This window comes from Myotis daubentonii, chromosome 1, assembly GCF_963259705.1.
Source record: "Myotis daubentonii chromosome 1, mMyoDau2.1, whole genome shotgun sequence".
NCBI lineage: Eukaryota > Metazoa > Chordata > Mammalia > Chiroptera > Vespertilionidae > Myotis > Myotis daubentonii.
Window position 1 is genome coordinate 182,720,759 of NC_081840.1, and position 60,948 is coordinate 182,781,706.

Here is a 60,948-nt window from a genome sequence, read left to right on the forward strand (position 1 = left end):
TTTTCCCTAGTGCACGGGAAATGTATGTTTTAAAATGCATACAGCTGAGCCCGGCCTGCGTGGCTCAGTGGTGGAGCGTTGGGGGTTTGGAATTTCTGTTCACAGTTTACTACAGCCACCATTCATTGGGACTCCTGCCCACTTGATATCCTTTCTCCCACCTTGGACTATAAAATCCGTGGGATCAGGCAAACTCTGGCCTCTGAGTAGGGCTGACCCTCTTCTGGGAGATAAAACTGGCATGAAGCGGTGTTTGTAGAAATTGCAGGAAACATCCCACTAGTAAATTGCTTGAGCACAAAGCAACTCGTACTTGCTTTGATTTCGGAGTCCTACGGGAGATGTGCAGCGAGCGGATGGGGAAGACCAGAGCTTTTCAGTTTGCTGGCGGGGGGCGGGGGGGAAATAGGGTTGAAAAAAAATCTGGGGTACTTTCCGTGGTTCATAAAACACAGGTTTCATAGGACATTGCCAAGAGGTCTGCTTTACCTTCTCTCCTAATTACAAACTAGAAGGGTTCACTTTACAACATCCGAAAAACCCCCAAGTGAATCGAGGATAAGCAATTGTAACTCTTCCAAACGGAGCCAGAGAATTACAGCTGACATTTGTTGAGCACTTACAGGATGGGAGGCCCTTTGCTAAGAGCTTTGCCTAAACTGACTTATCAAAACCTCACCCGTTTCAGAATCTGAGTAATAAATTCTATTGCCACCCCGGCCTTACAGATAAGGAGACGAAGGCACACAAAGATTGCGTCGGTTGCTCACTCACATGTGGTGGCAGGAAGTAAACGGAGGGAGCCTGTCTTCAGACCCTGCTCACCTGACCACTCCAGTACACACCTTTGATTCCCATTGTGAGAGGACGCACTTTGTTTTTTACAACACTGATTTCAGTGAGTATTTTTTGAAGGCTTCCAAGGCCAGTCTTAGAGTTACTATCACCATGTAGTGCATCATTTCTTTATTCTGCAAATGCTTATGGAAAACTATCTCCCATTCGCTAGGCAAAACTATGCCGAGGCAGTGACCAGTAATTACTTTTGATTGAGTTATAGTCTTCATATACTTTGTTTCATTTGATCTTACAAGAACTCTTTGAGGTAAGAGCTGTTATTATCAGGTAAAGAACTGAGGTGCAAAGAAGTTAAGTAGATGTCAAATACTTACTACTATCAAACGGCTATCATAGGTAGTGAAGCCAAGATTTAGACCCAGTTTTATTGGCCCCAAAACCAATGCTTTAAAGACAAAGTGAAATTATAGAAATGAGAGGTTCTCAATATGACATGAAATGAGGGAAATGGAAGAAGGGGAGGATACACAGAAGAAAAGTCTGAATTATGCTCTTTAAAAATGTCCTTCTTCCAGGTTTCAGCACAAAAAACAAATTGCTCTTCAATATGCCCTTATAAATAGGTTAGACAATCTCCCACTCAATATCTTCATTTGTCATTTCTGTGCTTCCCAATGACTAGACCAAACATCCCATCACTCTAGAGCGAGGTGTGTAAATCTCCTGCCTGTTGCAGTTCACCTCGCACAGAGTCCCGGACTCTTTCCAGCTTGCTAATTTCCTCCTCCTTCACAGTCTGCAGGGACTAAACTTAGTGAGTAAAGAGATGACTTAAATGTACTCACTTAGGCGGGTGATCTATGGAAAAGTTTTCTGTATAGGTTTCATGTAAGTGTAGATGGTGAGAAACAAAAGGGTTAAGTGAAGTGGCCCATAATGTTCTATTAAGAAGGATTTTACTCCAACAATAAGGTGCCTAAAAGACATCCTATAGACAAAATAATGGAGATTTTTTCCAAACAGTTCATACTTGGCCCAGTTATTTGGAAGCAAGTCAAGTAAGTAGGTTTTAGCCTTTGGGACAGGGTCATGAGGTCCACTTTGAACTCGACCTGCCACCTTGTGGAAATTGGAGGCAATAAAAGATGTCCCTTGAATAATAAATGGCAATAATAATATGACCTAAACCAGTGACTTTCCTTTTTCATCTCATGGCACACATAAACTAAATACTAAAATTCTGCCACACACCAAAAAACATTTTTTTTTTGCCAATCTGACAAAAACAATAGGTATAATTTTGATTCATTCACACTGGACAGCTATTGTGTTGGCTGTTTTCATTTTTTATTTGACAATCTAAAGGAAAAGAGGTCAGAGCCCCTGAATAAATAATCAGGTATTGCTTGTTTAAAAAATTCTTGCGACACATTGGTTGAAAATCGCTGATCTATGCTAACATTTATTAAGGGCTTACTATATGGTATGCACTATTCTGAACACCTTTTGTCTTCAAATTTAATTAGCAAAACAACTAAGCTATTACTGTTCCAATTTTAAAGGTGAGGAATATGTGACTTAGCAAAGTAAAATAACTTGCCTAAAGTAAAATAACTTGGGGTGATGCTGCCCAGATCGGTTAAGGGCCATGCACTGGCACTGCCCTGTGCCCTCTATTGACCCTCTCATTCTAGGATTTAAACATTTAAATAAGTATTGTAGTTCTGTGGCAGGATCACTGGCCACAATCCTTCATCTTGAGTTAGCTGTGTTCCCTCAGAATCATCAGAAATATACTGTTAGCAGCTAATAGCTGCTCCAAAGCACATGATGCAAGAAGAATGAGAATAAAGAGTTTGAAGGAAGAGAGCTTTCCTTGGAGCCTTTTCTTATTATTACAATGATGCTTTCTATTTGGAGAATCATCTCATGTGACATTCACTTCCTTCATTCTCACCCTCCTCAGACTTACTCAGGCACAGATAGATACACACTGACCTGGATTCTAAATCTTGGCTTTCCTGCTCTGCAACCTTGGGTTAGTAAGCTAACCTTTCTGAGCCTCATTTTCCTCATCTGTAAAATAAGGGTAATATTGACACATATAACCATGTTTTGTTTCAAAGCACTTAATAGTACAACAACTCTCAGAATAAATGACATTTAATATTTACTACAGTCTCAGCACATGGTAAGTCCTCTATTCATACATACAACAAAAGTAATTATTCTTTAAAATGGGAACAATAATAGTTTCTACCTCATAAAGTTATTTTGATAATTAGAAAACAATTTAAAGGTGTTTAGCATAGTGCATACCATCTGGTAAGCCCTTAATAAATGTTAGCCTAGATCATATTATTACTACAGTATATTATTTAAGAGTCACAATCAATTTGGTCTCTATCAACTCTACAGTTCTACATCACATTTGAATAACATTCAATACTTTTCAAGGTACCTCTAATCATTTCCCCTGCTCCTTACAACAATCAGATAAGGTCTACTACCCTATGTTACAAATCATTATTCCTAAAATTTATTTTGTGTACCTCTATGAAAAGGATACTGGGCTAGAAATTTAAAGATATGTAAGATATAGATTGACATTCACAATGGTTTAGTGTCTTTTCCTTTATATGACAAAATTATACAATGAATCTGAGAAAGCGAGAGACAATTGCTCCTGGCTCAGAACTTCTAAGACTCTTTTAATTTCCTAAGTGAAAAGATCACTCGAATCACCTTTTGTTCTAATATTTGTTTTTTGCCAATGAGGCGACTCTGGGTGGGCTCCTGGATGTGGGCTGGTCATGGGAAAGACTGAGCCTTGATTAGAAGCTTGGAACTTTCAGCGCCATACTTCCATGCTCTTGAGAAGGGAAAAGGGCTGACAATGAAGTTAATGATCAGCCATGCCTATGTGATGACGTTTCCATAAAAATCCCAATAGTACAGGGTTCAGAGAAATTACGGGTTGGTGAGCACATGGAGGTGCTAGCAGGGTGGCACACCTGGACAGGGCATAGAAGCTCTGTGTCTCTTCCCACACACCTTGCCTTTCACATCTCTTCCATCTGATGTTCATCTGTATCCTTTACTATATCCTTTTAAAATAAACTGGTAAATATCAGTATTTCCCCGCATTCTGTGAGCTGCTCTAGCAAATTAATTGAACCTTAGGAGGGAGTTGTTACAACCTCTGATCTATAGCTAGTCGGTCGGTAACAACCTGGACTTGTGATTGGCATCTGGAGGTGGGAGGGCAGTCTTGCTGGACTGAACCCTTGACTTGTGGGGTCTGATGCTGTCCACAGGTAAACAGTGTCCAACTGAGTCATTGTAGGACATCCAGCTGGTGTCAGAGCTTTGCTTGTTAGTGTGGGGAACCCTTGTCTCCACACACATTGGAAACAGGTGATCAGAACCCAGTAGAGAGAATGAAACAGGTTCTAGGAAGTTTTGTGTACTGACTGTAGATGAAGGCTACTTCTGTGGCTGTAGTAGGGTACCATGGCTTCAAAGAAGCACAAGAGGTATGGAGCCAGATAAAACTATGCCTTCCATACTTCTTTCAGGGCAATTCCATGGCCTTCTAGAAATTATGCCTGTGATGTGTACACTATGAAATGATATAGAACAGTCAAAATAAATAAAACACATGACGTGCAATGATATGAATATCACTTAGCAAACTAATAAGTGAAAAAGAAGTCCCTGAAATTACATACAATACAAGGCTCACTTTATAAAGAAAAACAATTAAATGAAAAACTATATAAAAATAAAGCAAATGGGCAATGAATATGGAGTTTGGGAGGGTGGTTACATTGTGTGGAGAGATCGAAGGGGAAGATCACGTGGTTGGTAGTAGGTTATTGTCAAAGTCTTAATGTTAATGTTGGAGGGTGGTTTCTTATTACATTATAGAAATAAATAGGAGAATAAATAGGAAGGGAGAGAGGGAGGGAGGGAGGAAAGGAGGAAGAAAGGAAGGAAGGAAGGAAGGAAGGAAGGAAGGAAGGAAGGAAGGAAGGAAGGAAGGAAGGAAGGGCAGGAGAGGAGCAAAAATTTATGTGGGAGAACTCTAGTGGAGCAAATAACCTTTCCCGAGGAAAAGAGAACAGTTAATGTCAAAACCCATAGTGGGTAGATTCCTTCTCTATGACTTTGGAGAATGTGGCCAAGATTAAAATCTTGTAATGCCATTTCAGAGATAACTTCTCTATCTTCCAGAAGGCCTCAGGAGTGTTCACCAGAGGAATGCATTGACTAAAAGCTCTGAACCCACACTTCACTGTTCATATTCTCACACGTCTATCATTTCTATCTAGTCCAGGCTAATAACTCCAACTGGAATTTTTACCTCAGATATTTCATATCAGTCAAGATATTTCATGGTAGGTGTCTTTCAAAGATAACAAAGGGATTTTTAAAATGCATAGTTTGCAAACTTATTTTAGAGGAAGAAGAAAACTTGAAGACTTGATTCTGCTAAAGCAGTATTTAGCATAAAATAACCCCAATTCATGCTTGCCATTCAGACAGGAAGTGGTTAGATTAATGGTTCCACAGATGTTTTCTGATGGCTAAGTAACTTATTACGCATTGTCACTCATGAAGCTTGATCATGATTAGAAAGAGTAGGCAGGATCATATACATCTTCATTTTTATTCCTTTTCTTAAAGATGAATGTGATTAATACGGTAGGTAATAGATAGACTGAAGCAGCAAAAGCTTCTGTAACAAAAGCATGTTATAAAATATAATTAGTTGTTGGCACCAGGTACCAACAATGTCAGTAGACGCTAAAAACAGACAATTTAACAAAGGCAACAATTTTTATTACCCTGCTTTGCATTTGATATTTTAGAACTGTACAAAGATTCTCACTTCCTAAGCAGAAATATAATTTTAGATAGTATTAGGGGATTCTTCACATCATTTTAAATTTTCATTAATAAACTGCTACATTAGGATGAGATGCTCTAAAATAATTGTGTCATTGTTGTTATGGAACAATGAAGATTTGTTAGGAAAACAGGCTGCTGTTTATACTTGCTTGTACTTTTAAACACTTGAGAAACAAGTAAGCAGAGCTGTTGGAAAAGCCCATCGTGGGAGCAGGCAACCTTTGCAGACGATGTTCGTGACTCAGTCATCTCCTCCACAGAGCTTTAAGAGTGTGGCTTCATAGTCTCCAGAAGTATCCGACTGCAAAGAACAGGATGGAGAGAAGGACAGGTACAGCATAAATAATGAGGAGACCATAAAGGAACCAAATCTTGTAGCACCAGGGGACTCACTGGGGTGCAAGACTCATGACCTGTACCATTTAGTAAAATGTACCTGTGATTCCATCATTCATTCGTACCTGAGTGTAGTTATTTTTCAGCCTAGCATCTTTTTCACAATAATGTTTAAATTCTTCCTGATGTAATTCAATTAAATTGCAATTTGGGTTTAATAAAATATATTTTCATCAATTATATAATATCACATAATGTTAATTTTTAAGCAAAACTTTAAAAATCATAGTTTTAGTAATATATATTATTTACCAAACACTTGGTAAGTAATTACCAATTACTTTAACCCCTTAGAAGAACTCAAACAGTAGGTTCATAAGTATCTCCATTTAACAAATCAGTAAGGTGAGAAAAAGAGAGGTTAGAAACCTTGTGCCAAATCATATAATAAGCAACAGATGCAGGATTTGAACCCAGATCTCCTGGCTCCTTAACACCATACTATACTTAAGAAAGTGAAATGAACTACATTCCCAAAGAGTATATTTCTGATTTCCTTTCCCCTAGATAAGCCAAAAAGGTCTTGATTCAGAAAACATACTATGTGAGATTGAGGCTTAAAGTACTAAGATGCAATGTTTACTATGCAAAGGAGGTAAAGAAATGTTTGTATAGCATTGGAGGTAAAACTTGGCTTTGAACCTAAATTGTCTAAAAACCTCACATTATTCTTATTTTATTCAAGGCAACTCAAATGATGAGCATTTCATATTATTTAAGTTTCACATTGGAGTGAATGTTAAGTAGTAGTTAATGCAAAGGAAGCAATGAAGAAAGGCTATTTAGAAAAGAAGTTAAGCATTATTTTCATAAGACATGACAGGCATTAACATACATTCTTTTTTGTATACAGTTTTTAGTTCTTCCCTTATTGGTTTTCTTAAGTCTTGCTCTGCCATAGGTAATAATTTCTCAAACTGCTGACAAGTCAAAAGTGCTCTAGTTTTGCATTAAAACAACTCCCTCTAATCACAAAGTTGTAAAAATTATTAGGGTTTCTATCAGTTAGTTGAGAAAATACTAGTGTATCCAAATAGCTTAGCACACAGATATCTTCTGGTGTGGAGTGATTAACCAGGGAACTTACATGCATATATGGACACAGACAATAGAGTGGTGAAGGCCTGGAAGGGATGGGTGCGGGGTGGAGGGGGTCAATGAGAAAAACAAACAAACAGAGGGGACATCTGTAATACTTCCAACAATAAAGGGGGGGGGGGGAAGCAGAAAAGAAACTGAAAGTACAGATTTGAAAGAGTAATATGATCCCTGTACTATCAACTAAACATCTCTGATATATTTGAGAAGCATTGAAAAATATCTGATGCTCAACTGAATTCCATCTGCTTGCTTACATTTTTTATATTTCTTCCCTTTGCCCAACAATCAAGGATGCTACATGTTTCAGAGAGTGCTGCTATAAAACAGGGGAGCCTTGGTGTAGCTGAGATATTAAGTGAAATTACGCAGACTATATGGTCCTGTCTGTGTAAGTATACAATGAAGTACTGAGATTTGGGATTAAAAAAACAAACAAACTTCTGATCCACTGTAGACACTAAACAAATAGTCATCCTCTTCTCCTATCTCTATTCCCTTGTCTTCTATTCAGTTTATATTGTGTTTTAGAAATGTTATCACAAAAAAGGTAGTGTAATTTCAAAACCTTTGAACATAATTCATGCTTTCCTAATTAGGCCATATTAATTGTTCTTAAGAAACTAACTGCCCTAGCTGGTTTGGCTCAGTGGATTTGGCCTGCAGATTGAAGGGTCCCAGGTTCAATTCCAGTCAAGGGTACATGACCAGGTTGCAGGCTTGATCCCCAGTAGGGGGTGTGCAGGAGGCAGCCAATCAATGATTCTCTTTCATCATTAATGTTTTTGTCTCTCTGTCTCTCTCTCCCTCTCCCTTCCTTTCTTTTATATATAAGAAACTAACTAAATGTTTCTACTGGCCTGTTTTTAACAGAGGTCCTCTCTTCTCCCAACTTTGATTCCATCTTTTACCCTTTACATTTAATCCGGCTTCCCAATTAATTCCTGTGGTGTTTTTTAAGTTACTCTTTTGTTCCATCCTGACCACAACCAACCTACTCTGGGCTCTCATCTCTTGTCACTAGTTTCTTTGGCTCTAAATTCATCAACCTGTTTCTCCAAGTTGTTAATTCTTTTGCTTTGTAAATCTAGTCCAGTCACACCATATGCACAGCAGGCAGCCCTGTAAGGAGGCCCTGCTTTTCCTCCTTCCTTTCTGGCAGCTCCACCTTTGTCTTCTTTGAAGGCTTATCCTCTGCGATCCAGCCACTAATTGTTAGTAATGCTTAAATCTCCGTTCTCAGATTTCTTCTCTTCTCAATCTGTATTTTCCTAGAGGATTTTCATCCATGTCCAAGGGTTCAATAACATAATTCACCCTGAAAATATATCTTATGCCACCAGCTTACTGACTTGACAACTCCATTTACAGCTCGAAGACAGCTCAAACTCAACATGTGCAAAAACAAACCCCTGCACTTTCTCCTCCACTCCCAGAAAAAACAAACAAACAAAAAAAGCCGACACCTAAAACCTGACCTTTGCAGGGAATGGCACAATTATCTGCTTCCCAAGTTAGGAACCTGGGCATCATCCTTGACATCTCTCTTCCTTGCTCCTCACACCAAGTGTCTTAATTTTAACTCCTAAATATCACTGAAGTCTTTGCTCTTTCCTCTCTTTGCATTGCCAATAGGTTTGCTTACTACTTTGCACCACCCGGTCATAGCTACTCTAATACGACCAGTCTAATAACTTATCACTCCACATCTCTTCTATCGTCTGTCCAATTCATCCTCCACAGTCTCAGGGACCATTTCAAAGTGTACTTCTAATGATGACACTATGTGCTTAAAACAAACATTCTCCATTGGCTTCCCACTACTCTTAAGCTAAAGACAAAATCTTTAAACACTGTCAAAAAGGCCCTCTGTGACCTGGTCCCTCAGCCTCATTTTTCACTGTTTTTCCTCCAACACTAGGGCTTTTCACTTGTGACTCCTTTTGATAGAATGCTCTACTTTCTCCCAACACACACAACCTCTGCCTTTCAGATATGAATCAAACCTTCCTATAGGTCACATCCTCCTATTATATGGTCTTATAGCACAATATTCCTTTCCTTTCCATTTAACATAGTTGTATAAACAAATTTTACATTTATTTGTAATTCCATAAGGACGGAAAACTTTTTTCCTTTGCCTATCATTGTAACCCTGTGCTTGGCACATAATTCTCATTCAGTAAATATTTTTAATTGAATAAATGAAATACAAATTCCATGATCTCAGAGCTCTCTTTCAACTGAATTCATCTTGCTATTTGGATTTTATTTTTCAACCCTCCCCATAGTAGACCTTCTAATAATTCAAGTGACTTATTCCTTTTTCCCCTCCTACTTCTCACCATACATGTTTCTAGAGCAGCCGTGGGCAAACTACGGCCCGCGGGCTGGATCCGGCCCGTTTGAAATGAATAAAACTAAAAAAAAAAAAAAAAAAAAAAAAAAAGACCGTACCCTTTTATGTAATGATGTTTACTTTGAATTTATATTAGTTCACACAAACACTCCATCCATGCTTTTGTTCCGGCTCTCCGGTCCAGTTTAAGAACCCATTGTGACCCTCGAGTCAAAAAGTTTGCCCACCCCTGTTCTAGAGCATTTACTTGTGAGACCCTACTGACCAGCATGCCACCTGACTCATAGGAGGCACTCAACACATGCTTATTAGCCTGAAAGATAGGTCAAACCCATTTCCCTATCTAATCTCAAACTTCTTTTACTCCCAATTCCTATATTACCCTCCTCTGTATAATCCAATATTTAAGTGTATGTTGTTTCATATTATTATCTTGTAATTATTTTATTTATGCCCACCTCACTTCACACAGATTATAAATTGAAAGGGACTACTATGTTTTCCCTTAAAGAGCCTGGACTTAGGTACTTAATCTGTTGATCAAAAATGCAATTCCATCCAAATATGCTCTTAATATCTTATTATTAATGAATAAGAGATACACATTTTTCACCTATGTCTTTCTCTCCTTCTCCCCACCAATCATCACCTGAGAAAGGTGTTAATAAGCAGAGACATGTCTAAATAACAGGCAGAAGGGAGAGGAAGACAGGACTAAAGGCCAGGCTGATATTGTAGGGTTCAGAATGAGTCATCCCAAAATGTGCCTCTGTGGGATGCAGATTATTTTAAACTAAAGGCAACAGAGACCCTGTGGGCTCAAGAGAAACTTCTGCCCTCTCCCCTTAACTACCGAGAAGAATTTGAATTGGGGGTTTTGCTGATAATAAGAGATTATCAGAGATAACCTTTCTGACCTATCTACAAGGCAGAGCAAACTACAAATTACTGAACTCTGTTCTTATAGCCCTGCAGTGACCCTCTGAAACCCCATGGCATCTCACTTCATATATGACCAGGAGGTAGTCAGATATAGCTCATTTTACCTTTCTATCCCTCAACCTCTCCTCAGGGGGTTGGGGAGCTCCCCCCTATCAGGCACAGAGCAGGGCCAATCAGGGGGTTGGGGCGCCTTCCCCTGTCAGGAACAGAGCAGGGCAGATAGGGAGGTTGTGGCCCCGCCCCCTGTCACACACAGAGCCTCTCCTGTATGTGAGGTTTCTGACTCTCTCATATATGTGGGGTTCCCATGCACACGTATGCAGTTAAATGTGGTTATTTTCTCTTATTAATCTGTCTCATGTAGATTTAATCATTAGACCAGGTGAAACTTTCTTTCTCCCCAACAATATACAAAATGAAACTCTAGCTCCTGAATGACAGAAATGAAATCAACGGAAAGGATCTTATTCATCAGTAGTGAAAATGTAATGATATCGCCTGATAATGTACCTTCAGGTGGTAGAAATGAAGACACCTTATATAATTTTAAATTTCAAACTGAACTCTTCAGCAATGAATTTTTATTTTCTATCAAGATACCCATAGTTTAAATGTTTCCTAACACAATCAGCCTCAATTACCCAGACCACTGCGGGAGGGAGAGCTACTGCTTAATTTAATTTTTTGGTTTGCTGAAGGTGAACCGAGAGCCCTCTTTATGTTTCAATCATGTTACTGACAATCTTTATAAAAGTCATGTGTCTACTTTTCTGCCTTAGTAAGAACAATATGGTTAATGTTATTGAATTTTCCTCTGTTGATTGAAATGATTGTAATGTGTCAGGATCGATTCAAATTGCATTGAGTGTGAGCAGTTGATGAAATCTGTGCTAAGCCCCAGGCACAGTCTGAGAGTTGCCTTTTTGAGTAAGTTCCTGATTTCAACTTAAGCATGCATCTCTTTCTGCAAAGGTTTAGTAAAAAGCAAAAGCTCTGGCTGGAACAAAAAAATAGGGTTGGGGCGGGGGGTATTTTGATTTATGACTCCAGTTGACTGAATGATGTTCACTCATGCATCCGCTGTAACACCATTTGTGGAGTCTGAGTCCAGAAAGTTCTCAGGATGGCTCTCCAAAGGCCCACACCAACAGGTGGTCAAGGGAAGCTTTGCTGGTCAGGGCCACTTCCAAGGCTGGGCCATGGGCTTCAGCTGTTCCTGGTGACACAGGAATGCGGACAGAATGGAGGAGTCCTTGGTGGGCAACTGGATGTCGTCTCCTGCATAGCATGGGACTCCAGCCTCGTAGATAGGCTTGAGGGAGGTTGGTCCCAGGATCAGAATCCACAGGGTTCATAAAACGATCCTATAGGTAGGCCCCAGATGTCTGGACAGCTCAGACTCCACACCCGACTCCGGACCACTGGTGCTCAGAGCAAACGTGTCCTTCTCTCAGGCTAGGTTTGTCCTCTGGGTGCCACCTCTGAGCTCGGGCCTCAGTGACTCTACACTGATTGAGATCCATTTGTCTTCATGTCTGGGCTAATGATCGCCAAAGCTGATTTCTCCAGACGGCTGTTAGGTGGATGAGGCTGAGGCATAGAGAGACCTGTAGGACGTCTGTGAAGCCAGCCCTGGACTCCATCTTTGCACCTAGCCAGTGACTCTGGAGGCTGGGGCAATGTGATGGCTTGCCCTTCAGCCTGGGCTTCCATTCTGTTCAGGAACCCAGCGTGGACCACCCTTCTCTACCACTCACGGCCTGTGTGCCATCTTGGAGGCCGACGTAAAGGACAATCTTCAATGGGGGCTAGCCCCTTCATTCATCGTTTCCAAGTTGTCATATTCTTATTGGGACTGTAGCTTTACCATTAGCTCCATGTATGGAAGCCTCTTACACCATTTTTGCAGGTCTTACTTCCTTATAATTTGTCATTTATTTGGGGTCTATCTACATATATAATATCAACTAAGATCTGAGGACAATGAAAACTGGTTTCATTCTTTAAAAGGAAGTTATGTAACATATTTAAGGATTCTCATCCAGACTGTAAGGAATTAATTTTTTTTAAAATCAAGAAACTATAAAAGAAAACATTGATGAATTCTACTTGGTGCCAAACAGTATGAAAAAAACACCTCCAGCCATGTCAATAGAAAAACAACACACTGGGGGAAATAGTTATAATTCATAGACAAAAGGTGAATCTAAAATACATGAAAAGAGGTCTTAGAAATTGACACCCCCTCAAAAAATTAAAACCCAAATTTCAATAGAATAATGGGCAAGTAACATAAAAAAAAAATTACCAGAAGGGAAATGCAAATGGGATTTAAAACATTAAAACATTAAAACATGTTCAGCTTTCTTCATATTAAGAAAAAGATATACTAATACCACACTGAGATGCAATTTCTCACCTATCAGATTATACAAACACAGCACTAGAAAAGACCCTCTGTGCCAAAGCTGTGGAGAAACAAGGACTCATATATTCTTCATGGAAGGACAGATGGAAGTCACCTGGTAATATTTACCAAAATTACAAATATATTCACATCTGTCTTAGCAATCCTACACACTTTTGAGAATTTATCTCAGGAAAAAACTGCTCGAATTTATCCCACAGATACACTTGTACCTTAGGAAACTGTATGCATATGGCAGCATTGTTTGCAATAGCAAGAAACTGGAAACATCTGTTGATGTGGTGGATATAAATAGACAAATAATAGAATGATACACAGCTATTTAAAAAGCTTGATATACTTGAGAAAGCTTCTGATATCCTGCAATGAAAAGAACTCCAAGGTGCAGAACCATGCTATCTTTTGTGTGAAACAAAGAGGAAATTTAAAATATGTAGTTTTCTTTCCTGTCATTTTCATAAAGAAACACTAAAATAAATAAAAACAGTGCAATATAAAAATAGGTAAACAATTTGCATATGCAATTCAAAAAAAAAAAAAAAAGAAAAATTAGTGGCCACTCAACTGAAAAAAAAAAAAGTGGGTATCTATCATGTGGCTGAGATTCTAGAGCTGAAAACAGTCTCTATGTTTAAGGGCTGTTTTGCTCCCACTACACATTTACACACTGACAAAGAGAGAGAAATCTGAGTCACATATCCCCATGATCTAAGGACTGTAAGGGAACGAGAATAGGGAGAGAAAGGCAAAATGTGTTTTGCTGTTTTTAAGAAGAGACTTACTTTAATTGCTGAATAGAGAGAATAGCCACAACGCTTCTTAAACTCTGCTCGAATGTCCAAAAGGTCAATTTCTGATCTGGAAACCATTATTCGGTTCAGAGTAAACTCATCGGTTCCAGCACCCTGTTAAGGGATGTAGACATCCACAGCACAAATCAGCCACAGAACAGCGTATAAATCTATATTTATAAGAAACAGATAACGGTGCACAAAATAGTCCACTGAGGTGACTCTCCTCCCCCCGTTGAACATAAAACCTCATTATTCATTTGTTTAAGAAATATTTATTGAGAGCTTACTTTGTGCCAGTACCATGCCTCATGCTGCAAACAGAGATGGGACACTTCCAATTTTGCAAAGGATACAGGTAGGAAAACAGGCCATATAATATAATGTGACATATAAGAAATATTGGGTACTATAGGCACACATATGAGGGGAGCCTAAAATAGATTAAGGATTAGAAAAGGTCTGTCTGAGAAAGTGGTATTTAAGCTGAGACCTAAATAACCAGACAGGAGAAGGGGTGGGGTTCACAGAAAGAGGGAAAACAAAACAAAACAAAACAAAACAAAACAACAACAACAAAAAAACGTTCCAATGGAGAAAACAGCAGGTGTGAAGGTTTAGGGCAAGAAAGAACGTCACACTCAAGGACACACAAATAATGAAGAGGAATAGCAAGAGATGTGTCTGGAAAGGCAGGACCTTATAAGCCACAAAGCGAAGTTCCGACTTTATCCCAAGAGTGAAGAACTATTGTGGTCTTTTCAACAGGAGAGTTCCGAGATGGGAGCAGAGTTGCGCTTTCCGAAGATCTCCCTGGCAGCGGTATGAGGAATGGAGTGCGGGGCAGGGGGAGGATGAAGATAACAGAATGAGACTGGAAGCTTTGGCACTAACATAAAAAAGAGAAGTTGATGGCCTGACCTGAAAAATGGTGGTGCGATGGAGAAAATGGGTCGATTTAAGAGATGCTTGTAAAGGCAGAGGACAAAACTGGATGTATCATTTGAACAGAATGAAGGAGAGGGAGACTCGTAAAATTCCCGAGCAGTTACATTGACACAATTCATTTATTCAACAAATGCATATTGAACGTGTCCTGTGTGCCAGGCATTGTTCCGTGCACTGTGCATATGATAGTGAACAACACAGACCGTACCTCTCTCCTCATTCAGTTAACATTCCAATGAATGGAGATGGTCAGTAGAGAAAATTAACAAAGTGTTTAATTAAATAGTAATGAGAACTATGGAACAGAGTGTGACTAAAAGGGAGACAACTGACCTGAGTAGTCAGGGAAGACCTTTCTCAGGAGGTGATGTTTGAGCAGAGACCTGACAGGTGAGAAGGAGCCAATCACAGGTAGACCTGGAGGAGGGACCTTTCAGGCAGAGGACAACAAATGCAGACTCTGACGTGGGAAGAGACCTGGCATAGTCCGGGACAGGAGGGCTGAAGAGGCTGAGGCACAGAACAAGGATGGGAGGAGTGGTATGACTTCAGGAGCTGGGCCAGGGCAGGTCCTGCTGGGGATTTCCACTGAGATGGCTGAACGCAGGAAGGGGAGTGGACCTGGGGTGGCGGGGAGGTGAAGTGAGGGACATGATGTGTTTACTTTGGACGTAACTCAGAAGGTGCACGTGGACTCCCCTAGCAAATGTCCAGTAAGGAAAATGGAGCACGCATCTTCTACATGCCAGGCCCAGTGCTAGGGTCTGAATATATAAAAGAGAAAAAGCAAACTCCTCTGCTCACGGAGCTCACCAACCAGCAGGGGCAACAGACAAGGCAGTTTGGTCTATTTTAAGTAAGGAGGCCTGAGAGGCCACCGGACCTAAGGGGTCAGGTTTGAGGTGCGCCGTTCGAAAACAGGTTCTATTGCCTGTGAACCGGGGGAAGTAATATAGTCAACACTTTACTGTACCAACTGCTATAATGATTAGGACACTCATGATCAATCCATGGCACGGATTAGCTACAACAGAGAGCTCATCAAAGTGAATGGAGGTGCATGAATAATGGCAATGTTTTTACATTTTCCATGAGGGAAGCTAAGAACATGTATGAAATTTCCAGACCAACCTTCAAAGCGCGATGCAGTCTTTCAGCTAAAAAGGCAGGTATGTTCCTTGCACAATGAACTGTAGAAAAAATAAAGTATGTTCATTGTCATTTAATTGAAATTGAGTTAATATACAGTGAAATGTTTTTAGAAATGATTCATACCCATTTTACTCCCTCCCCACTACTGGCCTTTTTTTAGAATGAAAGAATGAATACCTAACCTAGATTTCAAAGCCTTGTAGCATCATATTTGCACAGAACGTTAGCAGAAGTGATCTTTAGCTGTGGGGAAAGTAAAATTAGCTGCCAAAGAAGCTCCCACAGCACATGACTCATCTCCAGATGTCAGACACACCAACAACTTCGCTTCCACTGATAACTCCCCAGGGTGGGCCACTGCTCCATTTCTAACAGCTTTGACTACTGATGAATAACTTGGGTCTAGAGACTGCAGATATATTGCCCAAACAACTCGTTAGGTAAGAAGAGGCACTGGAGTTCATTTTTAAACCAGTTTTTCAAATGGAAAGATTTTCTCTTAAGTGGCTGTATCTAAATTCAGTTACTAAAAAATACTGCAATCTTTTAATTCTTTATTTTGAAATAACAGGTAAAGCAGATGTAAAACAAACAAACAAGCAAAAAAAGCAATTGGCAAAAACATGAGCAAATTAAGTATAGTTTAAACAAAGTGAAAATCATCAGGAATAGAAAAGTCTGTAGAGAGAAAATCTATTGCAACACATGTACTTTTATAGCCTATATGATCTGCAGATAGGAATCTGATGAAAGTGAATAAATTTCATAATGAATTTTAGAGGTCAGAACCAGGATAAGTAGCTTTCCCATAGTGCCTTCCTGGCTCTCTTAAGGAACCGGAAAGGCCTTCAGTTTGTGTAATTGACTTAAGGGAAATAGTGGGGCGGCAGGGGGCGGCGGGGGGGGGGGGGGGAGAGGATGTATTAGACACTCAAACGTGGATCTGGGACAAATATGAAAACAGTGTTAGATGTGAAGTTGTCTGAGAATAAACCAATCATTTGGATCAGTTGTACTTATTTTTTTCTGAAATTCATATTAAGCAAGCCTTAATACTTCTATTAAAAGTTGTTATGCCCACTTTATCCTAATAAACTTTTCAATCATCTCCCTCTCCCTAAGCTAAACCCTTATAGAATACTTCCCCCTGCCCTCAGAACCCTTTAGCTTGTCTTCTGCTTTATGCTTTTAACCATCAGGTTTTTTCTTTATACCCTAAAATGTTGGGAAGTGGTGTTAGACATAGTGATAGAAAGTTTGCTTTAGCACCCAACATCGAAAGTAGGAAAACTCAGGGAAATCTCTGACATGCAGGGAGTCCACTGAAATGAATTAGAGTGACCAAGAGGCTACAGCTGCCCATTTCTCACCTTCTGTGATGTCTTGACCAAACTTCAGTCAGTCCTTTCTCCTCCCCCAGGCCCCTGAACCCCCACCCGAGCAAGCACTAAAACATGAAACATGCCCTCCTACCAGCTTGTCCCGAGAGTGAGGTAGGTGGCAGAGCCAAACACATCTCCTGTCAAACCCCAACCATCATGCTCCCTGGCTTCTCCAACTCCCATGCCAAAGTGAAGCCCTTTCTGTTGGTTCTGAGACTCCTGCACATGCCTGAGATGAAAGCCTTCTCCCTATTGGGAAAGTCTTTTTGAGTAGAGCCTCCCCTATCTAAGTCCAGATTTGACAACTAGAAATGTTCTATCATGCCTTTCTAAGGTGATACAGCTCAGGCGGGTTTTCATGTTAAACACTAAGTGTTGACATGCTGTATTAGACTCCCTATGCATGAAATATTTAGAATAGGCAGACCTATCAACATCGAAAGTATGGGTTACTAGGGGCGGAGGGGTGATTGCTAGTGGGTGCAGGGTTTCTGTGGGAGCTGATGAAAATATCCTAAATTTAGATTGTGGCAATGGTTGCACAACTCTGTAAATATATTAAAAAGCACTAAAATGCATACTTTGAATGGGTGAATTTTATGGTGGGTTATAGCTCAGTAAAGATGAGAAAAACTGCAATGTATTCCAATGGTAAACAAATAGAAAATGAATGTGACATATCTTGAACTTTGAATTAGTCGAATTATAAGATCTTTCATTTACTTGATAAAACAATATACATTATAGCCTAAATTTAGTGTATCATTCAATATGTATTTCCAAGAATGCTTCTTAGCTCAATGAGTAAGAATTCACACATTTCAATAAAGTTTTTCAAATATGAGAGCAGGTAGCAAAATTGATGTAAAGAGCAACAATGTGAAATGGAAAAAAATAAACTGGCTACATCATTGCCTCCAAACTGATTATGGAGACAGCTCAATTCCATTTTTTTAATTGAAAAAGAAGCTTTTTCTATGTTGGCCTATCTTTTAGCAATTCAGAGTCAACAGTATTTTCTCGTCCTCCCTCCCTCCCTCCCTCCCTCCCTCCCTCCCTCCCTCCCTCCCTCCCTCCCTCCCTCCCTCCCTCCCTCCCTCCCTTCCTTCCTTCCGTCCTTCCTTCTTTTTTACCAGCATTTGGATAAAGAGCCCTGTTCTGGCACTGAAGAGAGGATTAGAAGTCAAGTGAAATGACATATGTGGAAGAAGCCTGAGAATGGTCTGAAACTTTGTGAGTAGTTGCTACCTGGTGACTTTTCTGTAATTTACTTTAAAATAGTTCAGTACAGACCGTGTGATGTGTGTGTGTGTTTCAGCCTCTGTTTACACACTAGTGGCTGGTTCTCCCCACAGATTGTGGAGCCTGACCGCTGGGTGACCTCAGCTCGACCTGCATTCCCTGAGTGGCCTGGGAAGGAACTGAACTTCATGTGCCTCAGGTTTACCATCTCGACCACCCCTAACCCAGGGGATTGTTATAAGGCTTAAATATGTTGATATTTGTAAAGAGTTTAGTGCAGCATTGAGCACGTGGTAAGTGCCAGATGAGTATTTATTGAAAAATACAACGTGAGGAACCCTCAGTGGGAGCTCACCTCCAGACACAATAATTAACATCTGAAGATGAATCAGAGGCTCACGCCAGGGGAGGGCACCTTCAGACATCAGCTCTCCTGATCTCACCAGAGGAGCTATTCATTATCACGTGGATGACAGAAATGCTTTTTCATACGGGCACTCCTGCCCTGGAATTGATGGAGAAGAAGCCGCAGCAAGCCCAGTCACCACACTAAGTTACAGCAGTTTAGGATTCCCAACAATCCCGGGTGTGTGCAAGCACGTGACAGATTCCCTTGCCTGACTCTGACCAGATGGGTCCCCAAATCCTGTCTTTGAATCGTCTCTCATTCTCTGGCCGCACCTTCCTCGCCTTATGAGAGGCAGATCGCCTTATATGACAGCGTCTCCGTCTGCTTGTTTATCCACGGGTCTTTCTGACGCACTCCCTGCTAGCACAGCCGAGGGGAGGAGACCCATAGTTCCACCTGAGCTCAACTAGCCACTGACATCGTCCAATGACCCAAAATGGGAAATCGCCAAATTGGCTCACATCTCAGCTTTCAACAGAAATGTCATATTTTTATCTCTCAAGGAGTGTACAATCCAAATGTGGTGACAAGCCAAATACAAAGTTAAAAGCAAAGTAAGATTAAAAAAATTATTTTTTTCATACATCCATTGACCCATATCTGTTGAGCATATTGTTAAATGGACGCTGTGGGAGCCTAGAGATGGGTCAGTCAGGATTCTTACAAGGAGCTCACCCCGACATTGTTCACATCAAGTGCAAAGTAACTCAGTTTGGAAGCACTCAAGAGCTTACCGATGGCCAGCAGTAGGTCTTCAAAATGTCCAGATAGTTCTCCTTTTATGCTGTCCTCAATGTCCTTCTGGCTAATATTTCTGTATTCATCAAACGCTAAAAAGCAGTACCACAAAAACAGTGAAAGCATCAAAGTCGACCACACATGACTATATTCCAGTTTTTTAACTGATACGCAGCAAATCAAGTTGTTAAGTGGTGAGCTCAAAACCCCTTCTTTAACTCATCAAAATTGGAACTTGGAAGTTTTTATTTTTCATGTCTTTAAAAAAAACAAACTAGAATAAAACCTGAACTTCATAGGCCATTTTCTTCAATGATCTTCCTCTCTCTCTCTCTCCTCTTCCTTTCCCCAGGTTGTTAGCATTTAAAATAGCCTAAAAGGTTAAATAATATGTCTAGGAAGGCAGGCTGTGTTTAAATTATAGCAGCACCTGGGTCATTAATCAAATATGTGTTATCTGCCAACACAGTCTTCAATATGAAGATTTCTTATTGCTGAGCAGATCATTCCCTCAGGGGCATGGCCTACTTCTCATGTACCTGAAGGCATTCCAATTTCTTGATCAGTTTTTGGCCCAAAGCAAAACCTGTACATGCAAGTATATGGGCATATTTTCCAAGTCAAGTAATTTTTTTCAAATAAATTTTGGGGGAAAAAAGAAAGAAAGAAATTTTGGAGAGACATCTAGGATTGCTTGGTTTTTGTTTTTAAAATGAAGATGTTGGCTCCTCCCTGGCCCAGGTCCTGGTCAGGTCACATTCAAGAGGCAACCAATTGATGTGTTTCTCTCACATCAATATTTCTCTCTGTCTTTCCCTCTTCTACTCTCTCTAAAAATCAATGGAAAAATATCCTCGAGTGAGGATTAAATAAATAAAATAAAGATGTTAATAAAACAACTATGATATACAATTACCATTATTTTATAAATGAAATTCTAATGCCAAACTTAAGGAAGGGAAACTTCAGAATTAAAAAATCCTGGTACTATCTTCGTATTTTCTCATTTTCCCGTGACTCAGCAGAAGCCTGGTCATGCACTGTGACTGTCACTGTTATCTTGACCTGCACCTGGAGCCACAGTCAGGTGCTCACAGGAAATGGGCTTCTGGGCTTCCAGGTGCTGTTGCTTCCAGAATGGCTCAGGGAGATGCAGTTCCACATAATAGTTGGTCTGACAAAGAGGGCTCCCCAATTTACCTTCATTTCAGAGAGAGGTGAATGGTAATCCATGCTAATGCATTAACAGCACCTGGTTTTTCTGGAAAGTGCCTAACTAGGGAAGTGTTGGGGTGGAAGCAAGGCAGCCAGGGTCCTCCATCCACAGGAACACTCCTCTCTGCTCTCACCCCAGAGGGCGGCCCCTTTTCTCCTCCCACCAACCCTTCCCATCTGTTACCTGTCACTCACTAGGTATCTACTCAGCCTCTATGGCAGTGGTTCTCAATCTTCCTAATGTCGTGACCCTTTAATATAGTTCCTCATGTTGTGGTGACCCCAACCATAAAATTATTTTTGTTGCTACTTCATAACTGTAATTTTGCTACTGTTATGAATCGTAATGTAAATATCTGATATGCAGGATGTATTTTCATTGTTACAAATTGAACATAATTAAAGCATAGTGATTAATCACAAAAACAATATGTAATTATATATGTGTTTTCTGATGGTCTTAGGCAACCCCTGTGAAAGGGTCGTTCGACCCCCAAAGGGGTCGCGACCCACAGGTTGGCGACCCACAGGTTGAGAACCGCTGCTCTAGGGGAACAAGAATCATGTCAGTCCTGCCTTGACTTGTTGATTCCTGAACTGTTGATACATAAAAATGGAACCACCTTTGCAATTTTTAACTTCGTTTTCCAGAATTTTGTACATTAAATGCAAAAAACATTTGCAAAGCCACACAGAGCCAAAAAGATTATAATGAGAGTCCTTACTTCGTTTTAGCTGGGGAAAGCTCCTTAGACACAGGATCTCTGTGAACTTATCTTCGTCGGTGCCCCACTTCTTCTCGCCAGCGTTATAGAGAATCTGTGGGACGAGGCGGGGAGACTTAAATGTTCTTATGGACACAGTCCTCTTGTCTCTTTTTGAAGGGTTAAGAGGAGAGGAGGTTTCTTTTGTTTTAGAGTCAGCGAGATAATTATTCAAATTTCTCACGTTTAGCAGAATAGAAATCTGAGAGGTGGGGTGGCAGGGGCTAGGGGAATAATAACCCTACTGGGGAAGGCTGGTCCCCAGCTTTCTCCGACAGGACAGGAGACCGCAGCCCCAGTTTGTGACATGGAAATGAAAAGGTGGACAAGGGGTGAGGGGGTAGTAGTTAAAGGAGATGTTTTCTTTGCTCTGTTACTGACCTGGGCATCCTTTTTGGCCAGCTGCTCATCCACTTTCAGACTTTCATCTCTTCTGCCCTAAACAAGGAAGATAAGAGCAAGGGCAACCCTTGTAAAGACAGAAGATTCTAATGCATGGTATTCCCACCAGCAGGGTGTCTGAGAGGTTCACAGAGGACTTGGGTTCCTGGGGCTCTAGTGTTGCTCTGTCACTGACTGGCCACGAAATTTGTAGCAACATCACACAATTTTCTGAGCTGTAGTTTCCTACTCTGAAAATTCAAAGATCACAAGGGAATGAAAAGACAAGCCACAGACTGGGAGAAAATATTGTTGGCAAACACATATCTGATATAGGACTTATATCCAAAATATATAAAGAATTCTTAACATTCAGCAATAATATAACAAACAACCCAACTGGAAAATGGGCAAAAGGCCTGAGCACCCTCGGATATACAGATGGTAAAAAAGCACATAAAGGATGCTCAACATCAAATATCATTAGGGAGTTGAGAATTAAAACAATAAGATACCACTTATTAGAATGGCTAAAATCCAAAACACTGATAACACCATATTGCTGGCAAGGATTGCAGCAACAGGAACTCTCATTCATTGCTGGTGGGAATGCAAAATGCTACAGCCACACAGTTTGGCAGTTTCTTAACAAAATTAAACATACTCTTACTCCTTGGTATTTACCCAAAGGAGTTGAAAATTTATATTTACATAAAAACTTGCACATGAATGTTCACAGAAATTTCTACTCGTCATCACCTAAACTTAAAAGCAACCAAGATGCCTTTCAACAGGTGAGACATACTACTATAGTATACCCATATAATGGAATAGTATTTGCGATAAAAAGGAAATGAGCTATGAAGTCAAGAAAAGACACTTAGCATGTTGCTAAGTGAAGGGGCCAGCCTGAAAGGACTACCCACTACAGTATAATTCCAACTATATGACAGTCTAGAAAAGGCAAAACTATAGAGACACTACAAAGTTCAGTTGTTGTGAGGGGTTTGGAGGGAGGGAGAGAAAGATGGCTAGTTGGAGCACAGAATATTTCTAGGGCAGGAAAACTATTCTGTATGATACTGTCCTGATGGATACGTGACATTACGCATTTGTCAAAGCTCACAGGCTGTATAACACGAAGAGTAAACCCTATTGTACACTATGCACGTTAGTTAATAATAATAATGTATCAGTATTCATCAACTGTAACGAATGTACTACTTTAATGCAATACGTTAGTAATAGGGGAAATAGTGATGGGACGGGAGGAGGGGCATATGGGACCCCTCTGTACTTTCTCTCAAATTTTCTTTAAATCTAAAAACTTCTCTAAAAAAAAAAGTCTAATTAAATAACAACAACACAGTTCAAAGGTCCCCACCAGCTCTGGTTGAAGCCTCTGTGGCTAAGTGTGTGTTCCTGTGCAAGCACTTCGGCTGATAGAGGCAGGAGGTAGAGAGGGAAAGAGGATTGCCTGAATTACTCTGAAAATTATAGGTGAATGAAATATTGGCTATAATGTTTAAAAAGCATTTGTTCCCGTTTTCAAATAGACCCTTGTATGCCTGTCTGATTTTTGCATGACTTATTTGCTTCTTTTCAGTGCTGCTGATTCTCTACTGTTAGTCTGTTTGCCTTGTTCTCTCTTTGTGCATTCTGATCTAGTCATAAAAATGCTGATTATCATTGATTTAATAATAATCAGCCACCACTACCACGTACTGATCACTTTCTATGTGCTAAGTACTTCATATCATCTATCTATCTATCTATCTATCTATCTATCTATCTATCTATCTATCTTTGCAGCATCTATGACATTAGTACTGTTATTACTTTAATTTTACACATGTGAAAACAAAGGCTTTGAGGCTTAAGGTAATGTGTCCAGACACATAAAGCTATTAGGCAACAGAGAAGCATACGATTCCAGGTCTGTTTGATTCTGAAACCCTGCCCGGAAGCCCTAATCTTTGCTGCCTCCTGTGAGTATGTGTGTGTGCCCTGTGCACACACACAGACGTATACTTTTGAATATAAACCTCTGGGGTGTATGTTTGCAGCAATGCCCCATAAATTGGCGACCCTCATAAGGTTTCCACCGTTTGAAATAACTGAAACAAAAATTAAGGGAACTTGTTTCTTAGTGGCATTTGCCTCACTTTGACAAGTGCTGCTTGAGACCACTGTTGGGGTTCTCTCACACGTTACAGGCTGCGTAAATCAGCTGAAAGAGGCCAGTGGGACAGGCTTATTTCCTCTCTTACACACACCTGGGATTACGGCTCATCCTCGACCCTGCCCACCTGTATTACAAAGTCATGAGCCTCCTAAAAAGAGACAGCAAAGTGTGGAGTCATTTAGTCACATGGTGATAAGTGATTTAGCAACTCTTCCAAAGGCATAAGGATGAAGTAGCTACAAGTTATTTTTTTTTTTAAATCCTGAGACTAATATACCTGTCTCTGAAGACAATTTGTCTGTATTATGTTTCGTACTTAATTTAAATGCTAACAAAAGGAATATTTATTCTTTGGAGTACAGATAAAAATAAGCATGTCTTAAAATGGAGATACTTAAAATAGATATGGGCAATTATTTTATGTCAGATGAATTATCAGAACATTTCTAATGTATTGTGAAACCCAATCTTAACACTTTTAATCCATATACTGACTATCAAAAGATTTTTTTGTTACATGATGACATTATACTTTTCGGATGGTGGTTAAACATACTGTTCCATGGCAATGCAAACACAAAGTGAGTGAATCATTTCATAAGGAAAATCACAAGTTTATTGTCTCCATTTGGTTATTTTTAAACCCCCTAATTATTATTGAGCATGCAGCTAATTGAGGAATTAAAAAATAAAAGATAAACCTTACGTCTGCCAAAGTCAACAGAGCTTTCCGGAAGTCACCAGATGTTTCAGAGCTGATATCATCTCCAAGACTCTTCTTATATACTGAAACCACATAAAAATGGAATTAAGCCTTGACAAACTGGAAAATAGTATTATAAACCAGAGAAAAGTTTAAGTGTCCACGTTGTCCAGAAATGAGTACCTGATAAAATAAACCTTGCTTTTTTTTTAAAAAAAATTTCCTGGTGTTCTTCTGAGATGGGTACCCTGTTGTAGCTATTACTATAGTACGTGTTGTGGTAGGTGCACAGGGACAGAAAGAATTGCCATTCTGGATCAAACCATGGTCCACTTCATCTGACAATGGCACCAAGGAACACACGTACTAGTACAGTGGGGAAGCTTGAGTGGGCTAGCTGCTAGTCTGCCTTCCAGTTTCTATTCTCTCTTTCTTCTGTAGCAATAGAACCCTCATCTTGAGCAAATCATAATGCCTGCAGCATAAAGACTACATTCTCAGCTTTCCTCTTAGCGCGTACAGCTCCATGACTAAGTTCTTGTCAGTGGAATGTAGGCAGACAAATGCGGCATTGCTGAGAAATCTCCGTAAGGGATGGCTCACGCCCATCTTAGTCCCTTCCTCCACCCTCATGCCTGGTCTGTAGATGCATATCTGAGCATACCTGGAGCTCAGGGAGCCATCCTGGCCTATGAAGATAAGGACTACATCTATATGATGGCAGAAACGTAAGCAGAAAGTGGCCTGGACTCCTGAAAGTTCTGAGGCGCTCTCATGCCAGTCCTAGAATTGCCTGTCTCCAGACCTAGTCTGCATGTGGGAGAAATACACTTAGACCGTATCTGAGCCATTGTAATATTTGTTTTATGGGTGTACAGAGCTAGATTATATTATTTGACAGCTCTCAAAAGAAAGCTACCCTAAAAGACACGATTTTTCCATAACAAATGACAACTGCCTGTCCACCTGTTTCAGGGCTGACTAGTTGTAGCTCCTCCTGCATGGCCTCTTATGCAGTGTGCACTGAGTTTAAGGCCCTGCTCTGCTCCATCCATGCTCACTGATCCTCTCGGAGTAATATACCTGCGTGCAGCTGACACCAGGTGGCCGTTTGAACTCTGCCTGCATCACTTTTAAGGGCTCTATAAATTAGTCATATGAATGCTTGTCCTTTTAAATCAATAAAAGACAATTATAGAAAGTGATATGAGGTTATCTTGTAGCAAGAACTGTGTAGAGATAAGAACTCTTCCAGCATGTTTTAGTCTGTTTTTATGAAATCTATATTTTTTCCAGAGCAATTCAAATAAGCAAAATTCACTATAAATTATCTAAGTAATAATAACATTAGGTAGGCACCCTTTTACCTAATAGTCATGGTATCATTATGTCTATTCTTCACTTTAATTAGAAAAAAGTAATTATTTAAAAATACCAAGCCAAAGAATAAAGCTCTCACATGTTAGAATTTGAGGAAGCATTTTACATTTTAGAATCTTCTAGATGAGGCCTTATCGTCATTTTATGTAGCCTCCCCACACCTCCCTTGACCCCAGATATTTTTCAAGAAATAAGAATATGAAATACAATGCCTAGTTCCTTTATGAGGGCCAAGCAGATAGCCTCCTTTAATGGATTGCTCATGCCTGGGTCACCATTTCGCATGACACGGCACCACTGCGCTTGCTGCAGCTGACTGCAACAGGGTTGGCACCTGACTCTAGGTGGCCAGCAACCCAAGAGGTGACTGGGTGGGAGAGCGTTGTCCGAAATAATGCTCTCTACTAGCCAGTGCCTTCCTGAGCCCATTGAATGTGCTCCCTCAGGGAGTGAGCTGTACAGAAAAAGGAGACAGAGGCAATAGAGTAGCAAAAGAGTGAAAAGACTCCCAGAAATAAGGCACAAAACAGAGGCCAAGAATAACCAGAAACCAAGGGCAAATACAAGCTTTGAGTAGACACACACTGCATGGCCAGGGAAGAGGAGTTACTGGGCAGTGTCAAAAACAGCAGAGGCAGAGAGGGAGGAGAAGGAGTGGCTGTAATGAGAACACCAGCGCGGGGAGCAATGCATGCCTGATGCGGAGGGAGTGACAAGGTAGCCGAGTCCCTGGAGCAGGGCTGCTGTGTGCCGAGTCTCTGTAAAGCTTGGCTGTGTCTAATTGAGACTATTTCCTTTCTTTCTTTTTTTTTTTTTTTTTATAAATATATTTTATTGATTTTTTACAGAGAGGAAGAGAGAGGGATAGAGAGTTAGAAACATCGATGAGAGAGAAACATCGACCAGCTGCCTCCTGCATACTCCTCACTGGGGATGTGCCCGCAACCAAGGTACATGCCCTTGACCGGAATCGAACCTGGGACCCTTCAGTCCGCAGGCCGACGCTCTATCCACTGAGCCAAACCGGTTTCGGCGACTATTTCCTTTCTTTACGTTTTGTGTATCATTAATCCCTACTCACCAGTGACCTACATGCAATTCCATTTCTTTTGGCCTTAGAGAGCTCAGCTCACCCAGATATCACGGCATCTGGTGACTCGGAACTATTATCGCTTGTCATGTTTACAAAACAACAGCCCTAAATGCTAGATATGGCACTTGGTTCTTAAGATCCCAATCTGGATCTTGAGGATATTCATTCAATAAATATTTGAATTTGCCTTCTGTTGTTCTGAGCACGGGAGCCATAGCAGTGAACGAAACAGACCAAAAGCCCGTCTCCACAGAGCGTACATCCAGGGCTGTTTGTCCGTAAGTGCTGGGCTCCAGGGTGCCGCCCTGTGGCAGGTCACCTCACGGAGCAGTGACTTTTCTAAGAAACACCAGGAAGCAGCAGGACCTGGCTCTGATGATTTTTCATATGTAAATAAACTAATGGAACCAAATTAAGTGTTGAACTAATGGAACCAATTTTTTAAAACACTTACAATGTACCCACTGTGCCCATTTAGCAATTACCTCATCTACTCCAAATTTACCTTTCTGTACCCTGCTTTGTGGAGCTGGGTTTGGGACTCTACAAATTACATTTCTCTTTTGTACCCACCCCGAACACCTGTTAGGTTCCACCAATTTGGGGGCGGAGGGGAGCACTGGAGGGAGACTGGAAGGCAGGAGGAGGAAAGAAGAACATGCTATTTGCTTGCTATTCAGGTCAATGGCAACCCCGTGAAGGGCTTTGTCCCTGACAGCAGCAGCTGTCCCGACTACTAGGACAAGTCGCTTAGCACCCCCATGGGGGTCCAGCTCCGGCCAGATGGAACCTTTCACGGCGTCTGGACTCCAGCTCCTTAAGCCTCTCCTCCCAGCCCCTAAGGCATCAACACCTGCAAGACAGTGCCTCTCCTCCGAGCTTCTAGTATCTGAAAACCCCAACCTCTTTCCTCTGGCGTCTCAGCCCTGGGAGTTATACCTCTGCGCCACACCTCTGTGCCCTTTTTCACTTTTCAGTCCTCCCAAAGGTGTTCAAACAATTCTCTACATCAAATTCTCTCTGTTAAAATACCGACTGCTATTTCTGTTTTTCTCACTAGACCCTGATTAACACATCAGCAATGAAACAGTCACTGACCTATCACTGAGGTGTTTACCTTCTAATGGGAACTTCTCAAAGTGGCCTCTCTAACCCCGACCAGGGGGACAGTACAGCCCTGATGGAGACCCCTCCCACTGCAGCGGCTTCCTGACACACAAACTCAGAAACCATGGCTCCCTTGTGGTTCTTGGTGAGGTTTACAGAGGCTGTTGTATGATACAGAACTGGGCTGGTATTTGTCCCTGGTTCCTGGTAAGTCACCTCTAAGCCCTTGGAAATTACTAAATAATAGAAATGTCTTTGTTATTCCTGGCAGGTCCCATGAACTATACCTGAGTATTTGCTGACAAGATGACTCAGGATCCGAGTGATCAGGGGCTGGCCACACCAGAAAGATTTGAGAATTTAGGTTCTGAGCCACATGAGATCGGCCGAGGAGCATTGAAGATGAGTTTAATCATGTGGCCAGTGGTCCAATCGATCATGCCCATGTAATGAAACCCCAATAAAGACCGTGGAATCCAAGCCCGAGTGAGCTTCCCTGGTTGGTAATTATACATCGATGTGCTGGGAGGGTTGTGCATCCTGAGGACACGGAAGCTGTGCATTCAGGACCCTCTCAGGCCTCTCCCTATGCATCTCTTCATTTGACCAGTACTGACCTGTATTCTTTATAGTAAACCTCTAATTGTGCGCAGAGCACTTTCTTGAGTTCTATCAGTCATTCTAGTGAGCTACTACACCTGAGGGAAGAGTGAGAACCCCTCAATTTGTAGCCATTTGGTTAGAAGTGCATGTGGCCTGGGAAAACCTGCAGGGGTGGCTCATTTCTGAAGTTAGGGTAGCCTGCTTGGGCCTGTGCTCTAACTTGTGAAGTCATGCTAACTCTGGGTAGTCAGTGTCAGAACTGCAGAGCAGGGACTTGTTAATTTTTATATAGCTGACAGGCTATTAGGACTTCAGCTAATTGCTGGACACATTCTCTAAATGGTTCATCTAATTTCCCACCAAAAGTCATGAGGCTGATCTAAGTGGCTTTTAACACATAATGTTAACGTACAATGATTTGAGTCTCTTACACTGATGAAATTAGTTGATTCAATTAAGCGGTGATCACTGAGAGCAAAAGGCAAAGTATTAATGCCATCGTTATGGAGCAGTTTCTAGCTCAATCATATTCATTTTTTCTCTGAAAATCCCACAGACATTAGCCCATTTTAGAATGGAGCCTCTTTTTGAAGTCTTGCCTTCTCAAAAGCCTTGTGAAGAAGAGATTGGTGGGTTTCTGGGAAAGGCAAACACTGGCTCATATACATGTGGATGGTGGTAAAAGTAAGCAGAGAAGATGACCTGTGTAGTAGGCTTGAGAGATCTCCTTCATCTGCCTGCTTGTCCTGGTGGTTAAGATTTCAATCAATGCATCTTCATCTGTCCCAGCGCCCTAAAAAGGGAATCTGTTTTTAGAGCACTTAAAAAACTTAAACTCATGCATTTCAGTCTTAATATCTTGTTTTATATGAATGAAAAGAACAGTTTTGAATAAATCAACGTAAGGGTCTTTATGGATCTAAAGCAGTTTTCTAATATTCCATATTTTAGTCTTAAATAATACGAATCATGTGTTAACTGACATCAAATTTCCCCCAAAATTTCATACTCTAATTAAAAATCAATTGAATAATTCAAGGAAGAAATTGTAGAAAGGGAAAAGCCTACATCATTCGAGATCAGAAGTGAGCATTCAAACACACCATTATATTTAGGAAGGGCTCTGCAATTCTTTTGAATGAATTCATCCCTACACTAATGTACTAGGTTGGTCAGCATGTATCACCCTCTTCATTCAGGGAGATTTTATTTATTTATTTATTTATTTATTCTTTTTAAAAAATATATTTTATTGATTTTTTACAGAGAGGAAGGGAGAGGGATAGAGAGTTAGAAACATTGATCAGCTGCCTCCTGCACACCTGCTACTGAAGATGTGCCCACAACCAAGGTACATGCCCTTGACCAGAATCGAACCTGGGACCTTTCCGTCTGCAGGCCGACGCTCTATCCACTGAGCAAAACCGGTCAGGGTGATTCAGGGAGATTTTAAAGCCTCAATAATGTATAATGGGCCCACGTGGTTTAGGGATTAGTTACTCCTGAGCCTTGGTCTGTACTGAATCACACTGTGACTCAAAAGAAGCCACTTACACTAGGACTTGATAAAATAAGACCAATGGCCTGGCTGGTGTGGCTCCATGGTTGAATGTCAACTTACGAACCAGGAGGTCATGGTTTGATTCCTGATAAGGGCACATGCCCAGGTTGCGTAGGGAGAGGGGCAGCCAATCAATGATTCTCTCTCATCATTGATGTTTCTATCTATCTCTCCCTCTCCTTTCCTCTCTGAAATCAATAAAAATATTTTTTTAAAAAAACAACACCAATGCAGCATATGAACAGAGGCTGAATTCTTGTCCCTCAATGGCAGATTCCTACTTGCCCCCATATCTTGCCTTTAAAAATTATTAATTTATAAATTTTAAATACATGAATTTTTAGAGCAGTTTTAGGTTCACAACAAAATTGAGTAGACCCAGTACATCTTTTACCTTCCATGCTTAGTAATAGAATGCCTAATTTTTTTACTTAGCACATAACTACCCAAGTAAATACATACTATGTGTCTCAGCTTCCCTTAGAGCTAGGTTTATCCATCTAACTAAACTCTCATTAACGGAATATATGTGAAGTTCCCTGTACATTTTCTGATAGTCCCCAAGGATCCGGGATGAACCTTCCTTTGTCCCTTACTCTTTTTTAGCTTGGATGAAGACATATGGCTGGACTGAAACTGGATCTTTGTTGAACTGGGATGGTCAGGAGAGGGCGTGATGGTTTTACATTTTAACTTGGCCAGGCTACATTCCTCAGTTATTTAACCAAACACTAATTAGGTTTGCTCTAAAGGTGTTTTGTAGATATAACTGAAGTCCATTATCAGTTGACTTTAAGGGAGATTATCTAAGATATTTTATGTGGGACTAATTTTGTCGGTTAAAAGGGTGTATGAACAAACCTGAGGCTTCTCTGAAGAAAAAATTCTACCTGTGGGCAGCAGCTTGAGGTGGTGCTAAGAGTTCAAGCCTGCCCTTCAGATTTTAGATTTGCCTAACTAGCTCCATAACCATGTAACCAAGTCTTGCAATACATCTCTTAATATATATCTCCTGCCTACTGGTTCTGCCTCTCTGGGGAACCCTGACTGATAACAGATAGAATTTTAAAAAAACACAGAGATAGATAGGAGCCAGACCTTGCTGGAGGATGAAGGTCATAGAAAGGAGTTTAAATTTTAAGTATTCAAATTCATTGGCAATTTATGCAGCTGAATAATATAATCGATTCTAGAAATAACTTTATAAAAGTAATTTTGGCTATTCTGTGTGAATAAACTTGAGATGTGTAAAAATGGAGGCAAAGGGACCAATTAGGAGGTCATTGGTATGGTCTAGTCAAAAGATGATGGTGGTGAACTAGAATATTAGCAATGGATTTTGAGAAATATGCTCTCATTTTTTATAAATCTTGGAGTAGATCTAATAGGCCTCCAGATAGATTTGGGAGCTCTGAAGGATGAGGGAAAGCAAGCGATCAAAGATAATACTAGGTCTTTGGCCTAACCAGTGGGGTTGATGATGGTGCCATTCATTTTGAATGGCAATAAAATAGAGAATTTGAGTCTTCAGGTCAAAAACAAATAAATTAGAATGACAATATCCTTTCAGCCCAGGATCACCTGGGTTCAAGGTTCTACAACTGCTTCCCACTTCAGGGTTGTTCTACTAATTGGAGAGTACAGATACAAAATGACACCCAAATCTATCAGATTTACACCCATATCTCAAGTGTGCATGGGAAGAAAGTCACCATTTTTGATGACATAGTCAAATCCTGGGCAGAAATGACTGGTGTAGGGCTCATACCTTCATGGATTTCTTCAGCTGCTTCGCATCAAACACTGCCGGAGGAGTCACGAGGGCCACCATGAGATGCTCGAAGTGGCCAGAGAGATCACTCTTCAGGTCATCTTTCAGTTTCTAAAAAAAAAAAAAAAAAAAAAAAAAAAAAATGGTAAGTGTGACATGCTCTTCCTTTTTCTTTCTCTAAGTCACCTAGTGAAAGATGAACATATGTAACAATATAGATGAAAACACGACTGTTCTAAAACGCTCTCTAACCTCATCTCTTCCTTCTGCTTCCTCTTACACCCATACCTTTGACTTTCCATACTGCTGCCAAATTGGAACTTTTTCTGTTCCTTAAATGTCCCCACCTGGATTTGCCTCAGGGTTTTTGCATTTGTATCTTCTGTCTGAAATGCTCTTCTCTCCACATCAAGTGGAGCAAAAGCCTTGGCATTTAGTCTTAGTTGAGAGTAAGGTAACAACCCCCCTCACCGCTATCTCTTCACCACCCGATCTAAAGGAACCATTCACCAGTCATTCTCTACCAATCATCCTATTTTAATTCTTTCATAACACTTACCAATATCTGAACGTATTTTATTTACTTATTTATTATTTTTCTAATTGAATAGTAGTTCTATGAAAGAAGAGAGGATCTGCTTTTTATACCAGTGAATCTCCAATGTCTAGGATATCTTCTGACTCAGCGAAGTACCACAGTTCTGACACAGAGTAGTTTATTATTGAACAAATAAAGCATGTGAAGAAAAAGACACACAAATGTTCTTGTATAGTTCTTAATACAGTTTCTTATACTTAGTAAATTTTCATTTGCTGAATGAATTAAACCTGTAATTACATACACGTTACAGTTAAAAGGGAAATTAAAGCTCATCTTAGACAGGATTTATCAGATAATTGGTCAGATAATTCTTTGTTGGGGGAGGGGGCCTTGCTTGTGCATTGTAGGATGTTTAGCAGCATCCCTCACTTGTACCCACCAGGTGCCAGAAACATCCCTCTCTCCCACACCAGTTGTGATAACCAAAGTGTCTGGAGACATTGCCAAATATTCCCTGGAGAGTAAAATCATTACTGGTATGGAGCCAACCATCTAAGGCAACTTGCTTATTCAACAGGTAAAGAAATTAAGACCCAGAAAGATCAAATAACATGCCCAAGGCTATTCAGCCAGTTAAGGGCAAAACCAGGACTCAAAATCCAGGTTGTTAACTGGAAACTGGGTACTTTCTGTTATACTTGGCTTCAAACAAAAGATCTGTGGGCATAATCCATGGGAACATCCCTGGTCCATTAGTGACTAGCTCTTTACTGCCCATGTTAATCAACTGTACCTTTTCATATGCTGCTTGATATTCCTTAACAATCAGCTGCCGCTGTGCATTCGACCTCTCAGTCAGAATGCTGATAAGCGTTTTCTCATCAGTTCCTAAATGAAATGAAAATAATGTTACTTACTACCAATCCAAAGATGCTTAGTACCTGTCGTGAACAAAAGAAAATGATTGATGGTCTGAAACAAATGCAGACAGGAAGGCATTTTAATTTTTATTATTATTTGTTTTAGAATATTTTTTTGTTGTTGTTAATCCTCACCGAAGGATATTTTTTCCTTTTTTTTTTTTTTTGAGAGAGAGAGAGAGAGGGAGAGAGAGAGAGAGAGAGAGAGGAAGGGAGTGAAGAGACAGAGAGAGAAGCATCAATGTGAGAGAGACACATCCATTGGTTGCCTCCCGCACACGCCTTAACCGGGGCAAGGGTCGAACTTGCAACCCAGATACGTGCCCTTGACTGGAGTCAAACCTAATACCCTTCAGTCCACAAGCTGATGCTCTAACCACTGAGCAAAACCGGGTACGCTAGATGATGTTTTTATTGATTTTAGAGAGAGACAGGAAGGAAGAGGGGAAGAAAGAGAGACAGCTGCCTCTTGCATGCCCCCTACTGGGGATAGCGCCTGAAACTCTAACCCTAACTAACCCTAAACCCAGGCATGTGCCCTGACTGGGAATTGAACTGATAAACTCTTGGTGCGTGGGATGACACTCAACCAAATGAGCCACACCAGTAAGGGTGGCATTTTAATTTTTAATTTCCAGGTTGAAATCTGTATTTCTTTGTTTGCCTGACTTTTTGAAAAGGAAATTAACTTTATTTGTATACTTTTTGGGGAAGAAAACAATCACTGCCTAAATATTTCTCTGACAGAGGGAGCAGCACAGGAATATACTGCTTTTGGACCAGGTGTTTTTTCCGTATGAGGTTCAGTTACTATCCTGTATCTTTTCTCTTTCTTATCTCCATACTTGACATCAAAATCTTCTTTCCTCTAAAAAAAGAAACTGACATTTATTGAGAACCCACCATGTACTGGACACCTTTTACTAGTAATTACTGTCATATTTAATATTCACAGGGGCCCTGGGAATAGGTATGATTAAACTGTCCTAAAGATGAAGATACTAACACTTAGAAAACTTACCTCACTTGCCAGAGTCATGCAGCTTTTAAGTGGTGAACAGGAATTTGAACCCAAATTTCTGACTCCAAAACATATATCTCTCCTGGTCCATACCTCTCTCAGGCATTCCACACCTATTTACTTAACCACCCGAGTGAAGAATAACATCTGGCCAGGGCTGATGCTGGCCTGCCCAAGAAAGACCTCATGATCACTAGTTTCTTAACCATTATAGTATTAAGATAATGTAAGTCCTGTTAGCCTCCTTAGCAGTAGAGGAATACACCTCGGTTGGGGAGCTATGAGCTGGCCTGGCCTACATGCATTGGGTCTGCATGACTAGAATGGTATAAAAGAATTATTGGAATGCTAGACTCAACTTCTCTGTGTTAAACTGACCCACACACAACTTGGGTATACACAATCTTGACAATCAATGGTACACACTCTACATCACTGATGGGATAAAAGAAACTGTACTTGGTTAGCTACTAAGTCTCCCATTGAAAGATGCTGCCCCACTGTATCTGTGGTCTTGTAGTTTTCTATACAGTTAAGACAACACAGACTTAGAGTCAAGCCTAGTTGTGTCCTGTGAGCCTGACTATTAACTTGGACCTGTAATGGCTTCTGTGTTGGTGCATGACTAGACACTTCCAAATGCGTAAGTATCAGCATGCCCCACATTGAATTCATTCTACTTCCTTTCTAACTTTTTTTTCATTCTGTTCCCTCATCAATGACACACTATGATGTAGTCATCCAATCAAAAATCCTGGGAGTCATTCTATACTCCTTTCTCCTCTTTCCTCCCTACATTGTAGCAATCCTCTGCATCTCTTGAATTTGTCCTCTCCTCTATCACTGTGTGCTTATCATATATTACCCAGAAACTTCAACAGCCTCCTAATTTGACCTCCTTATAATTCATACTGTATGTTACTGCCTAAACATGCATCTGATCATATTAATCTCTTGCTTGAAATCATAATGCTCTCTGCAACCTTCAGGATGAAGGTTACACTCCTTTATTTAGGTCATTAGGATCTAGCTCAGATGCTTTACAAAGCCTGCTTTAGAATATGACTATACAGAAGGATCATAGTTACTGCCAAAGGGAACTGATTTAATGTCATGAGAGGCTGACATACACCGTGGATCTGTTTCCTGTGAGAGAATTCTGATTTCTCCAGGGAGCAACAATCTTGATCATTGGTGCAGCGGAAACCTGGATCCAGATCTCTGACTAGAAAACATGTATATCCCTCTCTCAACCATTTCAGAACCATAAACTTGCAATAAAATTTACTATAGCCAATGTTAGAAGAAAACCACAAACCGGAAGAAGATATTTTCATGGCCTTTAATTTTTTCAAATGTTTAATATCCAGAATTTATAACCTGCCAATCATGAAGAAGACAATCCAACTAAAAAAATGGATAAAAGATATGAAGAAGTTAATCATGGAAGAAGAAGCAAATAATCCAGAAATGATTATTTGGTCATGGGAATGTGGAGAAGAGAGGAAACAAGCACACATTCAGAATGAGATGTAATTTTAAATTCTTTTACTTTTTTAATTTGAGAGAGAGAGAGAGAGAGAGAGAGAGAGAGAGAGAGAGAGAGAGAGACAAAGATTTGTTGTTCCATTTATTTATGCATTCATTGGTTGATTCTTGTATGTGCCCTGACTGGAAATAGAACCCAGAATCTTGGCATGTTGGGATGATGCTCTAATCAACTGAGCTACTCAGCCAGGGACAAATGAGGTATCATTTTAGTCTCACTCAATTGGAAATACGGAATAGTATGACCTTAGCAAGTATTGATAAGAATATGGAGCAAGAGGAAATCTCATGTATTCCTGCTAGGAATGCTATTTTGTATAATCATTTCAGTGAGCAGTTTGGCAATAATTTTAATTTGAAGATAAACACCTTCAACTTAGAAATTCAATTGTTTTATTCTAGAGAAATGTTAGCAACTGTGCACATGAGACATAAGCAGGAATATTTAATGTGATATTTTTATATTGTAATAGAAAAGAATTATAGGCAACTTAAATATTCCATTAATATTCCCATCTTACAATATAGTAATCTAATAGACTGATATGCAGTTAAAATTAATGAACTAGAGCTAAACATATCAACATGGATAAATCTCAAAAACATAATGTTAAGGGGTAAAAAGTTACAGAAGAATTTATGCAGTATGATTTCAATTTATGCTGTTTGAGACCATGCAAAACAATATGATGTACATACATATGTAGTTACAAAATTACAACTTTCATGGGAATGAACTCTAATTTAAGATAGTGTTTATCTCTAGGGAATGAGATGGGAATGAGGTCCTGCAAGGATTGGCAGGGGCTGTATTTGTAATAATTTATAATGATGATGATAATTACTATTGCTGGTAGCAGTGATGGTAAGTAAATAGGGCAAATTTTAAGATTTAATAAAACTGGGTTCCCTATACTTTTCCTTATTATTTCACAACTAGAGGCCCGGTGCACAAAAATTTGTGTACTCGGGGGGGGGGGCCCTCAGCCCGGCCTGTGCCCTCTCGCAGTCTGGGACACCTTGGGAGATAACGACCTGTTGGCTTAGGCCTGCTCCTGGGTGGCAGTGGGCAGGCCCAATCCCCAGGTGCAGCCCCTGGTCAGGCTCAGAGCAGGGCCGATTGGGGAGTTGGGGTGCCACCCCTTGTCATGACCAGGGCAGGGCGGATTGGGAGGTTGCGATGCCACCCTCAGTCACGCTCAGGGTAGGGCCGATTGGGGGGTTGGGACACCACCCCCTGTCACACTCAAGGCAGGGTCAATGGGCAGGTTGTGGCGCCACCCCCTGTCACACAGAGCATGGCCAATAAGGGGGTTGGGGCGCTGCCCCCTGTCACTCACAGAGCAGGGCCCATCAGGGGGGTTGGGGCTCCGTACCCTGTCACGCACAGAGCAGGGTCAATCAGGGGGTTGGGGAGCTCCCCCCTGTCACGGACAGAGCAGGGCTGATCAGGGGTTGAGGAGCTCCCCCCTGTCACTCAGAGAGTAGGGCCGATAGGGGAATTGGGGCACCGCCCCCTGTCACACACAGAGCAGGGCAGATCAGCGGGTTGGGGCGCCGCACCCTGTCACACACAGAGCAGGGCTGATCAGGGGTTTGGGGCACCGCAGCCTGTCACACACAGAGCCACAGGACAATCAGGGGGTTGGGGAGCTCCCCCCATCAGGCAGAGAGCAGGGCTGATCAGGGGGATGGGGCGCCTTCCCCTGTCACGAACAGAGCAGGGTGGATAGGGAGGTTGTGGCCCTGCCCCCGTCATACACAGAGCCACAGGATGATCAGGGGGTTTGGGCGCTGCCCCCTGTCACACTGATCCCGGTGCCGGGAGGCCTCTCGGCTCCGCTGATCCCGGTGCTGGGAGGCATATTACCCTTTTACTATATAGGATAGAGGCCTGGTGCATGGGTGGGGGCCGGCTGGTTTGCCCTGAAGGGTGTCCTGGATGAGGGTGGGGGTCCCGCTTGGATGCATGGCCAGCCTGGATGAGGGGATGATGGCTGTTTGCAGCTGGTCACACACCCTTCAGGGTCGGGGGTCCCCACTGGGGTGCCTGGCCAGTCTGGGTGAGGGGCTGAGGGCTATTTTCAGGCTGGTGGGTGACTGAAGCTCCCAACCGCTTCTTTTTTCTTTTTTTTTTTTATTCTGGGCCAGCTTTAGCTCTGGCTCCAGCTCTGAGGCCTCTACTGCTGAAAGCAGGTATCTGGTTTGTTTGGGTTCTATAATCGAAACAATGTATAACTCCAGCTCTGAGATCCCGGTTTGCTGAAAGCAGGTTTCTGGGGTTTTGTTTAGCTTCTATATTTGTTACAATGTTTCAAACTGCAGGCTCAGAGGCCGGCAAGGCAGGCGGGGAATGTTGGAGTCCTCCGTCACTGAAGCAAGCAAGCTTCATGTTAGTTTCAAGCTGCCTGGCTCCCGGCTGCCATCTTGGCTGGCAGTTAATTTGCATATCGCCCTGATTAGCCAATGGGAAGGGTAGCAGTCGTACGCTAATTACCATGTTTCTCTTTTATTAGATAGGATTTTAAGTATCTTACAATTTCTCTAACTGAGTAAGCCAACTTGGGCAAACGGAACCATTTCACTTTTGGACTGTAAAATATAATCTAATTTGCTTCAACACAAAGAGAGGAATTATAAAGCACCACTCACCAATTCCTCGGATTGCCTTTCGAATCGCTTCAGCATCCACTGATGGGCTAAAGCCTGGATAATCATGCACTGTCCCACGGTGTCCCACCTGGAAGGAAATATTTGAAAGTCCCACCAGTTCAAAATGACACTTTTGTTTATCTACACTAATAAAAGAGAAAAATGGTAATTGGCGTATGACGATACCCTTTTCATTGGCTAATCAGGGCTACATGCAAATTAACTGCCAACTAAGATGGCAGTTAACTGCCAACAAAGATGGCAGTTAATTTGCATATGTAGGCACAATGCAGGGAGGAGAAAGGGAAGCAGGAAGAAGCCCCCTGCCACTGACAGTGATCGGAAACCCAGGGGGGAGCTAAGAGCTGGGGGGCAGGGCAAAGGCAGCCTTGGGGCTGCCTTTGCCCTGCCCCCCAGCCATGATCGGAGAATCAGGCGCCTTTGCCACCCTGGCCAGTGATAGCAGGAAGTAGGGGTGGAGCCAGCGATGGGAGCTGGGCATGGTCGAAGCTGGCAGTCCCGGGAGCTAGGGGTTCCTTGCCTGGGCCTAAAGCGGAGCCCACGATCGCGGGGCCGCTGCAGCTGTGGGTCCCCGCTGCCCGAGCTGGATGCCTCAGCCAGAGGTGTTAGGCCTGGGCAGGGGTGGAGCCTGCAACCACGGGGAGCTGGGGGTCCCCTGCCCATGCCTAACACCTCTGGCCGAGGCATTAGGCCTGGGCAGGGGAAGAGCGGGAGATCGCAGGGAGCTGGGAGTCCCCTGCCCAGGCCTGACACCTCTGCCGGAGGCCTCAGGCCTGGTCAAGGGGCCGATCCGGTGATTGGTGATCGGAGGGTGATGAGGGTCAACTCCTCTGGCCGAGGCATCAGGCCTGGGCGGGGGGCGGAGCTGGGGATTGGAGGGATATGGTGGTCCCCTTGCCCAGGCCTGAAGCCTGGGTCAGAGGCGTCAGGCCTGGCTGGGGGGTGGAGATGGGGATTGGAGGGATATGGTGGTCCCCTTGCCCAGGCCTGAAGCCTGGGTCAGAGGCGTCAGGCTTGGGCGGGGGGTGGAGCAAGCGATCAGAGGGAGATGGGGGTGCCCTGCCCAGGCATGATTCCTGGGCCAGAGGCCTCAGGCCTGGGCGTGGGTCAGAGCCAGTGATCGGGGGGAGATGGGGGTTCCCTGTCCAAGCCTGACACCTCTGGTGGAGGCGTCAGGCCTGGGCAAGGGGCCAATCAGGCGATCGGAGGGTGATGGGGGTCTACGCCTCTGGCCGAGGCATCAGGCCTGGGCAAGGGGCAGAGCCTGGGATTGGAGGGTGATGGGGGTCAACACCTGAGGGCTCCCAGTATGTGAGAGGGGGCAGGCTGGGCTGAGGGACACTCACCCCCACACACACCCAGTGCACGAATTTCGTGCACCGGGCCCCTAGTATTACATATGCATTTTCCCATCCACTATTTTAAAAATAACAAACGCAGAATTTGCACACCTTCCTCTCCCTTCAGGAATGGTTCAAGAGAGATGCAGGCAATATAATAGCTTCCACATGGATTATGAGGCCTCTCCTTTTCCCCTCTTGTGTAACAAATTAGAAATATAAATAGTATTAACCATGGAACTCTGAATAATATTTGTTTTAATGTGGCATCAGCATCACAGCAAAGAAAAAGTGGAAATTTCCTACATCCTCTTGGATAATTCAAAGCTTTCCACTGCATCTCACACAGAAGTAATTGAGGTTTGCAGACTTCAATTGTTTTAATTAATATTGACCATTGTCTGGGGAACGCTGCACTAAAGGATCCATAAATGAAAACCCCATTAGGACTGCCTGTTGGTAAGCTTTGTTTAATGGATGTGAAATCATGGCTGATAAATTCTCTTCAGAAAGTTCCACTGACATAGATCTTCAGGAATAGCATGGAAATGAAAACTGCCATGATACCAGTTTTAAACACAAATTAGAACCATGTCAGTAAGCTGGGAAAGGCCATCCTGTAGAAAGAATAAAATACCTTAAAACTGTTTAAGAGATGGTAGAAGAGCCATTAAGACATTGAGAAAAATCCAAGTGAACATGCACTTATATGGTATTTTCTAACTTTCTGAATAAAAACCTATCTTTACAGTAATAATGTTTTCTCCTAAACTGATTTTCCTATCCCGTTAATGAATAATAGTAGCTCTGTTACTCTGTGTTACTATGTCATTATCTAGGCTCTCCTGAAGTGTTTAATATTTAATAAAAAGACATTATCTTGTCACATTAAAGTGATGGAAAAATTAATGTTCTGGCACAGTAAAAATTGATAGTAACTTAATATATTAGATTGAATAATTTGTTTCAATACAATCAAATATCACTTAACCTTACAGTATCCAAAATAAAGAGTTTTGATTCTAAAAAAGTAATTCTAACGAATCAGAAACTAGATGTGAATGTGCCTGATCTAAAGGCACTGTAAGAAGCCAGTCATGTCAACATAATCATGGGAGAATTCTCTTTTTCTGGGGCTTAAGTATATTATGGATTCCCAGAGCCAAATGGCTTCATTTCAATTCTATCCTCCTATGAACTTTGTATTTATCTATGTGCCCACCTTCCATGTGTGGCATTTTAGAAGAACCACCACCATATTGCAGCATTTGGGTGCCTCATGCTCAGCACTGTACAAGGCAATTTATATACATTAACTATAACCGGCATCACAGTCCTGATGAATGCGTAAAAGTGACGCATTTCACATACAAGACACCAGAATTTAAGAAGGTGGAGAATTTGCTCAACTCCACACAACTAGTTAAGCAGCAGCACCTGAATTTGAATGCGGTCATGACCATTACAGCCCATTCCTAGCCTTTCTTGAAACCTGGCCTCTGAATCACGTGGAGTGATTCTTTAAAATGCATCCAACCAGGCCCTGACATAGACACACTGAATCCTATTCCTTAGAAATGAGGTGTTAAGGTAGACATTACACATTCAAGAAGCTCCTCAGGCGATTCCGTGCCATGCAGATAAACACGGTTGTTTCTGAATACAAAAAGACAAAATGGGAGTTCGATTCTAATTATTTCATGAATTATGAAAACTCAGGGTTTCCAGTCTAGCCGTGACCTTTCCACTGCCCTGAACCACCTACGCATCAAAGCATGCTGAAATTCCAATGTGCAAAATTAGAGAAGAGAGAAATTCCCAATCTGTTATGCAACCTGATACTCAGTAAGAATTAAGTGGGAAGGAACCACTCATTTAAGTAAAAGAAAAAAACAAAACAAAAACCCAAACAACACCACACACATACTCCAGACTGAAAAAAAATGCCACAGGCATTCTGAAGTAGAATCTTAGTGATTTCAAACTGCTTCAGTTATTTAAATAGCAGACTTGTTTATCTGATGGACTTGGTTGCCCAGAACATTCAGAAATATTTACATGAATTATGAAAAAAATTTCACAGTAAAAGAACTAGAATCCTTTAAACTAATACATGCTAGGCAGTGAACAAAGTGATTTATGGACAACTTATTTAACTCTTACAATGGTCTTAACAAGGGGATTTTATTATTTCCATTTCAAAATGGAAGACATTCAATCTGCTACTAAGGACAGCCCTCCGAATTTGAACCCATCTCCTTGTGCTCCACACCACATCACGGTGCCTCACAGGAGTCTACAGAGCGGTTCTCAGAGTGTGGTTCCTGGATCAGTAAGTAGCCGGGAACTTAATAGCAATGCAAATTATCAGGCCCACTGCCCCATCCCAGTCTTAGAAATGGACAGTTCTGGCGCTAAGACTCAGGATTTGTGTGTTTTGTTTTTTACAAAGCCCTACAGATGATTCTAATGGATTCTATAGTTTAAAAACCACTGCTCTATTTAGTCTTGGCTACCCAGGAAACCAAAGCAAAAGTGAGCAAACAAGTTCCAGATTTTTTTATGGTGTGGAAGAGTTTGATGATGAGCTCATTGTTTCAGGAATGTTGGCGATTTTGCAGCCAAACAAAACTATTTGCCTTGCCTGCTTCATTGCAGGCTTAATTGCCTGACATTTAAATTACTAACCAATATCTGACTTAGTTTATGTCCACTAATTCTACTACCCAAACAAAGTGTCAGTGCTAGAGTAGGACATTGCATGAAAGCTTGTGAAAGTCTTTCTTTTTTTAAAAAAGAAACCTCATGTTTAATCAGATTTCCATCCACATCCTTTAAACATAGCTGCTTTCCTTTTCTCAAATTTGACCTTCAGATGCCCCAAAAGGAAAAATGAACCTGAAACCAGCTGGAAAAGAAAGTAAAGCAAGCAATGTGTAAATAAAGAGGGAATAACCAGAGCTCTTTACATCAATAAGAACTGCTGCTACCTACTATGAGCCAAGTACTGTGCTTACCATGTGTCCAGCATGAGCTCCATTCAATCCTCACAACAAACTTATAAGGCAGATATAATAACGTCTCTTCACAGAGGAGAATGAAACTGATGCTTAAGTAACTTGCCCAAGTTCACAGCCAGCAAGTGATAGGTCCCTTTAATCTGTGCTGCTAATTACTGGGCTGGGCTGCATCTTATTTGAACCATCTTCTTCATGTCAATATAATTTTCCCTGATCTTCTAAAACTGTCCTTTGGAGGTCAGACAAGAGGCACTGAAGCCATTGATGTGGCCAAGCTGGGCCTGGGGATTTGTCTGTTACAACCCCTAGGAGAGGCCAGTCTGTTCTTGTCTCATGAAAGGCAATTGGACCTGTTTCTTCATGCAAAGTGCACTGGGTTTGCAAGAAGTTGGGCATTAACATTTAGAAGAATGAGTGAAAGAGAAAATCACAAGGTGCCCATTCTGTTGACAAGAAATATGTTTACAGCCAAATGCTCCAGAGCAAGAAGAGCGGTTGCTGCAGGTACGTTTCGAAGGGGAGGCGCAGCCGAGTCACTCCTCTCTTCATAGAGCCTGCACAGGTCATACCCAAAAGCTAAGCTTTAAACCAATGCCTCACGGAAAACTCCAGGACTCAGGAACGCTCGAGGAGCCAGGGAGGAATGATCATTCTCTGCTCAGTGTCAAAACAGTCTGTCACGGAGGTTTATGATGAAAGGAAAAATGGAGTAGACTAAAAGAACAATCACAACTTGGATTCTGATCAGAAAATGCAAGCCTTCTCTTTTGATTTTTCAAGTAAAAGGTGATTTTTAAAACCAAAGAAAGTTATGAGAGGCCCTGAAATGAAACATGGGCACGTGAGGCAGGTGTTATGGGCTGCATTGTGTGCCTCCCCAAAAGATACTGTTGAAGGCCTGACAGTACTCAGAATGTGGGCCTACCTGGATATCAGGTCATTGCTGATGTGATTAGTTAAGAGGAGGTTCTACTGGAGTAGGGTGTGCCCCTAATCTAATATAAGGTGTCCTTAGAAGATAGCCATGTGAAGACAGATAGAGACAGGGAGAATGTGATGTGTTGATGAGGGAATGAAGGCATAGACTGGAGTTGTACCAGGAACACCAAGATTGCCTGCAAACCAGAAGCCAGGAAGAGTCGATGAAGGACTCCCCTACAGGTTTCAGAGGGAGCACGGCCCTACCATCATGATTTCAGACTTTTAGCCTCCAGAACTTGAGACAATACATTAAAACCCATCCCATTTGTGGCACTTTGTTACGAAAGCCCAAGGAAACGAATACAGCAGGTCAGAGGTCAGAGAAAAGGACTGATAATCAGAAGGTCCTGAAGGGCAAAACCAGGGGCGTTATCTTCAAACAGGCTGGCAGGGGCCACAGCTCACAGAGGGCTCCCCATCGCCACCCACTGCAGGCACGCTCTCCTCCCAAAGCAGCAAAGAGAGGCGGGGCCTGGGAATCAGAGACTGGCAGCCTCAGGAATGCCTGAGAGAAGCGAGGCTGACATCACAGCTTCGTTATGTTGGCAATGTGCCTGAGAGGCCTGAGGAGATGTTTGCATTTCACCTTGCACTCACTCAAAGGGGAAAATAGCCACACCTGCCCACTCTCCTTTTCTGATTTCACCAGAGCAGGAGTGTTGGAAGGTTACAACAGAGGCGAGTGCTGGGCTGGAGCAGAGAGATACCTGTGACTGGGTTAGGAAGACAGGGACAAACAAGCAACTGGTGTTGTGTTCTCCATGAAGCCCAGATTATAATAAGAACCCCCAGCCCCTCTGAGGCATGTGTCACTCATGCTTAACCAGCTGGACCTCTGTCTTTCTTTGGCGCCGGGGCCTCTTACTGAGGGTTTTCTACCACCCCAGCTTCCATTTATTGTCCCCTTTGCCTGACCTTTATAAAATCGGTTCTTCTAAAATGAAAAGTCTCTTTCTCTTTTCTTTCCCTCTTATCCTGCTATGGGTTATTTCCACCCCTATCCCTTCTGTCTACGGACGTCTCCCACATTTATATCTCCACTCCAGACTTCTGTTTTGAACACATACCTGAGCAGAAAAAAACACCCCCATCACTCTCATAATCTACTTCTGCTTTTCTCCAGAGTGCTTAAAACGGACTTTATATATTACACATTTACCTCTTTGTTTATTATTTGTCTTCCATAATAAAATCAGGGGCATGCAAGCTCTATGCTTTTTAAATTTTATTTCTCTTTCTCTGCTGTATCCCCAGAGCCTAAAACAGCAGCTGGCACATAGAAGATGTTTAATAGATATCTGTTAAATGAATAAGTGAATAAAAATGCTTTCTTATTCTGGATCTTGCTTTCTTTGATAATTCTCAAACACTATACAGACTTTTCAAAGCAGCACGTGGCATGTCAAACATCTAACAAATGCATCCTCTGCCTTTTCTCAGTCCTGTCACCACTCGCAGGTCAACATGCCCCCAGAACCTATGGGAGGTATTTCATTAAACCAGTGATGGTGAACCTATGACATGCGTGTCAGAGGTGACACGCAAACTCATTTTTTTGGTTGATTTTTCTTTGTTAAATGGCATTTAAATATATAAAATAAATATCAAAAATATAAGTCTTTGTTTTACTATGGTTGCAAATATCAAAAAAATTTCTATATGTGACACGGCACCAGAGTTAAGTTAGGGTTTTTCAAAATGCTGACACGCCAAGCTCAAAAGGTTCACCATCACTGCATTAAACACAGAGAGTTGAAAATGAAAGGAGCAAAGATACGATAAGAGAGGAAGGAGCAGACTTTAAGAATTTTTGTTCTTTTTGTTGTCGGGTGCTCTTTGTGTCCCCACCTGTTGCCGGTGGAAGTGGGCTTCTTGGGGTGCCACAGGGAAAAGAACTTCCCAAAGACCCCAAGGGGGGATGAGGTATCATGGGAAGCTTTATTTCTGTGGAATTAAACCCCAGAGATTTCAAAGTCCCATCTCCCTCTGTCCCGCTATGGGAAAAGTCTCATCTTGTCTTCAGCAGAGCTAGGATCAAAGCCACTGCCCAGAGCCTCCGCGCCACATTTGCACAGTCCAGTCCAGCACCTGGCTGGCTTAGCCGGTGTTCCCAGCTGCAGTCCATTGTGTGTGGGGTCCGCATGGCCATGGGCCATATGGCTATGGAAGGAGCATGGGTGAGTACAGGAAGCAGGAGCAAAATCAGAGGGACAAGAGCAAGAGAATTTCTTTGCCTGGGGATTATGTATTCCCGCATTTTCATGGACTTGCACTGAGGTCCACCTCCTAGCCAAGGATCTTTGTTGCCAGGTTAGACTGACAAGCAAGCACCTTCCCGACATCACCCTGACTCCGCTGCACATGCATCCATTTCTCCCTTTTTTGGACCCTTTTCCCCAGTGATTTGCAGGGAATGGACTGGTGGTTTCCTGGGGAGCGTGAAGGTGCAGCTTCCTGGTGAAGCTACTGTGATGATGATGCTTATGTCTGGCCTCACCTTTGCTCCTTTCCTTTTATTAATATTAACTAGCTAGTTATGATGGTAACATTGTAACTTATTCTTTTAATTCATATGAGACTTCTGTATTACTCTTATTGTTCAGGGCTCTAAAATATTTTTCTAACTCCTTTGCATCTACCAATAAATAACTTTCAAGAGAATCAAATCACACCTTTTCCCCTTCATATTCCTTGCCCTCATTGTAAAACCTTTTCTTTTCCTCTTTGCCTCTGATTTACCAGGCTTCTTCAAAGGCTACTCATTAGATGGCAAATTATACTTCTTCTTATGATTAAACTAGAAGCTGGCTGCATGAATTCCAGACGGCCCACCCCAATAGGGGCCGACTGGGACCAGGCAGCCGGGGGGGGGGGGGGGGGGGAGGCGGGGAGGGGCCAATCAGGGGTGAGGTGGGACAAAAGGAGGGGCCTCGGGGGTTGGCTGGCCACAGTGAACGTCATAGCGACCGGAAGCTCCAGCATTCCGGTTGCTGGCTTTATATATATATATAGATATGAAAGACAGACCCTCCCTCCTTGGTGGTTGAGCTTGGTTCAGAGAGTGGCAAAGAACAGTTCTTTAACGTTAATTCCATTCATTTCCAGGAAGCCTCTCTCCTCTCACTGAGCTTACATGGGACTCTCTCCAGGCTTTGTCCTGAAACAAAGCTCTCATGTTTTGATTCGAAATCCAGGTCTAACCTGTTTTTCATTAACTTCCTGCAGAGAGCCATTTGTGTAACTGTCTGAGTGCCAATATTTATCTAAAGAAGCTTCAGGGAACAGGGTTTAAAACACACCAGACAGGAAGTCACGATTTTGTTGAAGAATACTTCATGAGTATATACCAGCGATTTTCAACCTTTTTTATTTCATGTCACACATAAACTAATTACTAAAATTCTGCAGCATACCAAAAAAAATAATATGATCTGACAAAAATATAGGTATACATTTGTTTTATTCACGCAAGACGGCAATTGTGTTGGCTGTTGTCATTTTTTTATGTGACATTTTTTATGTGAAAGAGGTCAGTGCCCTAGACTAAGTGGTCAGGCACTGCATGTTTTAAAAATTCTTGCCGCACACCAGAAAATCGCTGGTACACACTGCTCTGCTTGAGATGCAAAAAGTCTATTTCAATTAAAACAGAAAGTCAGATGTTCCAGCCCTGAGATGTGGAGACAGGAAGGAGGCCAGAGGAGAAATGGAGTGAGTCCACATGGATGTCACACATGTGTTCTACCCACACGTATTAAATCTGCATGGTCAGGAAGAGCAAATACACCAGGAAATTAAGGTCTAAAGGGATGTCCCTACCAAAGCAAGAAATGTGAAACTGGACAAGGCTCTCACAGGCTCCTTGTACCCAGGACCAACAGCAGCCAAATGCCCAGGGCTGGTGTCATCCATGGGACAAAGTTTGAAAGGCATTACCTTCCCACAATCCTCTCTCATATGAGGGCATTGCTTCTGTCCTGGGAGCCATACCACTGGTGTCATTCCTCTGGGTTACACAGCAGCTATGGGAACTTGTGTCAGGTGTCAAACGGTACCGATCTTATTCCCAGGAAAGAAAGGGTTGGGTGGGGAGGGAAGCTGTGCTCTCTAATGCCCACCATGAATACATTATCCTGGGTCAGCTTTTCCTTCTGCTTCAGATACACCTTCCTCAACTTTTCCACCATCAGGAATCCCTTTTGTTATTTCTTCTCCATGGACCCCATGCTTTGAATGATTCTGCCTGCCGCTCTGTCTGCAGTTATTACAAAACATTAACTCCTTTTCCTGTTACTATAAAAGATATAACTTTCAGTCAGAGCTTCTGATCAGCATAAGATAACCAGTGCCCATGTTGATATACTTTTAGTAAAAAGCATAAAGAAATATGTTTTGGAAACTGTAGACCCTGATGTGTGTTATATACATGCGGTATAATGAAGAACACATCTAGTCTTTGTCCTGGGTTCCAGGTACAGAGGTTCAAAAACCCCTGGAGATTCCTGAGTGATAAAAGTATCTTTATTATGCTAATAAGGTGGCTCATTGTGGGCCCCTAAATAGCTTTAGCATCCAGGCTGGCCACTAAAAACACCAGTCAAGGCTTAATTAGAGGGCTGGCACTTGGATATTGAGTTCAATCACACTTGTCGTGAAACCCCGGTGAAAACCCTGGACACTGAGGCCTGCAGGAGCTTCCTAGCTGTGAGCACACTGATGTGCAGGAGGGTTCACACCGGGACTCCACGGGGAGGGTGCGCAGAGCTCGCATCCAGGACCCTTCCAGGCCTTACCCTGTGTGAAGCCTTTGTAATAAAACTGTAACTGTGAGGATAGCACTTTCAGTGAGCTCTGTAAGTTGTTCTAGTGAATTACCCCACCTGAGGGGGTCTTGGAGATCCCCAAATTTATAGCTAATTGGTCAGAAATGCAGGTGGCTCTAAGACTTGTAGCTGATGTCTGAAGTGAGGGTTGAGCCTTTAAACCTGTGGAGGCTGACAGTGATCCTGGAAATGTGAGAATCGTGCTGCAGCACACCCACCTGCAGCGGGAACGGGGCATTGTATGTCTTAGCTATACAACACCAGCAGGGAACTGAACTATGGACTATGGGTGATAATGATGTGTCAAGGTAGGTTTATCAATTCTAAGAAATGTACCACTCTGGTGGGCAATATTGATATTGGGGGAGGCTGTGCATGTGTGGGGCTGGGGAGATATGGAAAATCTCTGTACTTTCCTCTCAATTTTGTTGCGAACTTAAAATTGCTCTAAAAAAAGAAGTCTTAAATATATATATTTATATATATATATATGAAAATATTGAAAACAGGAGTGGTCAGAAAGATTCTCCTGGGGAAAATCCATCTGTTTCAGGTAGCTCAGAGAAAGCATTCCAATGGGGAGGGAGGAATACTGTTGATTTGGAAAAAATTCAGGTCCAGGAAACAGGCAGACTCTCCTTTCCTAATACAGTTGCAAGGATATTAATTAGCAAGGGTTACGTTTTTAGAAAAAAACTAATATATTGAAATGGTAATGATTATAATATTTACTGAGTGCTCACCACATGCCAGGCACTGTTAATACATTTTCCATAACTGATTTAATGCTTACAAACACCAGATAATGTGGGTACTATTACTACACTCATTTACAGATGAGGAGACTGACAGTGAGAGACTAGGTATTTTGCTCAACTTTCTATTCAAGAGTCTGCCTTTTAACCAATTAGACAGTTATGAAAAGGAGAACTGGGACTGCAGCTTTACTGTCTTCATCCTGCTCTCAGAGCTCATTACACCAGGTACTTGCTGCTTTAATTGTTTAACTACCCTTTAGATGTGCTCTTTCAAAACGAAGTGGGTAGGCATCATATTTATGGGAAGTTATTTTTGTGTGAAACTGCTTTTATCCCTTGGGCCTAGAGCCTCCGTGTTCTCCGTCCTCATTTTGCAAATTAGAGTCTGAAATGGGGAAGGAAGAATCTATCACAAGTTAGGATGTTATAAAGGTTCATGATGATTACAATGATTATGAGTTAATTTAGAAGTATTTTAGTTCCATAATAAAAATACTAATGTGAGGGTTCAAACAAAGAGTAATTACATTCATTATTCTGCAAAAGTAAGTTAGGAATTGACCAAGGAGGAAGGAGCTCAGACTATTTGCATGAGAAAGCCGGCATTGTAGAAGGTGCACGTAAAAAAAAAAAAAATACCACTACGTCTCTTAATAAAAAAGTCATGTTCCATGACAGTTTGATTGTGGGTTGCCTGAGTGCTTGCTATGAACCTAAAGGCAATATATATATGACAAGGGACCAAGGGACAAGGCATCAAAGAGTATAAACTACTAAGCCATCAAGTCCTCTCATCAGAGTTAAGTAGTAGAACACAAGCCTGAACAGAGTGTGTGACCATTTCCAAACAGGAAACTACTGCAGCATAGACTGTTTACTCATCGGAAACAATGGGAGGTTGCAACACCCCTAGCGGGAATATCCAGGCCTAGCAAACCAACCATTCCTTCCTCTTCAACCGTAAAGACTGAAATTGCACCTGAAGTCTTCTCTCTTGATCAGATTATGCCAGTGAGCTCACCATACCCTGGTAGCCCAAACCCTTCTACAGTCTGTAGAAACACACTGACTGGATTGCTCATTTGTGTTTGTGTGTTTATGTGCTTTTGTGTATAAGAGGGAACATGAGAACAGATGTAACTTAGTGATAAGAGTATGTACACAAATCAGAAGATTGTGTTTTTATTGTAGTAAAAACAACATAAAATTGACCACATTAACCCTTTTGAAGTGCACAGTTCGGTAGAGGTGAAACTGTTCAGTGTGTGGAACCAGAAACTCTACCCATAAGACAATGACTCCTCTTTTTTCCCTCCCAACCCCTAGCAATTCTATCCTATCTCCACACATTTGACTACTTTGATACCTTATATAAATGGAACCATATAGAATTTTATCCTTTTATTACTGGCCTATTTCACTTAGGATAATGTCCTCAGGTTCATCTGTGTTGTAGCATGTGTCAGAATTTCCCTCCTTTTTGAAACTGAATAATATTTCATTGTATATATAGACCAAATTTTGTTTGTCCATTTGTCTGTCCACGGACATTTGGGTTGCTTCCACCTTTGGCTCTTGTGAATAATGCTGCTATGAACATGGGAGTGCAGGTATCTCTTTGAGACCCTGCTTTTAGTTCTTTTGGCTATTTATCCAGAAATGGAACTTCTGGATCATATGGTCGTTCTATTCTTAATTTTTTTAAGGAACAGCCATACTGTTTCCACAGTAGTTCTGAGTTGTTTTTAATTAGTCCTCGGAGATCTCACTCATAGATGGGAGTTCTCTGATTTGAGAAGAGGAAGGCGACAGGAGAGAAAGGAAGGAGCAGCAGGAGCCAGGGCCTCCTTCTGCACTGAAGGGGCTCCTCTCTCCTCACCCAGAGCTTCCCTTTGTGGTCTGCTCTGTCCTTTCCTTCCTGTTGCCCAAAGAGGAATGTGATCACTCCCTGAGGCTACCACACTCCTAGCCCTGGTGGTAGGCAGAATAATAGCTCCCTTCTACAATGTCCACCTCTTAATCCCTGGGCCCTGTGAATGTGCTATGTTGCACAAGGGACTTTGTCAATGTGATGAAGGTTCCAGACCTCAACATCAGGAAATTATTTTGGATTATCTGGGTGGGCCCAATTAGTCACCTGAGCTTTAAAAGCAGAGAACTGCCTCTAGCTGGAGGGAGAAAGGGAAGGTAGAAGAGACATGCCCCAGAGGGAAGACCAACAGATTGCATGCAGGAGGACTGATGCACAGTTGCTGTTCTGAGCTGCAGCGGCCACATACAAGGCCTGGCAGAAGCCGCTAGGGTGGTGGTTCTCAACCTGTGGGTCGCGACCCCTTTGGGGGTCGAACGACCCTTTCACAGGGGTTGCCTAAATACATCCTGCATATCAGATATTTACATTACGATTCATAACAGTAGCAAAATTACAGTTATGAAGTAGCAACGAAAATAATTTTATGGTTGGGGGTCACCACAACATGAGGAACTGTATTAAAGGGTCGCGGCATTAGGAAGGTTGAGAACCACTGCTCTAGGGGATAGGACAGCCCCTGATGACAGCCAGCAAGAAAACAAGGGACCTCAACTGCAAGGAACTAAATGTGGCCAACAACCTAAATGAGTTCAGAGGTGGATTCTTCCCAAAGTCTTCAGAAGGAAACACAGCCCTGCCAACTGCTTCGTTTTAGTGCCACGAGACCCAGTTTGGGCTCTAACATATAGAACTGGGATGTCATGAATGGCTGTTGCAACAGGAGATTAATGTACCCTCTCTCACGCTCGCCTGGGTCTCTCCAGCTGTTCAAAAATGTCCCAAGACTTTGACAGTGTCAGCCAGAGAGTCTGACCAACTAACTCCACATCTGTTTACTAATGGACAAGGGCTAGAGGGAGATTTTTTAAAAAAAATTTTTTTTTTAAATACCAGTGTTTTTGAGAAATGGTTTTTTTTTAAAATCTGATTCTACTAGATATCCATAATAGTAGCAGGGATTTCATACCTGGAAAGAGGGGAGGTCAGCCTCTTGGCCAGTGATACGGAAGTAATATTGGGAGTCATATAACAGCATCCCTTCCCCTGACACTGCTCATGTAAGGGCTGGTCACCTCTCCATACAAGCTATTCTTTAAGCCTCCTCTGCCCCTTACTTATAAAATATAATGTATGTTCCTTGTTGAAAAACAATGAAAGCAATCTGGGACTGCTGGCTCCTAATCGCTTGCCTGCCTGATCGCCCCTAACCGCCTCTGCCTGCTGACCTGATGCCCCTAACTGCTCCCCTGCCTGATCGCCCCTAACTGCCCTCCCCTGCCAGCCTGATCGCCCCTAACCGCCTCTGCCTGCTGACCTGATGCCCCTAACTGCTCCCCTGCCTGATCGCCCCTAACTGCCCTCCCCTGCCAGCCTGATCGCCCCTAACCGCCTCTGCCTCGGCCCCTGCCATGGTGGCTTTGTCCGGAAGGATGTCTGGAAGATGACTGGTCTAATTAGCATATTACCCTTTTATTAGTATAGGTTTTATTCATAGCCCATCTCTTTCATTTCAGTACTTTTATCCATCTGAAATTTATTTCAATGTAAGAAATGAGACGAAATACAGATTTTCTTTTTTCCTAAATGGCTAGAAGTTTTCCTAGCATAATTTATTGAATAAGCCATCTTTCCTCTGCTATGAAATATCATCTTTATCATATAATAAGTTCCCAAATCATATACTAAATAAAATCTCTGTTATTGACCTCTCTGCTTTAGTGTCATCATAAATTATTTTAACTACATACCTGTACAATATGTTATTATTATTTTGGGACATCCACGAGCTTTTTGGGCATGTTAATTTTTTTCTGATGAACTTTTTAACAACTTTCAAAATATTTTCCTTTGTATTTTGATTGGACTCAGGTAAGTTATTGTGTTAGGAAGATTTGATTTTACTTACCCAGAGAGATGCCATGCTATCCCACTTTTGCCTTGAGTTCAGATCACACTAACCTATTAAAAGAAAAAATAATTACTAAATGGAATAAGCCAAGGATTCCAAACACAGTAAATTCACCAACTCTTAATCTTTAATCCAGAAAACAGAACCCATGTTCAAAGAGAAACCCCTTCAAGAAGAGTATGTGTCTTTAACATCAAGTAACCCATTAACTAAACAAACATTTACTCAGTGCCTACTTTCTACGAGAGGTGGAGCTAGACCAGTAAAAGGCTCAAAAAGAGAGAAAAGAAAAATCTGACTTGAGAGGTTTACACATATGTTTCCTTGAAAGCCAACTTTTGACTTATTTAAAATCCAGCAGAACTACTTCGATTGCTGACTTCTTTTAATCAAAACAGACTTCCATCTAGGGAAAACAAAAACACAAGAAATTGTACCCCATCAACATAAATTTTAGTTGGCTTCCATTTGATTCCTTGTGTTTGATTGTGAAATGTGCATTTACACTTCACAAGGCTCCCAGCCTACAGTTATAAACAGACCTGCCTGCGCCTTGGGGGGCAGTCCAGTCCTTGGGCGGATGCAGGGGTGAAAAGGGCAGCTCTTTCGTGGAGCCGCAATTGGGAACCCATATATCACCATTATTCAAACATGCTGGCCTATCTCCAAGGGTTGACTTAGAAATGCAAGTTGCTCCCACCCATCCTTGGAACAAAACACTCTAAAAATACCATGATCGCCTCAGAACAAAGTTTGACAGGAAATTACACCATTAGTCCCTGCAAATATTTAGCCCTGATTTTTCCAGGCCCTCTCTCCGTAGCAGAGGGTGGTCGGCTCTCTAGTTACAGAGTCTAACACCATGTATAATAATAAAAGCGTAATATGCTAATTACACCAGGCATCCTTCCGGACAACCTTCCAGACAAAGCCAGGGCTGCGAGGGAAGCCCGGGTCCCGGGTGCCAGAGGAAAGCTGGTGCCGGCAACTGGGGAAAGAAAGGCCTACTCTTGCAAGAATTTTGTGCATCGGGCCTCTAGTATATATATATATATTCCTCTATCTATATAGTGGATACAAAGTATCACTAGTTTTGGTTTCACCTCTTAAAGCTAGACACAATTCATTTGACCCTCAGTTTCCTCATCTATAAAAAGGGGAGAGGAGGGCTGTAGCTGGCATTGAATAAAGTAACATGTATCATCATATCAGCTAGCTTTTTGAGTCCTTACTATGCTCCAGGTAATATAAAAAACACTAAAAGGTTGATTTTGTAAAGTTAGACATTTTTTCATGTTTGCTCCCTGGGGCATACAAGGCAATATAAAAAATACCCATTGACTGAATGAATGATTTAATATAAGCCTCACAATACTCTAGGGCACTAAGTATCATTAGTAACATCTCCACTATGCATATGAAGAAGGTGGGGCACAGAGAAGTAAAATAACAGTCCAGTCACACCGCTAATAAGTAGGTATTAGGGGCAGAAATTGGGGACCAGCCACAATTACAAGAAATATTAGTCATACTCTGTTAACCGTGATGGTTCTGTTCAGATTAGAGAAAGTACATTCTAACCTGGCTGACAGCTGTACGCCTGGGACCTGGGAGCTAACATCGGATGCAGTCCATCCTCCTGTCCCGAGAACTGCCTATCATAATGGAAAGACTTACAACCTCCTGGCTGAACCAATCTAGTCCCAGAGGCGCCCGCCTTTTGCAACCCCCAGCCCCTATTGCCTGTAATCTGGTCCCAGGGCATCCGGAGGCACCCACCCTCTGCGACCCACCAAGCACGCATGACTTATAACCTGTAATGATTTTACCATGCCTACTTTCCATGTCTGTAATTCTTACTTTCTCATGTAATCTTTGTCCTTCTACCCAACACAAGCAGCTGGCTTATGGGGAGAGGCAGAGCAGATTTTTGTGGATGACCTGCTGCTCTCCCACACTGCTGGCAGTATTGGAACAGATGCTCATGTATGATTCAACCGTCTCCAATTAAGTGGCTCAAGTAGTGACAGGCAGCCCAGACCCCTTGGTTGTCTGGTCACATAGGGACTGAATTTAGGCAGCCATTCTCCAAAGATATGACCTTAACCACATGCTTCTGCCTTATCCAAGTGGCTGTTCCGTACATGGTCAACGCTGATACTCAATATATGTTGATCCAGTATCATTTCTAACATATTACTAAGGAATACTGATTTACATTTTAAGAAGAAAGAGTTACTCCACAGTGGAGGTCAAAAGGCCTAACAACAGAACTTTAAACAGCCTCTTCTGAAAGGATTAGAGCAGTGAAATCATTTCCTTTTACTTCCTCCTGCATCCCTGTTTCTAAACAGATTTCCCTGCACAGCCTCATGGCTCTGGGAACAAGATTCTGGTTTCCTTTACATCTTTAAGTTCCCTTTCTTGTCAGTTTGAAGTTCTCTGCCTTCCTGAAAGCTGGTGGTGAAATCTTTATGAAAGAACGATTTAGTAAGTTACATTTTTTTATGATGTTGATTTTTAAAAGTTGTAAATGAGGGCAAAGTCTAGCTGTCTGTGATCAGAAATCCTTGGAAAGAATTTAGCTTTGGTGGTGCAACTTCTTATCAGCAGCCAGAGGGGCCTCCAGCCACCCAGAGCCTCTCAGCCACAATTTTCTACATAGGTGTGGTCATTGGCAATCAGGTGCCCATATCCCCCACCTGCTGCCTTCGATGCCAAATGCCAGGAGAATGATTCACATCCAGGGAATGGAATTCTGTTGCAATAAAAGAAAATGATGAGCCGGTTTAAGAAAAAGCAAACTTCCCGGACTCCCAACGCCCAATATCTAAACACACCTTTCTACCTCCTAAAAAGAATAAGTAAAACAAAATAAATTGCGCATGTGAAGAGGACAGCATGCTCACAAGGATGGGTGTGGTTCCGAGTACTCAGTACAGAGCCTGGAGCCAGCCTCTCCCTTCCCCAGGCATCCGGACCCAGAGGACCCTTCTGGCTCTTCGTCTCCAAGACCTTTAGGTCTGGGAAGTTTGAAATGATCAACCGGCCCCCTACTCTGTTAGCTGTGATGGAAAGTGAAGGGTGCAGGGCCTGGGACTGCGGGGTGTCAGCTAGCACCCGGGGTGGCCATAGCTGGGTGGCCCTCCCAGAGCGCGGCACGTTTGCTCCCCTGGGCTAGTGTCCTCGATTCTGAAATGTGGGATCTAGACTCTGTGCGCGCCGAGGCGCCGCGGATCCTGCACCTGCGCTGCCGGGTTGGTTGGCGGCGAAGGCGCCAAGATAGCTCCGCCCGGGACCGCACGGCGCTCGCGGGGAGGCGGGCGAGGCGCGTGGCTGCGCGCGGGGAGGCTGGACTCACCGGGAAGCGGCCCGGGCGCGGAGAACGGCGAGCCAGGTGTGCGTCCCGCGCTGCTGCTCCGAAGCTGGTTCCCCGCGGGCCAGCGGAGGCGCCCGCTGCACCGACCGCACCCCTTCCTCCGCCCCGCCTCCGGCCCGGACTCCACCTGCTCGCCGCCCGCCGGGAGGGAGGCCGCGCCCCTCGCCCTGAACGCTCCGCCCTCTGGCCGGGCCTCGGGGTCGCTAAACTTTCCCTCCCCGCCGTCCTCACATTGAAACCCATTTCCTCGGTTTTCACCTCCTCTCTGGCATTAAGTTCTGGTTCAGATTGGTTGCAGCGCTGATTTTGTCCTAGGCACTGCGGACGCAGACACGCGATGGTCCTCACTCCCGAGGAGCTCACGGCCTGTACAGCGGGCGGACAGCTAACCCGAATAGCGGCCTCTAACACTTACCTAGCGTTTACTTTGTGCCAGGAACTGTTCAAAATTCTTTAAATCATCGGACAACTATATGAGACATACTATTATTGCTCCCATGTTATAAATAAGGAAACCGAGGTCACGCAAGCAAAGCTACGCTGGGAGTAAGAGCAGACCGCATTTTTGAACCCAGGTGGTTTGTAGTCCCCCTGCTAAGCTTGCAGGCTCTTAAGTATGAGGATTAGACCCAAGGACTGGAGGAGGCAAGGTGGAAGGGCGTGCTAGGCATTTGGCACAACAGAACAAAAGGCTAAAAAGCAAAGCCCTGCTTGCATTGGGGGAATTACGGGCAGTTGTGTGTTGGAGGATGGAGTTAAAGCTGCCAGTTAGTTGATGTCGGGCCTTGAAATAACTGCTTGCTTCCATCACCTCTTTTATCTTCAAGGCAACCCTGGGAGGTGCTATTTTTATTAGAATTTGCATCAGGGGAAACTGAGGCTTAGGAAGGCTAGGTGATTTACTCAAGGACACATAGGCAAAAAGTATTTATTGACTAAACACTTCGTATAAAGTACGTGCTGTGGAAGATTAAAAGGAAATAATCAGATGTAGTTGGAATATCAATGAGTTTACAATCTGAGGTCAAGACAAACTCATGTGGAACTAAAGTCAGTAATGTGTGAGGCTTTATCCTTTTTGTACATAATGCTAAATTCTGGGGAAAGGACTTGAAACATGGTAGCTTTAGGAGCACAGAAATATCAAGAAGCTTGGGACAGGCAGGGGAGAAGGCAATGAAATTGGAAAGATTTGAACACTGTCATCTGAAAGAATTCCTGGTTTCTTTTTAATTTTAAATTAGTGTGCCCCATATTTCCCAATCATGGTGTGAGGTCGCCTTCCTGCCATTCCCATTATTCTGCGAAAAGTTTTAGTGAAAATATGAATTTGAAGAAAAGCATTAGGACTGATGGATTGTCATTTAGTTGATTGAAAACTTTTGGTCTGGTTTATCTACAGCTACTTAAACTATCAGAGTGCATTTCACAGGATAATACATGATGCCCCTTTAACCAACATAGGAGGTGCTGGGACTCACAGGAAAAGCCCTGGCCTGGACTGCTGTGTGGGAGCTGAAGAGGCTGGAGCAGAGGTCCTCCCCACTGGGTGCCGGACCTGAGAACCTGTCAAAGCGTAAGTTCTCTCAGACCCTACCCTAACCTACCCTCTTAGTGAGCCCTCCAGGTGATTCTGCTGGACCCTAGAGCTGAAGAACTACTGGTTCAAGAGCACACCCTCCCTTAAATAGAAGAGGAGCCGCAATGGAGAAAGCAGAGGGACAGCCTTGCTTAAAAAGCTGGAGCCCGCCAGGTTTGCACCAGATTTACAAATCGAGAGTGATGAGCTTTCTGCCAGGAGAAGATCTGACTGTGTTCTCTCTTCCGTTTTTCATCCTAATTCCTGACTCCCATGTAGAGATCACCGCAATAGACTAAGCCCAGCCTCATTCTGGAAACTTCTAGGATTAGCATGGGTGCAGAAAGGAGATATTTACTGAGGGCCTATGACTTATGCCAGACATTGACTAATGCACTTACTTCATGCTTACTCACTAGCTTAATTTGGTAACTTCCACAGGTTGTATGGCACACACCAGGAAGTACTAGGACTGGATATCCAGAAGGAAATGAGTAATGGGTGGTGATGAAGCCCCACGGACTAGGAACAGGTTGACATCAAAAGTGCCTGTAAGCCTGCCTGGATATGGGAGGGACAGTCTTATCAGCACCTTTGAGAACTGGACTGTGGCCTGGGCAGGCTGCAGGCACCATCAGAACCACAGCTAAGCAGTGGGGAGGGATAGACACATCCCAACTTCTCTCCCATCATTTGGCCCATCTCAGCCAGAAGCCAAGGGGCAGAGGAGCCTTGGAGAAGCAGTTTGGAAAGGAAAGAGGGTTTCCTGGAGCACAAACAAGGTAGAGAATCCCTATGGAGACAAACAGAATAAGTAGCACGGAACTTTCGTGAGCCACTGTTGTCGAGTGCGGGTTCATTTTGGACACATTCTTTAATGGGATCTTTAAGGGAGACATCTTGAAATTGGTTTTTAACAATATATGGAAGTTTTCCCAGAGACTAGGATTCTAGTAAACTTTTATAACTTACTGGTCTTAGAACTTAATGGCCTTAAACCAAATGAGCCCCGGAATAACATGTTGCTAGATTTTTAGAGAGTTACAATCTATTTTATTTATTTTGTTGTAGTAACCAAGTGACTGAATTTTCATGACAAGCATTAAATGCAAGTTATAGGAGCTGTGGACTATTATTAAGCAACACCAGTTTGTGCTTGTGAGGGCCTCTGGCAAAGATTTGAAATCCCAGGATTCATGTGGAATTTTCAAGAAAAATTATCCAGGTCAGTCACCGAGAACCATGTCATAGGGTGGTTTACAAGGACTGAATGGGGTAGAGAATGTAAGAAGTGAATGCTTATATATATATATGTTTTTATTTTTAGAGAGAGAGGACAGGAGAGGGGTAGAGAGATAGAAACATCACTGAGAGAGAAACATTGGTCTGACTCCATATGCCCCCTACTGAGGATCAAGCCCTGACTAGGAATGGAACCAGTGACCTCTTGGTTCATGGGTCGATGCTCAGTCACTGAGCCACACCAGCCGGGCAAGGAGTGATTGCTCTTGAGGGCCAGATGTGCCCACTGTATTGACATTGTCCCTGGGAATTTACCAGTCTCTCATGTGCCATTCTAAAGGGCCCCCAGTTAGAGTTCTCTTGGGTTTATGTGGGGACAGGATCTCTGGAATACACGATGGTGTGAATGAAAAGGGCTGTACAGACCTGACAGCTCAGGAAGTGACACGGCAGGTCTGCCAAGCTCAGTGATTGAAAGCAACCACACAGGATGGTCTGAATGCCAACTCCTAAGCGGGCCAGTCATGGTGGGTAGTCATATCCCAGGCCTCCAGCTTCTTTAGTAAAAGGTTAATCTTTACCTTAAGGGAACCCTGCCTGTTGCTATTGTGCATCTGGGATAATACACCTTAGAAATGTCAGAATAATTTTCATTTTCAGATCCTTCAAAAGCAGACCCCTGGCAACAGAGCACAGACACTGAAAGTCCTTGTTATCTTGTTGCCCACATCCCATCCCTATTCACTGTAATTGTTAAATGCTCTCTATCCTGTGACCACCAATGTAAAAGATGTATCTCTCTATTTTCCTTTTTATTTAATC

General features: G+C 42.4%; 1 protein-coding gene across 4 annotated transcripts; it reads right to left on the reverse strand.

Moving 5' to 3' along the window:
• Positions 1-5,621: 5,621 nt before the first annotated feature.
• ANXA3 (annexin A3) lies at positions 5,622-57,433 on the reverse strand. Of its 4 annotated transcripts, XM_059667662.1 has the most exons (14): positions 57,288-57,416; positions 56,629-56,684; positions 53,924-53,976; positions 39,043-39,130; positions 33,695-33,789; positions 32,358-32,471; positions 29,731-29,821; positions 24,849-24,928; positions 21,958-22,014; positions 21,538-21,631; positions 19,594-19,689; positions 15,806-15,864; positions 13,718-13,840; positions 5,622-6,013 (listed from the first exon to the last, which is right to left on the reverse strand). In XM_059667662.1, the coding sequence occupies exons 3-14, from the start codon at positions 53,936-53,938 to the stop codon at positions 5,954-5,956; spliced, it is 972 nt and encodes a 323-aa protein (XP_059523645.1). In that variant the 5' UTR covers positions 53,939-53,976; positions 56,629-56,684; positions 57,288-57,416; the 3' UTR covers positions 5,622-5,953. The 4 variants fall into 4 exon arrangements, with proteins under 4 accessions (XP_059523645.1, XP_059523636.1, XP_059523629.1 ...); XM_059667653.1 differs by lacking the exon at positions 56,629-56,684 and having other exon boundaries at positions 57,288-57,433; XM_059667646.1 differs by lacking the exons at positions 53,924-53,976; positions 56,629-56,684; positions 57,288-57,416 and adding an exon at positions 48,341-48,413.
• Between the last annotated feature and the right edge of the window lie 3,515 nt (positions 57,434-60,948).

Coding starts and splice junctions, on each gene's coding strand:
- ANXA3 (XM_059667646.1), bottom strand. CDS start 48,406: ATGACACCAGTGGTATGGCTCCCAGGACAGAAGCAATGCCCTCATATG. Junction 32,472..33,694: donor ATCAAGCAGCATATGAAAAG/GTACAGTTGATT, acceptor TTTTTTTTTTAG/AAACTGAAAGATGACCTGAA. Junction 13,841..15,805: donor GACTGCATCGCGCTTTGAAG/GTTGGTCTGGAA, acceptor ATCCCTTAACAG/GGTGCTGGAACCGATGAGTT.